Genomic DNA, 57,316 nt, shown 5'->3' on the forward strand with positions numbered 1-57,316 from the left:
CATCCCATAAAGCAACTTGGCCCAGAATGGAATTGCCTTTGCATTTCCCAGCAAAGAAACTAAACTCCCAGCTCAGTGTAAATAGGCTGTCTCTGATCTCCGATGTCAGCTCCCTTGCTGGCTCGCTCCTTATAGGTGGAGGTGAATGAACTGAGAGCAAAACGTATCCATGCCCTACTATGGGGAGAAGGAGCCAACATGCAAACTTTCACAGGAGTAGAGGTTCTAAATAAATATGACGGAATACTTATATGCCTTTTAACAGAAGTGATACAACAAAGAAGAAGCCACATTGTGATCAAGAAGGGCATAGTAGAAGGTTGAGCTAATTTGGGTCATTTGCATTTCTTGAATGTCTGCTGTATGCTAAGCACTGGCTACTGCCAGGGAGACATAGAACTCACTGTAGCCTCAAGATCCATCAGCCAGAGCCCCTCCCACACTCACACTGACCACCCCACCATTCACCTTCCAAACCTAGGCCCTCTCAGTCATGGCCAATTCCCCAGTGCTGCTCACCTTGTGGGGGCTTTGCCCAATGCAGCCACAAGCCTCCAACCTGGCAGGAACCCGAACACACACACGCCACTCCAGAAAGTGGGACAGAGGCCAAGGAAAGTACCTTGCTCTGTTTCATCTCATGATTATGAAGCCACCACCTTGATAGGTTGGGAGGTGAGAGCAGACAGACTTAGATGTTAAGGGCTGTGTTTAGATTATGTCCCATGAGCCTCTTTGCAAATGAATGAAATGAAACTCAACAAGGAAAAGACTGTGAAGAATGGAAATCAGGGCTGTGTCTAGAGGTCAGTGTCTAGAGGTCAGCAGAGGTCCCTGGCAAGCAGCATGACCCCAGGCATCTAGCACCCCTTACCTGTCAAATTGGAATAATTTGCTTAAAGAGTCATTGCAAAGATTCCACTAAATGGGAACCACCACAGCCTTTTGTACCCTGAAACATGCTTTGCAAGCAGAAGGCATTGCTACTGTTATGGTTGAAGGTTGTGCTCCCCCGCCCCCAAGAGGCAAAAAGGCCAGGTTCTAAATCTGGTTCCACTTTCTGCTCTGCAGTGAAAAGGCAGGGAAAGGCCCCCTCACCAGCCCTGGGCATCTCTGGAATAATGGGGAACTTGCATGAAGCAGTCTCTCTAAAGTCCATTCAGCTCGGATGCCCTAAAAATGCTTCTGTGGCATGGCTTAACTACTGAGGCCAGTCCCTGGCCAAACACCCCAGCAGTCACCTTGACTCTTTCCCCATCAACACCATGGGGAAGCCAGGAAGGCCTTGGGCAGAACCAGGACCCAAAAGGTCACCGTCACTCACCTCTGGGGCTGTGGGACCCTCCAGTTTCGACTTCTCATCTCTGCTGGGAGAAGGGAGACAAAGGTCACCCTGCTGGACACCTAGACCATCTCCGTACCTGGAGGAAACGAAAGAGCAGAACAGCAGCGCCTGTGCTGAGAAGAAAAAGCAGAAGACATTTATAAATGACCCTCTTAGCTGTTTACGAGACACCTTCTGAGAGAAAGCAGAGGAGGAGAAATAAACTTGAAGTAGGGAGCCCTGGCGGCGTCCTCGACGCGCTTTGATACGCCAGCTGTGCCAGCATTTCTTCTCTGTTTTTATGGCTAACTTTACGGCCCTGTGTTTGGGACTCTTTATCAGGGGCCGGAAAGAGAGAGTGAGCAAGATCCAAAGCAAAGAGCCTTCTCCCGCAACTCCAAAGCAGATACTACCTCATCTGGAGATCAAGATAACCTGTGTCCCTCCCAGTCCAAGCAGCCACCCCCAGACACTCAGATCTGGGGTGGACACGACATTCCTGAGTGCAGCAGTAAATGAGCAGGTCCGGGCCCTCCTGGAAACCCTGCCTGGGCTGAAGCCACATGAAAACAAAAGCAGGGCTAGGGCTAGGACAGGTTCCCCTGAGGCCGGTCAGCAGCCCCCGTCAGGACACTTCGATCCCTTGTAGCAAAACTCAGCACTCTTCTGGCACAGCCTAGGGCTCTTTACTGACAGGGCCTGGGGTGGCACCCAGGTTGGGGCTGGCTGGGCCTCTACCATTCCTACCTCCCAACTGACTAGAATTGTGTCATTGTTAAAAACACTGGGGCCAAGGGGAGAGCTTACATCAGGCAACCTATATCTAAATCCCAACTCCTCCCCTTGCTGCCTGATACACTAACTTCTTTTAGGCCTTGGTTTTCTCATCTGTAAAATGGGTCATACGAAAATGTCCCTAACCCTGAAGGACTGCCATACAGAGAGAGCTCAACAAATAGAAGCAGGCTTCATATTGGGTGACCAGGCAAAAGTTGCCAAGATGACAGCATTCCTGACTCATTTTCTCAGCCTGACTATGCCTTGGATGCCTGAAACTTTCATATCAGCTTCACCTGAATAACAGGGACCCTAACTCCTGCCCTATATGTATGGTGGACGTTGGGGCAAAAGAAGGTGGAGGTAAGAACTGGAGAAAGACATAGACCTGACTCCCAAGGAGCCGGGCCTCATGGCCAGACACAAGCACCATACAATACAGTGTATGCTCAGAGCAGAACTTGGCATAGGGCAGGGAGAGTCAGAGAGCAGATATAATCGTAGTCTGTGGAAACAGCATGAAGACTCTGCAAAAATAGGGTCTGCAGGCTGGGCTCGGAGGAAAAGTTTGCCATAAGAAAGTAACAGGAAGACACTACTCCCTGAAGAGTCTGATGCCAGGTTCTTGGGGAGCCCAGTGGAGTACTGCAAGGTGCCAGGGAGTGTAAATTGACATCCAATTAGCAAGAGCCTTGAACGTAGGCTGGGCAGTCCCTACGGAAAGCTCTGAGCTGGGAGCCTGGGGCTGTAGAGCAGTAGGGTAAGGCAGCCACATCAGTTTAGACTGTTGTTTTTTTTTGTTTGTTTGTTTTTTGTTTTTTTGTTTTTTGGTTTTTTTTGTTTTTTGTTTTTTGTTTTTTGAACTCAGGCCCTTGCACTTGCCAGGCAAGTGTTTATTCCATTGAGCCATCTCCCTGGCCCGTTGAGACTGTTTTAGGGAGACGCCTTCTGGGTCGAAGAGAAGGACTCGAAATGGAAATCAGATAAGGCAGCCAGAGAGGAGAGTGCTCTCGCAGGGCCTGAGCGTCAGCCGCCTGCACGTGGCAGCGGAGCCACTTTCTGGGTAATGGGCTCCTCCACCACTGCCACCATCACCCTGTGGCTTGTCCCGCTATGCATAGCTTGCTGTGCACCGCTTGCTCTTTGGTGCAAATGCTTTTCTAGGGCAAAGGAGAAGCCAAACTGGGAGATGTCATTGCTCCACCGGTCTCCAGGTCGCACAGTGGACTCTGTGGTGCGCTCTGCGAGCCTGGGTGCACTCACCCAGCTATGCAAACGTTGCCCCCGCCTCGAGAAGGACAATGAGGAGGCTCCAACAGCCTGCGAGTGCCCTTTCCCGGTGACCGCCTTAGCTGCTGCCTCTGGTGGTCAGAACCCATAGCAGGCGAATCCTACAAGCCTGCTCCCTCCTTCCTGCGCACATTTCAGCTCAACTTCCCCCACGCTGGCATAGGATGCACCGGCACCAGCTATGGGTCCACCAGTCACTTCCGAAGCATTCTGTAATTCAGCGCGACTGGAAAGGCATGCCTGGGTCCAGGATCCAGCGAGCCTCATCTCTGCCTCCTAGCTCCAGCTCCTGGCCCGGCTGCCTTTCCAGTGGCTCCTCCAATGGGTCTTGTTGGCCTATGGATACATGCCTTCTGCCCCCTAAGTAGAATGCTAAATCTGCCTTTTATTAATTTTAGGAGCTTTTTTAAAACGTTTTACTTTGAAATAATATAGATTCATAGATGCCAAGACAGCACAGCCAAGTCAGCTGTGTATCTTTACCCAGTTTACAATATCAAGACCAGAAAACTGACTCAAGTGTAAAGTGTAAATCAAGAAACTGAACTAGTGCATTAGCACTGCGCTCTCCTCCGACAACCCTGATAGCCCCCAACTCTTGGCAACTACTAATCCATTTCCAAAATTGTCAATGTTATCATCTTCCTGGAAGTGTAACTCAGTGGTAGAACATGTCCTTGGCATGCTCAAGGCTCTGGGTTGGAGCACCAGAACCAGGAGAAGTTTTTGTCACTTTATATAAATAGAATCTTCCAGTGTATGAACTTTTGAAACTGACTTTTTTTAAAAATCGAGATTGAAATTCAGCCAAAAAGAATCAATACTTCATTCTTTTTCGTTTTTGAGTAGTGTTCTGCAATATGAACATACCACAGTTTAGACACTCAACACTGTAGGATGTTAGTTGTCTCCAGTTTTTAGCCATTCCAAGAAAAACTGCTACAAAAACTCAGGTGCATGCCAAGAAGTCAAGCACTTGTCCTATTTATGAACTGTTCAATGCATTTCTTCAAAATGTCACTTCTTAAAATTCACTTTTTTTATTCATTTTATTGAGAAACAAATAGTTATGAGACAGTTTCAAAACCAAATAGTAGGGCAGTTTCAGTAATTAATACGTTGTATATTGTTGTCTTTGTAGTGGTTATTCATAGTACAAGATGCAGAAATGTTATCCTGTACAAACACTATTAGTACAAATCTTTCTTCTCATTGAATTATGAGAAAGTAGCTGTATATCTATCCTAAAAATTCACATTTATAATATAATCATGTTTATATATTTATGTCCACTTCTGAGACTTTGATATGAACGTTGTAAAGTACATACAAAGAACTTAAATCAGATCAGGATGGGAAATAGAAACTGAATTTAAGAGATTTAGCATCTGACTTGCTGATCAGTCTATGCTGCTTGAGGTAGGCAAGGGGATTGGAAGCTGGTGTCTCTTCTTCCACTTTCCTGCCACCGAACCCATCCTAGCCTCAGGGAGCAGAAAGCAAAACAGAAATGTAAGTAGGAAGCAAGGAACACAGACATTTGGACTCAGCATCCTTTCTTTGCAGTGCAAGGTACTGACCAAGGCTGAGGACCCATATCACAGTTGCAGAAGCTGAGATGAAAGTAGGGAAGTATCTTGCCTTATCACACCCAACTTTGGTTTTCCCTCTTCCTCTGAAGAAGCCTTATTTGTCTGGACTATGTGAAGAGAGAGAGAGACAGACAGACAGACAGACAGACAGACAGACAGACAGACAGACAGACACAGACAGACACAGACAGACACAGACAGACACAGACAGACAGAGACACAGACACAGACACAGAGAGAGAGAGAGACAGACAGAAAGACAGACAGACAGACAGAGATTTTGATCTCCTGAGGGTGTTGAACCCCTCTCGGCATAGGTATGTTTAGATGTCACAAGCTTCCAGGTCCCAGTCCCAGTCCAGTTCTGCCTCTTAGAAGCTCTGCCACTGTTGACTGAAGTTTAGCCAAACTTCCTGGTTCTTAGAGGAAGAGGAATCTTGGGATGTATAGGACACACAGACTTCCCACCCTGCCTATGCCCCCAGCAACTGCTAGAGAGCCATAGCTCAGCAGGTAGAAAAGTTGCCACCAGTATAATCCAGGCTCTGGCATTCTGGGCCAAAGCAGATGGGATAGGATGATGGTATGCTTTGGCAGAGACAACCTGGGGACAAGGTCCTGTGGAGCCTTCAAGCCCAGGCCACTCCTCCTTCCTCACTATTTATGGCCCCTTACAGGCTGTTCTCCCCTTTGTTCTGCCAAACAAGCTTGCTCCTGACTCCCAAGTCGGCCAGGGACTTGGCAAACATTTGTCAAGACTCGTCCCCTCACCCTGTGTTTATCTACTCGGCAGAGATGTGGGCTTTGTGCACAAACAAGCCTCACCTCTAAGGCTCAGAGGCAGCCCCCATTCTCTATAGCCCCATGTCCCACCTGCAGGTGTACCCAGGTGTAGGTCTCTACCCACCAGAAATCCAGCTCCCTTGCACCCTATCTAATCTGCCACTATGGTCCCTTGAGCATGTATTGAAGGGAAGAAAAGGGGGAACCTATAAGGATCTGAGATTTGGCATGGGGGACTGAGTATAAGCTAGACCCCAATAGGAGAAGCAGAAAGAATAGACAGGAACAACCATTATTGGCTCAAAAACAGTTCCAACCTCCATGGGAGGAGCTGGCCCCACCCCACAGCCTTGTTTCCTAGGATGGTGCTGCCCAACCAGGCAGGTCAAGGTGCCCTGCTGGATGGCAGACAGCCCCCAGAAAGGCAGGTTCTCTGGGAAGATGCCAGGCCTTGATTTCATAGTCAGCACCAGGAAGGAGATAGACAGATGGCTGTGCCAGGTCGAGGCCCAGAGGCCAAAGACACGGGGGGGGGGGGGGGGCAGATCTCTGGGCCTCAGTTTCTCTGTATGATAGTGGGAACACAGAGAGGAACCCATTTCCATGGTGTTGTTGCATCTGACTTCATAGGCATATTGGCAGGCTTAAGGGGAACAGACAAAGAGCCCAGGAGCCCAGACAGAGCTCTGTCACTTCCTGGGTTCAATTTCTTAATCCTTGGGACTCAAAACAGTCCCTGTACTACATGTTTGCTTTGAAAACTGAAGGAGCTAATGTATAGGAATTTATTGGTGAAGGCCTGGCTCACATTTGAGTCCTTAATCCATGGGAGATGGTGTTATTCTTACCATTATTTGGGATCTTGTTCTAGTCACTGAGCCTTTCCCTGCTTGACAGCAGGGCTGACAGTTGGCCCTGATGAAGAAGTGGCCTTAGACAAAAAGCCTGAGCAGCTAGGCATACAGCTGGTGCTCAAAACTCTATTAACCCCTCTACGTATATCCAGTAGGCATTCTGTAGATATTTTCTGATTCAAATCACAAATGGCTAAAGAGAAATTTAAAAGGAGCAATAAGCTCCAGGCCCCTGCCACCCTGAGCAGGTCCTGAGGTCAGGAAGCCAGGCTGGTGCAGCCCACCAGTTTTCTCTGCTATGACAGGGGCACACTCTGATGAGCAGAGACCTCTGAGGCATGTGGGGATCCATACCAAGAACCAAGGCACTTCACCCATCAAAGGTGCCTGCCAGACCAGCACATACCCTTCTAGCATGAATATTTAGAATTTGAAAATACGGAAAAAATGCAAAGTACTTCAAAGCACTCAGCAGAGAAAAAGGGACTCAATAGCCCTGTAGATTCAGCCGAGGCCCCTATATGCAGTGGTCAGCTGACCCCAGGATCTACAAAGGCGGGTCTTGTTGAACACCTGATGTGGCTCAGGGTCACACCCTCCACATATGGCAGCCCCTTACCTCACAGCCCTGCAAGGGAAGAACTCTTAGCATCCCACACTGGATGACTGAGGAACAAGATCCACTACATGAAGTGGGCAGAACTGGGATTCACACCCAGACTAACGTGCAGCAGCCTTTGGTACTGGGAAGAATGTGGATCTACTGTAAACACACAGAGCCTCTCCAGCCCTAGATTCTGCTCCACTAGTGTCTGGTAGTAAGGCTGGAGCACTATGTGCACAGCTGGGAGTAAGGCGACGACAGGTACAGGTCCCCAAACCAACGTTAACTCTACACAAAAACATATCTACCTCTGCTGGGCATGGTGGTGCAACAACCCCAGTGTTCTGAGAGGCTGAGGCAGGAAGAGGGCAAGTTAGAGCTAGCCTGAGCAATGAATGTAGTAACATGACAGACCTTGTCTTAAAATAAAAAATTAAAAAGGACTGGCGATATAGCTTGGTGCAAAGGCCTTGGGTTCAGCCCCAAGTACCTCCAAAAAAATCTTGGGGTCATCATCCCAAGGACCCCTCAAGCACAACAATGGTCACACAAAAGCCGCTACCTCTGTGCATCCAGTGTTCCCAAGATGAAGGGGAACAGCCCCACAACACTGAGGAAACATAAATATTTCATGGGCAGTTCCCACCTGGTCGGTCTCCAATCATGTTTTCAATTGTCATGAAACAATTCAGAATTTCCAACTCAAGGCTAATAGGCTGCCATCAGCCAGCCAGCACAGGCTGAGATAATTATTTTGAAAGCCTCTAACAGGACTGTGTGTCTTATGCTGGGTCCTCAAATTGTCTGCATTCAATAGTGGCTGTGCCCCTTCAGGCCCCAAGCACCCTGCTTCATCATGCATGAAGCAGACACCTAGAATGCTGCTGAAGTGTTGGCCACAGAGCCAGTGGTCAAGAGAACCTAACCGTAAGCCTGCAGATAGTTAAACTGAGGCTCTCCAATGGGGCAGCCCCAGAAAAAGCAGGGCAATAACTTCACACCTTCATATGTTCCACATCAAACTGTAGCCTCCTATGCTTACAGTCACTGAAAAGGCAGACAGACAGATGGAAAAGCAGGACAAATGGAATGATAGTGAATTTGCAGTAATCTATTCCCAGCCCACCTCCCCAATTCCACCTTCTACTGTCTAGGAAGGGCAGGCTTTCTTTTCCTTTTCTTTTCTTTTCTTCTGATGCTGGGGATCAAACCCAAGGCCTGCATAACCTAAGTATGTGCTCTACCCCCAGAATTACACCCCCAGCCCCAGAAAAACAGCCTTTCCAAAATATAAATCTGACCAAATCTGTCACCATTCCAACCCTTTATCTGTTCCTCTTTGCCTTCAGGACAACAACATCTCCAGCTCTCAACTGAATAATTATGAAGCCCTTAGGCAACTGGTTCCCATTTCATTCTCCAACCTCTTCTTCCCCGGCACTCTGCTTCTTCCCCTGTTGCCAGTGAACGGACAGGTGCCCATTTATGTAACCACCTGGCTTTCTTTGAGATTGTCAAGGGAACCACAGAATCTTTGCATATACTTTTTTTTCAGATGATACTTTCTAGAGAGGGGTGTCAGAGGAAGAAACTATCCCAGGAAACTCCTTAGAATGTCATTCAACATCCTTCAATATCAGGCTACAGATTTTTCTCTCCAGCACTGTGCTCCAAATGTGGTTAGTGGTTGGGGTGTCTGCCTCTTTGGCTCAACCCAAATGAGCAGGAGCCACCGCAGTCACAGAATGACAGGCACAAAATATATTTTCTCAAAACTTTTGCTGACCTGAGAAGGTCCTGGGCCAGGACTTCTACCATTCTATGTGGATGCTTACAGAACTGCAACAGAAAAAAAAAAAAAAAAGTGCTGGAGATGACTGAATAGCTTCTTTTTTCATGATAAAAGTGATGTTGAAACACATTAATATCTTATCTGATCCTAGTGGGTCCTCTTTACATTTAGAGCTTCCAACGTACTCCATCTCATAAATGTAGAGGAGAATGCAAATAAATCCTCTCTTGTTCTATGAATTCATCTTTGTTAGTGTTAACCAGACTCGGAGCCTCCAGAGACCTTCCAGTAACCCTCCACCTCTACCCTCAATTCTGATTAACTTAAGACTCTGCCAACAGAGCTTATGTCTCCTTGTCACATTGGGGTGGACCCTCCACCCATAACATCAGCAGCCACCTAAGAACCTCCACAGAGTCAAGGCTTCTTTGGAAATCATCTCTTTCCCTGTCATACCAACTCAGAGAACTTACTGGATTCTTAAGAAACTAGAATTCTTCTCTTAACTCAATGAGAAAAAAGATTTGTACTAATAGTGTATGGATGGGATATCATGTCCCCATCTTGTACTATGAATAACCACTATGAAGACAATATGCAATGTATTAATTATCGAAATTGTCCTACTAATTGGTTTTGAAACTGTCTCATTGCTATTTGTTTCTCAATAAAATTAATTTTAAAAAAATAAATAAATTTTTAAAAATAAAAATAAAAAAAGAATCTAGGATTCTTAGGGCAGTGTGGTGAATATTCCTTCTAGTAGTGGCAGCCTCGTCTTCTGAGGAGAAGTCTGTGACCTTAAGCCACACCATTCCTGAGTCATTCTTCTCCACAAAGTGACTGGCTCAGGAATGGATTGCCCACTTTAGGGAGGGGTCTAGTGTTGGCAAAAGAGGCTCAATTCTGTCATCAAGAAACTTATAATTTGTAGGAGCAACAGGTTTTAACTATTGCTACCCAAACAAATTAATTTCAATACATTGCCATTAAAACAATAAAGGGAAAAGACGCTCTCCCTACTTTTACTAGTATTGATATAAGAATGCCGCTGAAAGGGTTGCTATGTCTTTCCACACGACTGTGGCTGCAGACACTTGCCTATTATGTTTTTTGTGAACCTATGTGACAAATTTATCTTAGAATTTTGCACTAGGAGAGAAACTCCTATTAGAGGAAGCATGCTACCTCAGAAGAAGAGACACAGAACGGGTGTCACCCGATTCTGCTGACCTTTTCTGAACAAGCACCGGGAAGCGCAATGCTGAAGTGATTGGTACTCAAGGTCTGCCCATAATAAAGCCAGCCCCAACACTCCTCTCTGATTCCTGAGCCCTCCATCCTCCCAATAAACATACATATGCACCAAGACATCAAACTTAGAGCAAATTGTGAAGTATTCTTTCTGGAAGAAGGGGAAATAAGAGCATAAAAGGTGTATTTGGGCTCATCCTAGTTCACCAAGAATATCCAAGTTTCCAAGCCCCTATCACACTCCACCCCACCCCACTTGGAAGGAAAAACTTCAAGGGGCCAAGCAGAGGAGAGGGACAGTTCTACTCTGTCTATTCTTACCTGACTCAACTAGCATGACCACACTGAGAAAAGAGGAAACAAAAATGAAAGTAAAGCAACCTGGAGGATGCTACCATTAGTGTTCAGTCCAGAAGCCAAGACCCTCACCTTCATCTTCCCCATCCGTGTCAGGAAGTGAGAGCTCTTATTCTCCCATTTCACAAGATACAGAAGCTGAGGCTGGGAGAGTCCCATGACTTGCCCAAAGCCCCACACCCAGTAAAAGACACAGACAAGATTCCAACTCCAGGCAACACGTGGCAGAGAGAGTGCACTGTCTGGGAACTAGGGCACTCAGAGAATCACATTGCCAGTCACCCATAAAGAACAAAACCCAGGAAAATCTCCATTTTGCAGAGGTAAGAAGGTGTGACTTCCCGCTGCAGACACGGGAGTAAATGCCACTCCATGTAAATGCCTGCATTTTCCTCCACAGTGAGGCTCTAGAGGACGTATTTATGGCCAAAGACATTGGGCATTGTTGGAGATGGGCACCTAAGCTTCTGAGCTCAGCCATTCAGAAGTCCGACCCTGCCAACGGGATGCTTTCACACATAAAACAGCCAAGGGGCATGTAAGGGGGAGTGCCAAAATCCTCACAGTGCAGGCTCCAAGTAGAAGGTGACTTGTTAGCTATACAGTCTCCTGGTCTGTTCTATTTGTGCTTTGATCAGGACTCTTAAACCTAAAGATCTTGTGCATGTGGAGCCCCACACACCCACCAGAGAAGGGCTTCTGCAGTCTGGGAAGGGTGTGGAATGCCCCTCCCCGCCAAGACCACCACAGGGCAAAGGGGCACCACGCAGGGCCTGAACACCGAGACCTCCTCGAGTCTGGATCGGGCAGGCTTCTGGCTTTGGGAGCTGGGACAGGGATCCCAGGCTGTGTTCTCTGGCCAGGCTGCGTTGGCCATACGAACAAGCCGGGCACCTGTGGGTGCACAGAGTCGTGGCCTCAACCACCCCAGCTGTCGGCAAGAACCAGGCAGGGAGGCGCCGCCGGTGACAGCGCCTTATGAAATATTAATGCCAGCCTGCCGCCCTGCTGAAGCCCGACACCTTGCGCAGAAGCGGCCCTGCTGAAGCCAGTGGCCATCAGCAGGCAGGCTTGGCTGCTCTTGTACCTGACAGCGACAGGCCACAACCCGATTCGGCGATGCATCCCACAGTCCCAACAGCCGAAATCTCTGTCTGGGAGCTTGGGGAACTAGAAATAGTATTGCCCTAGGAGGCTCCCACAGCAGAGTTATCTGGCCACTGACCAAGGCTAGGCACCCGGTGGGCTATGGGTGTGGGGGCGGGCAGGCTCTCAGGACCCCTCTGTCCTATGCATCTCCCAGTGACAGCCAGCCAGGAACAGGCCTACGGTGCCACATAGGTCAGGCCTCCCTGCTCACTACGGAGAGCAAGATGACTGCTGGAGCGTGTTCAGGGCTGTCAAGGGAGCTAGAAGGGTCTGCACTCCTGCTATGGGTCTTCCTTTCCTCTGCAGTGTGCGCTTGAAGAGAGGGGAGGAACCCCCACCCCAAGTATGGCGGCGGCTGATCCTCTCTAGTACACACAACCTTTACACATAGAGAAACCTCGGGTCTGTCCTCAATCCTCTGTGTCTGCCACGCTCTGCGCAACGGACGCTCCCTGCCAATCACCCGTGGGCCGAGCAGAAAGGGGAAAAGGTAGAATCTCAAAATCCTAGCTTGAGTGTCACCTGGCAGGACCCCAGGAAATCCCGACTAAACGGAAATCGGGCCGGCCCCACACGTGCCAGGTGGGAAACTGAGCCCAGGGAGCAGAGCGTGGGGACCCGCAGCGGCTCTATCTGCCCGCCGCAGGGCCCCTCCCTGTGCACGCAGTCCGGAGCGAGCGCACTCCCCGGTCTCCGGCCGGCCCCGAGCTGCACAGACCAGAGCCGGTGCCTGGAGGGATCCCAGGACCCCTGGCCCGCGGTCCGCGCGCCACCCCTTCGCCGCAGGTCCGGGCGAGCACCTCGCTTCCCCTCCCCCCTTCCCGCCTCCCCGGCCGGTGTCCCCGCCTTCCCCGCGGGCGACGGGCGGCGGCGGCTGGAGGAGCGGGTCGCGCCGAGGCAGCCCCGACCCTGCGCACTGGGATGTAGCGAACCAGCGGGGACCGCAGCAGTGCACAGAGCCAGCGGCCGAGTGGATCAGGCGACGCAGCCGGAACCGAAACGTGAAGCAGAGTCCGCGGCGGGCGAGCCCGGACCCGACGAGCCGCAGACTCAGAGCTGCCCCGGTGGGGTAAGAACTCAGCTAAGGGCGCGGGATATCCGCGGTGGTGGGGCGCAGGGAGGTGGCGGTTAAGTCTGCACCGTTTGCTTCTGGCGTGTGTGGGGTCCGGCAACCCGCGCGGGACAGAGCGCAATGCGTGAAAGGTCAGGCGCCATCGAGGCAGCGCGAGGAGCTCGTTCCTGCTCCCCAGGCGTAGCGTCACTGGCTCTACCTTACCTAACCTGAGCGCCTACACAGCGCCTTGGTCCCAGGCAGCCCCAAAGAGTAGCAGCTTTGGGGACTCGGGCTTCGGCTCTGCGAAGGTGTAGCCTGGGAAGCCCTTAGCCTCTCAAGGCGGTGCGACACACTATGGGCCTTGGCGAGAAAGGAACCCAAAAGGGCCCCCTGCCGCTCTTCTTTTCGCCTAGTGATGGGGGCCCCACCACCAAGGAAAGCCATGGCCCCGCTAAAAGGCCTGGTACTTTGGCCTTAGCTTCGCGTCAAAAGGGTATTTTTCCCAAACGAAACCGCTTCATTCGTTCGTTCGTTCGTTCGTTCAGGCAGCAATGCAGCAGAAAATCAGCACACATCATCCAGACCCCGGTCCCTCTTTGCCCCGGACCCCGACGTTCCGCCGCAAAGCTCGGAAGTGTCCCCAACCCGGATTGCCTGCCCTCGCTGGCACAATCTGAGCTTTTCCCTCCCCTGAAAAACTCAAGCGTTCTTCTCAAAATCCGGTAAAGACATTTCCGCGGCTATCTCCAGGCTTGGTTGTTGAAGCAGGTTCTCTAAGCACACAGCCGCTGCTCTAGAACCGGGTCTCCAAATTCTGAAAATGACCAGGCAACTAAATTGAAGACACTTATGCTGTAGCAACGCCAGGACCCAAAGGCCCAGATCGCAGTAATGGGAACCTTAGGCTGGAATCCAAGTCCCAGGATTTTCCAGCCTGTAGGAATTCCCTGAGCCTGAAAAATATTTGAGCCCACTTTGAGATTAAGGCTTGGACATTCTCTTGGCATCCCAGTGACCTGTGAAAGCCACCAGGGCCAAAGAAAGGAAACCCCAGATCTCTGTTCATCCTTGGTAGGTGGCTGCTAGCCATGGCAAAGGACACAAGTCTAGGGTAAGGGCAAAAGTGGCAGACCACGGGACAGCACTGGAGATAACTTGCTGTACCCCTTCCCTTTCCCCAGGCTGCTTTGGGCTTCCACATCTCTGCCAGGGAAGGAGAAGAGAGAGACTAGAGCACGGGTGACCAGGCCACCAAGATCCTATGATGCAGAGGCAACATTTGTTGACTTCCAAGACAGACTTTGGAGCATGTTTTCCCAGGAAAGCAACTGCTGGGAAGAGAAGGCTGAGGGGCAGCCAAAGCTGGCCCTCTGCTCCTAGTTGTGATTAGATGCTGCTACAGTACTTCCCTAGCCTTTTCTTCCCCTCAGCTCAGCTATTCTCTGGAGCCAGATGGGTGTCCTGCAGACATCTCAGTGAGCCACCAGCCAGGAGAGCCGTGGGTCCTACATGCAGCTTAAAGTTCCGCATTCCATACTTCCATTGTGCACCACCAGCAGCCAGCTGTCCAGTCCAAGTATATCCAGGCTCTCACTTTGGACAGCTGGGGAACCCCAATTAACAGGAAACTTCAGTCTAGGGTCCCAAGAAGTATAAAGAATCTAACTGGGTTGTTCTGGCCTCTACCTGGCAATTCCTTATATTCCAAAAATAAGAACTTTTCATTGTGTGTGTGTGGGGGGGGGGTCTTAGGTCAGGCAGAGGTAGGTGGTCCTGCTGCACTCCCAAAACTGGGTTTTCTAGTTTGAACTTCTCTGCGGCCTAAGAGGCTTAGGACTGGAATGTCCCAGAGAGTCACGGATGGCCCTGAGGCAGGACATGGCACATTCCTTCCTTTTTCCTAAAATCCCTTGATTCTGGGAGTGAGGATTAGAGCACGGGGCACCCCCATGGGTAGGTAGAAGGATCCCCCCATGAGGGCCCTCTATCCACCCCTGCCAAATTAAATTACTAAATCATCCTTGGGCCTAGACTCTATTTTGAGCCAACCAGCTTTTGAAAGCGTCCTTGTAGAAGCTACTTCAACTCAACAACAGGCCTTTGCTTTTCTCTACCCCAATCAAGATCCTAATTCCCAAATTTCTTGAAAAATTACAGAATGGTTTCTAGCTCTGTGTGACTAGAGAAGGATGGGGGGGTACAGAGATAGGGCACATGGTCCCACCACCTGTAGGCCCCCTTCCTTCCCTTCTCTTGTCTGGTCCATCAGCAAGGGAGCAGGAAGCTGAAGCAGCAGGCACAGATCCATGTTGGACTGAGTTTCCAAGGTCACACAGTGAAGCAGGGAGAACGTAGAGCCTCTACTGAGAGATTGCCACCCCCTGCCATCTGTGTGCATGTGTGTGTGTGCATGCACACACCTCAAATGAAGATAGTGAGCAATGGGAGTGCATGGCTAGGGAAAAACAAGAATCTTTCCAGATTCTTTCTCTAGCCAACACCCTGAACCAGGCCATAGCCTCCTCAGTCAGTCCCTTCCCTACCCGCCCTTGTTCAGAATTGCTGAACAACAGGCTCCCCTGGCACTCCCCACTAGCCTCTTTAGTGCTCAGGCCCAATTGAATAAGAATAAGGGGCTTTGCCAAAGGGTCTGAAGGCCTTGCTATCCACACAGCAGGCATCAAGATTTCCAAATAAAGAAACTATTGTGCCTGCCTGGAGCACTGCCAGAAGCTTGAACCTAAAGGGGCACACAGCAGGTGCTCAATAACTGCATTAAATGCATCACAGTTAGAGATACATGCCCCATCAGACCGAGCAGCTGGAGGTGGGCAGAGTCACAAAATAGTCCCTGAACAGCTGGACTCGTAGTCCCTGTAGGCAGACCATTTGGTTGCATGTCCCCACCCAGAGGTGCACTGTGCTTCTCACCTTGGCCTGACATTCAATGGGTTTAGAACACATCTCCTACCCTCTACCAGCCAGCTTTCATAACAGATGGCACAAAGCATGTGTTCATGTGTTCACAACATACCTATGTAGAAATGCAGTAAAGATGTGCACACTCACACTTGCATGTCCTGTGGTAAGGCAGTCACAAGAAGGATAGTGTGTGAAGGGGCACTCCCAGCACCTGGATGTCTCCTTGAAAGGAGGTGTCTGATGCTTCCTGAGACTCAGCCAAGAAATGAGGTAAAAGGTGGAGCTAAGAGCGAGTGCCAGACAATTGTGCTTCCCCGTGTCCCTCTCCCCCTGACCAAGATGAATTTCATCCTGGGGATCTCAACTTGGAAGAAAAAGATAGGAGGCCCTGGCCTTCCTAACTGGACTTTCTGGGAAGCATCCTCCTAAGTGTATGCCTTAGACTCTAATTCCTGTGGTCACAAACACCTTGTGAAAATGAGATAGGCCAGTGATGGCAAACCTGTTGGAGCTTTCAGTGATAACAGCTTGGTGCAGGCACAAGTGTGTCATAGGTTTGGACCACTGGGCTGGGCCCAAAAGAGTTATCCCCTCTCTCCAAAGCCTGGAACTGGGCTTCTCTGGCTGAGGCCATGGAGTTCCACCCTTTGTGCCTACCTTTGCCCCCACACACCAGAGAGCTCACCCTGAGGCCTAGGTGCCTCCTTCTGATGTGGGTTAGGGGAAATCTTGATGACAGAGCCTGTGAAGCTCCCCAGATTGCTGATACCATACTGTACAGCCAGTCCAAGCAGGGACCCCAGGAGATTAGGATGCCTTCTGCCTTCTGAGGTAAGGGCATTAGGCCTGGCCAGTAGGGAAGTTCGTCTCCCCCCTTCCCCAGGTCATTGTCCTGCCTACTTGCTCTGTCTGGTGGAGCTGGTCAGCTGGTGGGGGCAGAGGCAACCTGGGGTCCGGCTCTGGCCAGTGAAGCAGGTCAGGGCCTCACCCTATGGCCCCAGCTGTGGCCTGTTTGCTCAAGACGCAGAGGTCTTGGGGCCAGTTAACAATTGTTGAGCAAAATCCTTCAATAAACTCCACTGAAGCGGGAAGACTTAAGGAGGGATCCCTCCTGGGAGCTGAAAGGGTAGTATCTCTACCTGTGACCAGCCAGGGCCTCCTAGAGCCACACCTTATACCACCCTGCAATGGAACCTAAAAGAGGAGCCTTCCTGAGCTGCCCACCCATCCTGGAGAGACAGCAGTAACCTGGCCTATCAAGCCTGTGACTGAACCCTTGGGAAGTGGGACCTCAATCCCCTATCCCCACTCCCAGCAAAGAGGCTGCCAAGACCAATCCTATGGCTGCCAAGGCCCGCACCTGGCTACCCAGAGAAGGTGCAAAAAAAGGGGGGGGGGAGGTGGAAAAGGCAGGGCGCCTGGCTGGACTCTTGGGGTCTCCCGCTGAACTCGCCAGCGGCCTAGAGCCCGGAGAAACGTTTCGTTTGATTAGAAGCCATCATTTCTATCCCAATCCCGGAAAATTGACTGCGGTGCAGAGAGGGAGGCCTGAGGAGTAGTGGCCTTAGGGGAGAGAGGGTCCAAGCTAATTAGGAGGCAGCGTCGGGGCCCATTAGAGTGCAGGCTGCTGTCATTCAGCCGGGCTGAGTTCCCGAGAGAAGAGGCCGGGAAAGGAGGGGCCGACGGCCCCTCGGCAGGACACCGCCGGGAGCTGCCGGAACCGGCCCGGGCTCTGCCCCCGCCCTGCGCTTTGGCTCGAAGGAGCCCGCTCCCCGCGATCCTGTTCGGCGAACACGCAGCCGTCCTGGGCAGTTCTCGACAGCGGCTGTGGACTTCGAGGAGGCCCAAACAGGAGTTGACTCAAAGCGAAACAAATCATTCGGGGCCTAAGGTGGGCACGAGCCGCGCAGGACTTGCAGGCCAGATGCATTTCTTTTGTGAGGCCAAGGGAGAAGTCGGTGTGTCACCGGGGAAGGCGAGGAGGCGCGGCGCGGCGCGGTCGCGGGGGGCGGGGAGGCGGCGGGAAGGTGGCTGCGGAGGGGGAGGGAGCGGGCGAGGCCAGAGGGAGGGAGGGCGGCGGAGAGGGCGCGGCGGCGCGGGCGGCTCGGGGCTGGATTCCGCCCGCGCCGCTCCGCTCGCTCGCGCGCTCCCTCCCCAGCCCCCTCCCACCCGGGCCCACCCCACCCACCACCCCTGGCGCAGGGACTGCTGGAACCTGGCGGTGCGCGCTGTCGCTTTAAGACAGACACTGCCGACGCGGTCCCGAGCCTTAGAAACCGGCCCCAGATCGGGAGCCTGAGCCGAAGTCCGGGCCGGGCGGGCGGCTGAGGCCCGACCGGCGGAGCGCAGAGCGGAGCGCGGAGCCAGGCACCTGGTCGCGAAAATCCGCCGCCGCCCGCCCGGCCCCGCAGCCCCGGGCTGTCCATGGAGCGGGCGCGGCGTCGTTGCAGGCGCGGGCAGCCCTGGGGGGCAGCCGCTTAGGCGCCACGCTCTTGTCCCCGCAGGTCGCAGCCTGGGCGGTCGGGCGCGTCCAGCTCCGGCCCCCGGAGCGCCCGCCGCGGTCCCCACCTCCATGGACGCCTTCAAGGGGGGCATGAGCCTGGAGCGGCTGCCGGAGGGGCTCCGGCCGCCGCCGCCGCCACCGCATGACATGGGGCCCACCTTCCATCTGGCCCGCGCCGCTGATCCCCGCGAGCCGCTTGAAAACTCAGCCAGCGAGTCGTCTGACACGGAGCTGCCAGGTAAGAGCGGGGTCCCGCGCGGTGCGCACCGAGCCCACGCGGGAGCCAGGAGAAGGCCTGGAACCCGCGCCGCAAGAGCCAGGTTCCCCCTTCGCCCCAGGAAAGACAGGACCTTCCTTTTCCCGGGTGTCGACCTGAGGGTGAGCGTGGAAATACACGTACGAAGGCGCTTCCACCCGGTTCCCAGGCGCCAAGGGACCGGCAGATGCGCAGGCCGCCAAGCAGAGAGTTGGACTGACAGCCCATCTTGGTCAGGGGAAAAGAGAACCAGGGGAGGAAAGTTGGCTTTGCGCGACTAGGCGCTCTGAGGAGCCGCTGGACGGAAGGAGAGAACCAGAGCGATTAGGGGATGTGGGTGACTGGACCAGAGAAAAGACCCAGCGATGGAGATGGGGCAGATACGGGGTAGCAGGGGCTGGGGATGCAGATTGAAAGTGAGAGACGGAGGGAAGGGGAGGACGGGCAAAGCAAATTGAGGGGTGGAGAGAAGGATCTCAAGTAAAAAGATGCCAAGGACAGCGAAGGGGAGTGGGCCAAAGGAGTGCGTCCCAACTCCCAGCAAAATCTGGCCGAACCCGGATCCAAGGATCCCGGCCCACACGCGTGGCCAGAGCTCAGAGCCACCGGGCAATCCAATCAGGGCCCCTCTCGGCTCCGGCACAACTCCCTTCGCACTATTTACCCGAGAGCTCAAGCCTCCCCAGCCGCGAGCTGAGCCCGCGAGTGAGTGGCGCGTACAGTAGCACGGCAAATCCCGGGCCAGTCGGGTCAGCCCGACTCTCCGAGCCGCTTCCGCGCTCAAAACCCTAACTAGGCGTCGCTGCCAAACTCTGGGCTCCCCAGGCCTCCGGCCCCTCTGTTGAGCTCATTTCTTAAACCAGCGCTGAATGTTTCTCTCCTCGTTCTTAATCTGTTTCTGTTTTGCATCTCTAAGTGACCTTACCTATTTTGGTTAAGAGATAATAAAGGTTGGACTTTTGCTTTTGTTTTTAAAAGTTTTATGCATGATGTTTAATTGATTATTTTTTAAATAGAAACATAGCTATAGTTTGATTTTTTAAACCTAATTTACCAAGATGAATTAATGATTTAAAATATATTTCCATTTTGAAATGATTAGTAAGCTAGATGTATGTCTCTGGAATTCAAATATCTATATGAAAATTTTTTTAAAGAAAATTTTAAAAGTCAATCCAAAATGGCGTATTTCTCCAGGTTTTCTCAAAATCCATATATAGTGGTGGTATTTGGGGAATTTAAATTATCTAAATATAATGTGTGTCTCTGAGATTTAAAAATTATGTCTACAACGATGTTATTGGAAAGGGGCTCAAAATTCATCTACAGTGATAGGTGGATTTTTTTAAATCCCTGAGAAATAAATGTGTCTGCCTGCGTGGAGTTTACATACGTACAGCTTTGTATTTAGTTAGAGGTGTGTTTGCACCGTGGTTTCTGGCTTCTTCATTACATTTGCTCTGTTTCTACCTGCCTGATTTTGAGAATTTGTGGCCTTTTCTGTGTTTTTAGGCAGAGAACTCTGAGCTTTTCTGGGCTTCTGTTTTGTTTTTAAATTTTTTTCTTTATGTTTCAGTGTTTCTGTGACTGCATGTATTTTATGTAGCTTTAAAGAAACTCTGACGCCCAAAGTTGCTTAGAAATATCTGTGTAGGCTGCAGCTGGGGAGTTTTCAAGGCCTTCGGACTGGAGGCCTGGAAGTTAGGTGGAAACCCTCTGTGCTGGGGCTCCCACTCAGCGCTGGGAAGAAAAATAAGTAAAGAGGTTTCAGGTCACCCGGCTCAGACCCCACTGATTACTCACTTTTTCTAGTTCAGAAAAAGCAGACAACACCTCTCAGATTTAGAACCCAAAGCGCCAGCTCAAACTGTATTTGTGGGTGACAGCCGCAGCTGGGCCGGAGCCTGTGCCGAGCTGTGGGAGCAGGCCCTGCCGAGCCAGGGACCCAGGCCGGTGGCTCGGGATCTTAGGCTCTTCTCTGCTGCACTCCAGACCTGCAGTGCCTACGGGCGGCCAGCACCCAGATGGCCCTTTGAAATGAGGACCTCTCCCAGTGCTGTGGCGGGAGGGAGGGCTTGTAAGCGCCGACCGATGGCGCTTCCCGCTTCGGTGGAGCCGGGACTGAGTGCGACAGGGAATAAGCCTAAGGTGACCCGCGCCCATTCGTTCCTGCCTGCTGCAGAGAAGGAGCGCAGTGGGGAAGCCAAGGGGCCCGAAGACAGTGGAGTGGGCGGCACGGGCTGCGGCGGCGCTGAGGATCCAGCCAAAAAGAAAAAACAGCGGCGGCAACGCACGCACTTCACAAGCCAACAGTTGCAAGAGCTGGAGGCCACGTTCCAGAGGAACCGCTACCCGGACATGAGCATGAGGGAGGAGATCGCCGTGTGGACCAACCTCACCGAGCCGCGTGTGCGGGTGAGCAGGGACATGCGTCTAAGAGAGCCCGTGTAGAGGGCTGCAGACAGGCAGGCAAGCAGGCAGGCCGGCAGGCAGGCAGCAGGGGCGGCTAGGAAGCCAAGACGGCAACCACACTTCCACTCTCCCACTACTCAATCCTGCTCCCTCCCCGCAGTCAAGACCCCCCCTCTTAGGTCCTAGCCACCCTTGTTCCATAGGACACTAGGCTGCTAGCGCCCCTGGCTGCGGCCACTTCTCAACTCTTCTCACCTGGCTCTTGGGCTCTCCAGGAGACCCTGCTTAAAGGTTGTGGCTCAGGTGGGACTCTCCCATGCCTTGAAGAACCTAGGAGGCATTCGCTTGTTACCGGATACTCAGGGCCAGAAAGTGTGCAAAGGAGTCCCTGCTGCTAGGGATCTCTGGTGCGGCAGCCTTCCTCCAGAAAAAACGAAAGGGAAAGACAGGTGCTGCTTGGCTGCCTCAAAGAGCCCAGAAAGGTTCCAGGGTTTGGGTCTTCAATTTTTCTTGGAGAAATAGTTTCATTCTGTAATTCTCCAGAATCTCAGGAAAGGTTCCACCTTACCTGACCAGCCAGCCAGGCATTAGCTAGACCCTTGGCCTTAACTTATTTACTACTATAAGTCTGGGGGTCACCCTGGGTGAGGTGAGTTGGGGGGCTGGTGGCAGAGTGGCTCTCCCAGTAGTCCCTTTTGGATATAACATCTCAGACCCAAGACCAGACTGTGTTTTCCCTCATCTCACCATTTGACTCAGTAAACATAAGGTTTTCCTGACAGAGGAGCAAGGAAATCACTTCTTCCCTGGGTGAACAAATATTTAATCAGATATTAGGAGCACCTCCTAAGCCAGACCAAAGTCCTACCTGGCCCACAGGCTCCCTGCTATAATCCATCTTCACCCTTCCCAGGCTGGCCAGCCTGGTGGGACTTGGAGCAAAGACACTGCAACCAGTAGTCCTGAACTCACTAAGCCTGCTGAACTTTAAGGTGGCAGGGTGGGGAGGAGGTGGAATCTGAGTCCGTACTGGGTTTGGGGGAAAGCTGAGAGGCAGGGCCCCCAAGGGTAAGCTGGGGGAAAACAGCCTTGGCTGAAGAAGGGTCGAGTATATTCATTGGGTGGGCTGATAGGTAAAGATCAGGAAGGATCTGGCAGTTGGAAAGATCTTTTCAACAGATTTTGGGAGAGAACGAAGGAGATTAGAGAAAAAAACAGTATACTAAAGGAAATTAAATATTTGCGGAGAAGCATTTGGCATATGTTTAGGTAGCAGGAAAGAAATATTTAAGACAAAATCAAAAGGATCAAATATTTAGAAAAAGAATCAAATACTTAAGAGAAATAGTAAAAGTCAGATATTAGGGGGAAAACAAAGTATCTGGAGGAGAATAAAAAGAAAAATGAAAGATAAAGAAGAAAATACACTGAGGAAGATGAGGTTCAGACAGGAATAAACATTTGGGGCAAAAAATGAAAATACCAAACATTGCCAATAAAGATTAGAACGGGCTATTTAACAATGAAAATTAGACTGTAGAATTGGAGGCGGACAGTCACATGTTTCAGGAAAGAAAAAGATACTAAAAGTATCTGGGAGAAGAAGAAAAAGGATGGAATACTTAGAATATAGATAGGGTCCGGTTTGGGCGAGAAGGCAGAGAGCCTGAGAGAAGGAGGAAAACGAATATTTGCTAAAGCCAAAAGGAATCCCTACTAGGAGAAGAAAACAGGTTTAATTTGGGGAAGAGGGTTAAGATTGAAAAAAGAAAAAAAAAATTCCTGGGGATTGGAGAGGAGCTAGTATGGAAAGAAGGTAGGGGCAGAAACATGGATGAAAGAAACGGTATTTGGAGAGGAGGAAGCTCGAGGAGGGCTGCGGGCGGCTGGGAGGGGCGGGGATGAGGGCCCTTCTCACCTTCGGCTGCCCTGACGCTTCTCCCGCCCCTTTCCCCAGGTTTGGTTCAAGAACAGGCGAGCCAAGTGGCGGAAGCGCGAGCGTAACCAGCAGCTGGACCTGTGCAAGGGCGGGTACGTGCCACAGTTCAGCGGCTTGGTGCAGCCCTACGAGGACGTGTACGCTGCTGGCTACTCCTACAACAATTGGGCTGCCAAGAGCCTGGCGCCAGCGCCGCTGTCCACTAAGAGCTTCACTTTTTTCAATTCCATGAGCCCGCTGTCTTCGCAGTCCATGTTCTCGGCACCTAGCTCCATCTCCTCCATGACCATGCCGTCCAGCATGGGCCCGGGCGCCGTGCCCGGCATGCCCAACTCGGGCCTCAACAACATCAATAACCTCACCGGCTCCTCGCTTAACTCGGCCATGTCCCCGGGCGCCTGCCCGTACGGAACACCCGCCTCGCCCTACAGCGTCTACCGGGACACGTGCAACTCGAGCCTAGCCAGCCTGCGGCTCAAGTCTAAGCAACACTCGTCCTTTGGCTACGGCGGCCTGCAAGGCCCGGCCTCAGGCCTCAACGCGTGCCAGTACAACAGCTGACCGCCCCGCCAGAGCACGCAGCCGCCGGCCGGCCGGCGCGGGGCGGCAGGCGCGGGGCGGGGCCGGGCAGGGCGGGCGCGGAGACGAGAGCAGGGCCGGCGACACGGCGCCTGCGTACCCCCTCTCTCCACCTCCCCACCTCCTGGTTGGTTTTGTGTTTTTTTCCCCGGGCCCCCACTCTGCCCTCCAAAAAAGCAAAAAAGTCGGAGCAAAATGCCGCAAAAATATATATATATATGGATGAGTTGCAATTTCCCTCGGGTTGGCGCGGGTGGTGTGTGTTCGTGCCTGGCGGCCCACTCTGCAAAGCCAACGCGTCCACAAAAGCAAGCGTCCGCGGGGCAGCCGGGAGAGGACGCCCTTGCATCCCGCGGCCCAGCCTGAGCGGCAGCCTTCAAATTCCATATGCAGAGCCTGGATGGGCCAGGGATTCCCTCTCGGCCCACACGAACCAAGCCCGGCCCAGCGCACCTTAGCTCGAATTGGATTCGGCTCGGTGCGGGTTTGGGGCTGGGGATGACTTGGCCTGCTGCCCCGGGTCAGGTACTGGCCGTCCACTTGCACAGGCCGGGGTGCATCCCGAAGAGCCCTCGCTGCCCTCCGGTGCGCCTGTTACTGCCACCGAGCCACTGCTGGTGGAGCAGACTAGGCAGGAGGACCGGGAGTGCACCTCTCTGAGCAGCCCAGCCCCAGCTTAGCCGCGGACGGAGGCCCTGGGCTCCACTCCAGGTCCAGTAGGTGGCCCCCTGTCCTGGAGAACAGCCTCCTCCCGTGTCCTCTGTGCAAGAGTCGAGCCGCGAGAGCGCGGGGCGCGGCCTCAGGGCCCCGCGCCCACTTTGCACACCCGCTCTCCGGCCCGCGCCCCTGTTTACAGCGTCCCTGTGTATGTCGGACTGACTGTATAGAATTATAAATCTGTCTATATCGACTTGTCCATGTACGTCTATTAAAACCATAGTCCGAGAGTGCTAAAGCACTGCTGGGCCTTGACTTCTTCATTCGGCCAAAAGGAGAGTCTGACAAATAGCACTGTGTCCCCAAGCCCAGGGGGAGTTGGGAAGAATTCAGGCAGCCCTCCGTAGGGTTCCCTGCCCCCACTTCTCCACTGCCATTCCCGACCCGGTTTTCAGAGTTCTCCACTCTCTGTGTGCCCTGACTCCTGTGCACGGCCCCTGGACCGCAGCGCGGGCACCCCGAGTGAGAACACTTCCCACTCACCTGCTTGGGCTCCAAATTCTGCAAGCTTTTGAAAGCTGTGCCTGTGATGACCCTGGAGGCCCCCAGAGTATTATGGGCCCCTTGACTCCCCAGAACGTCGTGGGAGTGCGGACCTTTGAGAGCCTCTCTAGGGCTAGGGTTGCCCTTTCTTCTTTGGGCCTCCTGTTACCATCAGAGCCTAAGCGTCCAGAGCTTTCCTCTGCCTTTCACCCTAATGTCCCAGCCTGCCTAGATCTCACCCTGGGGCACCCAGCAGGGCTGGCTAGGCTCAAGAAAATGCCCATCACCCAGGACTTACTTTTCACTTCCCCTGCATCCCAACTTATGGGGGCTGCTGGTTGCCTCCGCCCTCCCCTGGCTTTTGGAAACTACTGAACAAGACCAGCCTGTAAACTGCCTGTAAAATTCTGCTTCCCTTAAGTAAGTCACTTCTAATGGCAAAACAAAATGTTTGCAGCTGCAGCAAGGGAGGAAGGGAGGGATTGATGTTCTGCTTCAGAATCACCTTGTGATTCGGAATGGCACAGCCCCGGAGTTGGACCTAGGCTGGAGCAGTGATGGTGCACACCTACAGGCTCATTCATGAGCTAAGAGCTGAAGAGCCCTATGCACACATTCTCAAACCATGTCAACACTGACCTGAGGTCAGGAGTGTTAGCTGTTTTACACCTCCAACCTAGGCTCCATGAGACTAACTGGGCCAAGGTCACACTGAGCCAACGGGCTTTGAGATTCCAAAGCCAAGCGTTCTTCCATTGCTCTTCTCACCTTCAGATGAGTGACAAAGCAAGGTCCTCCCTGGAGGATGGTTCAGCCTGAGACTTTGGGACTTGGACTTCATTGTTATTTGATTGACATGACCAGAAATGGCTGGAAGGGAAAAGGTGGGGGAGGGAAGGCCAGCAGAGTGGGCTACAGCCTGACCTCCCCTCCCCCAACAGCTCCAGTCCAGTGCTCTGACCCTCACTCTCTGGAAACATAAACACAATCACATACGGACTCACAGTGCCTTCCTGAGCTCCGCACATTTGCCAAGGCCCAGAGGCCCTGGTTTCAGTTGAGGGCAGGAGGTAGGAGAGACCCAGGAGGTAGAGTTGGTAGAAAGTAGGAAGCAGAAAAGAAACCTTTCCCAAAAGCCAGGGCCAGCCCCAGGTGAAAGAGAACCACGCAGGGTGCTGGTGAAGATGCATTGTCGCCGCTGTGAGGACACAGGCCAGACAGTTGTAGATTGTAGATGGCAGAAGTACTCTCATGATGACCCCATGAACCATCTTGGATATGGCCTTCTAGGTGAGTGTAAGCACCATCCTTGGCCCCAGCCTGCTCTTCTCACCAGCTGCCCTGGGGCTGGCACAGACGTCTCTGGAGGGGCCTAGGGAACACAGAGACCTCTGAAATCCATGTGCTCTGAAAAAAGAGCTGCTGTGCCTGGAGCAGCTGGGGAAGGGGCTGTCACTCAACACTGACAGTATTCCAGTTACTGGTGCCAGTGACTGGGAAGTGGAAAACAGACACAACGCCTGCTCTCTGGGACAAGTAAACACGTGTATACTATAATTACAAACTGAACCAAAGAAACAGTGGATCCATGAACAAGAATAAATGGAAGTTCTGCCTTCAACAGAATGGTCAAATAAGGCTATTCTGCTGGGGTGACTCCATCTCTGTCCTCCATAGCAAACACTAGCATTTACTGGACCTACACGAGGTCCAGGGCCCTTGCTAAGCATACACACCTCACAGATGGCCCCCATACCTGTGCAATAACTGTGAGAAGGGAGCCTCATCCACTTTCCCTGATAAAGCCCCAAGCTTAGAGACATTAGGTCACTGGTCCACAGGACAGAATGCTGAAGCAAGTGCAAAATTAGTCAGTGCTCACTCTTCCTCAGTGCCAGCCACCAGAGGTTGGTTTCTCAGTTTGATGAGATCCTAATCTCTTCTAGCCCCCCAAAAAGTCAAGCAGATTTGTTCTTATCTCGTTCTGACAATGAGCCCCAAGATGTAGCCACAAAGTTAGAGATGTCATAAATTGGAGATATGAATGCAATAAAGCTGACCCCCAGGCACTGGGCACCAAAAGGAGAAACCAGCCACGGAGCACCACCCTTATAGTACCTGTTCATTGAAAAGAGGAACCAAGGCACTTCCGTTGCCATTATGGTAGTCCTGAGCAGGCAGGCCATAGGCCTTCCCCTGGAAGTAGGCCTCAGCTTCACTCTAGGGGTGTCGGAGGGCATGAAGAAGCCATAACTGGAAGATCTGTCCTGGAAGGGGCAGTGCCCAGGAGCACCAGCCCTGGAGACAGTTCTGCGTTGCCCTTCAGCACCATATAACCGAGCCTGCTGCCTCCCACCTCCATCCCAGCAAATACAGTTGCAGGACTTTGGTCAATGTGGCACACAAGCTGCCAGTGTGGGAAATGAGGTGGGCTGGTCTGATGTCCCTAAGTGTCCCCATTTTCTGGGCTAGTTACCTGACTTTTGAATCCACAGGAACTTTCGCATTGCTTTTTAGAGCACATCTATGAGTTCTGGCTCCCTGGGTCGCCTTAGGCAAGAGAATGAACATCTCTGAACCCTCCTTTCCTTTTGCACAAAAGGAAATAATCTCTTTACCCTGTTGTTTAAAGAATTAAGTGAGCTAGTGCACACAAAGCTTTAGCGTTGGTGCTGCCACAAAGAAAGCACTCAATAGGTGGTTATCACTGACAGTACTAATTATTAAGGTGCCATGTTTCTCCCTTGAAGAGCACTGTTCCCACCTTTCTGAAACAATAAGGCTTCTCTGTAGAAGTTTCTCAACAATCATTTCTGAAACTCATCTGGAGTTCAAAGGGATCTTCCTGCAACTCCAGGTCCTGTCATGTGGGTCATGATTGACAGGCCTACTGACGACACCCCCCCCCCAACAAACACACTCAGGAAACCTCCCCCGAACCCCCAAGAAACAGCCTTGGGCCCTCATAACCTCACCTATTGTCTTAGGGTCCAGTTTCCTCCAAGGCCCAGGCCTTGGAGATTTCAGAGGTAGTAGAACCAATTCCCACTGTTTGTGGGACATCTGTTAGAGGCAGATCAGCTAGATCAGGGCCCAGATAGGAGCCAAGAGAAATAGGAGCCACATTCTCCCCACAGTTCCCCTCTAAAGGCTCTGGGTGACCTGGGTTGAAGATGCCCGAACACTTTTTATTTGTATATCATGTTATCAATTGCTAGCACGAGGCCTTTACTGGGCACAGGCCCTGTGCAAGCACTTTATAGGAATTATAGCTCCTGCTCCTCATAGCAACCTCATGAAGGAGGAGCTTATTATCTTTAGTTTTCACAGAAACTGAAGCTCAGAGATCAATAGGTTGCCTAAGGCAGACCAGTTAATGAGAAATAGGACTTGCACTTAGGTCCTCTGATCAGGAATGCTGCTTCTGCCCACTATGCTACGCATTAGCCTGAAATAAGTCATTTCTATCCACTGTGCTGTGCACTAGCCTGAAATGAATGACATTTGTATTCAGGTAAGAAAGGAAATTTTTGCTTTTGATGATACTAGGAATTGAACTTAGGACTTCATGCATGCTAGGCAAGTGCCTACCACCGAGCTATATTCTCACCCCTTATTTATTTTGAGACAAGGTGTCACTAACTTGCCAGGCTGGGCTTGAACTTGCATTGTGATCTTCCTACCTCAGACTCCAGGGAAGCTGGGGTGACAGGCATACACCACTGTGCTAGGCTTGGAAATTAAAAAAAAAAAAAAATCCACTAGGTTTAGCTGGGCTCCAGGAGAGAGAAAGTAAAGGACCTAGGCGTCAGACTTGTCTTCCCAGCTCAGGGCTAAGTGAGAGCAGTCAGGGGATGGGGCAATGGAAAACAGAGAACATCCTGGTGACAAAGGACCCTGGAATATCAGTCCTGAAACTGGAATTCCACCAGTCACTCTTGCAGTTTCTCATTTCCTCGCTAAACCACGTGTTGCAGTCCCTTCCTCCCTTCCTATCTCCCTCCCTCCCTCCCTTCTGGGGAGCCCTCCCAGTCTTCCTCCAGCCCCAGCTGGTCCTGCCTCCCTATCCATCAGCATGCAAACCTCTTTCTGCTCCTGCCCTGCCTTTGCAGGTCTTTAGCTCTCAGCTCCTGGCTGGCTAGCATTGCCCAAAGCAGTCTACCTAGAAGTGGCTGCAGAGTCTCAAGGAGACCAGTCATTTGCAGGGGCTGTGACTGCATGCCTCAGAGGAACAGGTCTAGGTTGAGACTGAAGCTGCATGTAGAAGGGAGAAAGAGGGTAGGATGGGCTCAGAGGACAAAAACTGCTCTGGCTGACTCACCCACGTGTCTCAGTGCTGTCCTCTGCCATGCACTTTACATATTTTATTTCTAGTCCTAGACTCATTTCATATGGGGAAGGTGAGGCCAAGGGAGGTGATGTAACTTGTCCGAAGGCATGCACGCTACTTTAGGAACTCAGAGCCTACCCTGCCTTACCACCGAGCCTATGGGCTTAACAACTCCCAGCCCTGCCTCCTTGAGGCCACAGGGCCACTGCAATCAGTGCCAGAATGGGCCACTGAGTCACACACATAGACAGCAACACGTGGCTGGAGAAGTAAAAGCATTCAGAAGGTGCTTAATAAATATTTGCTGAATAAAAAAGCTAAAAAGCTACCTTCCCTGAGCCCCACACTGCAGAAGCTTTTCTCACCCCCTGCTCTTTCTCCCTACTCCTTTCGTTGCTTCTATATGTCTTATTCCACTTCATCTTCTTCCTTTCAGCACAGCATGTCACGGACGAGAGGCCAAGTTGGCACTGCTCTCAAAAGTGTATCTGGACAATGGAAAAAGTCAGTTCAAAAATGGGTGAAGGACTTGAATAAACATTTTTCAAAAGAAGATATACAAATGAGCAACAAGTACACAAAAAGGCATTCAACATCACAAATGAAGAGAGTAATACAAATCAAAAGCACAGGCAATATCAACTGACACCCATGAGCACGGCAAATAAATATTAACATGATAAAGACTGAGAATATGGAGAGACTGGAATCCTTGTGTTCATGATGGCAAATGCTGCCAAGAAAATGGTATGAAGCCTTAAAAAATTAAACACAGAATTACCATACGATCCAGCAATTCCATTTCTGGATATATACTTAAAAGAAATGAAAGCAAGAATTTCAAAAGATATCTCATGTCCACAGCAATAGCTAAAAGGTAGAAGCAACCCAAATATCTAAAAACACACATAACTGAATAAACAAAATTATGTATATGTATATTATATATATTATATATATGAAATATTAGTCAGCCTTAAAAAAGAAGGGAACTATGACATACAGTAAGATGAAATTATTCAAGTATAAAAGAACAGTTATTATGATTCCACTTACATGAAGTACCTAGAATAGGCAAATTCATAGAGACAGAAAGTAGAATCATGAGTGCTGGGGAATGAGGGAAGAGGAACAGGGAGTTATTGTTTCCTACATAGTTTTAGTTAGGAAAAATGAAAAAGCCCTGGAGATGAGATGGTGGTGGTTGTTGCCTGACAACATGAGTGTAATTAATGCCATTGAACTATACAAATTAAAAAGATAAAAATGATAATTTTAATGAATATTTTATCACAGTGTTTTTCAACAGTTCTGTCTGTGTTTATGCCCCTGCCTTACCCAGAGAGGCATTGTACCCAGGCCTCCCAGGCCCTAACTCATTACTGGAGCTAGCCACTGCCTGCTACAAAGCTTTCCTGATGGCCCTCTCCAACAGGCAGCCCGCTGCAGCCAGCAACAGCTGACCCCTGCAGCATCCGCAACCCAGTCCTCCATCCGTCCTGCAGTGCAGCAGTGGGAACCCATTAAGGTCACTTTCTGTCCTGAATGGTGTCCAGGAACAGCAACCCAGGATGGACATCTTGCTCTGAGTTTAGCAGATGATTAATAATAGGTTTGCTGTTGCCTCTGTCAAAAAGCTAAGCAAGGTGAATTACAAAAGTCTATAAGCACATTCATTTTTGTTCTTTTATATACTTAGAGAAACGTCTGGGTATGTACAAGGTATTAACAGCAGCTACCATTGGGAAAAGAACAATGAGGATTCTTTTCTTCTTCTTCCACTTGCCCCGTCCAAGGTTTTCTTTTATCACACTTAGCACGTTTTACTTTTGCAATGATAAAACAATAAACATTATATTTTTAAAATACAAAATACAGGGAGTACCCTCCCACCCGCAGGGTCCTTGTACTCATCAGCGATTACTGCCTCTGGGATCGAACCTCAGCTGGGGATGCCAGTGTGCAAAGTGTCAAGTCACCCTACACAGAAGCATACGAAATGAAAGTTCATTCTTTTTAATTGTTGTTGGGAAATCTTGCTCTTAAATACACTTTTATAAAAAATGGAGGTCAAACTATCAGGCACCAGTGAGAATGTTCAGAGAGAAAAAAAAATTTAATGATGTGATTGCTAAGCAAAGAGCACTCGGTGTCTGAGAAGGACTCTTAGGAGAGGTCGTGCAGTCCCCTCCGTCCCTTTGCCCCTTGCTGCACCTCTCCACCTTCCCCTCCCCAACTCTTCAACCTAGCTACTCTTACCTTGTCTGCACACACACACACACACACACACACACACACACACACACTGTGCCTGCCAGCCAGCGTGATCACGGAATCTTTATTAAAGAGGCCCAAATTACCAGCATTTTACTACACTACTAAAAATAGTAATGCTTGCTTAGCCTGTTTAATAAGCACACCATTTCTAATTTTTCTGCCTGAGTAAACTGAAACATCATTCCAGAAATACATTTTTACTGAAACAAGAAGGCTTACTTTTTTCCTCCTCGTTCATACACTGTTCTCCCTCTTTCCCCTCTCGTCCCCTGTGTCCCCCTCTGCTCCCTGCCCCTACCCATTTCTACATTTCAAACATAAAGGGGAAAGTAACAGTAATTTGGACTTGGCTTTCATGCAAAATGGACCAATTTTTTTAAGTGTTGGTAATTTGTCCTGAAAATGGATATAGGGAGTTGGACTGGAAGAGCTTTGAAGATTGGGGTTTTATGAGTGGAAAATGGGGCCTGAGCATGGGGAACGTGTGCTGCACCCCCACTTGTGCCGGGGACAGTGCGGTATGTGTGATAATCACAGCTAATAGCACCATTATTGCTATTATCACATTATATTATTATTAGTCATCAAAATCAGACAAAGCTTATTAACCCATTTAAATGAACCAAGAGTTTAACGTCGCAGTGACTTCACGGAAAGTACTTGGCACTCTGTCCAAGACATCGTAGCCACAGAGCAGCTGGCCACCCCACTGCCTGCCAGGCTGTGGGAGGACCAGCCAGGGTTTCCCCAGACTGTTCCCTGCCTATCTAGAACTTTCCAGGACACATTGAGATGGATACTTCTCCCCACCCAAACACTGGCATCTTCATGCACGCCCATGCTCACACACACCAGATTTAATAAAGTATATTTCACACACACACACACACAAAAAAAAAAAATCCCACCTGCACAATGTGGCTAAGGATACCTTTTCCATCCCCCAGGCTGGCATTCACCTTGAGTCACTGAGGCTGTTGTGAGGGCAACTCACACAGTTCAGGGTGATGCCTGGCTGCTTCTGAGCTTGCTGTCACCTCCTGAAGTGTCTCTACTCTCCCTAGGTCCAGACACCAGGGTGGGGCCCATGAAATTTACTCCACCCACCTCCCCACCCCCTAGGCTCCTAGAGACTCTCCCAGCTCCTGGGGAAAGTATACCCCCAAGCCAAGGCTGCTGGAGGGATCTGGGAGCAGGGTGGGGCCCAGGTTCTGGTCCTTGGGGTGGCCTCTGTCCCTGGGCTGACCTTCCTTCACAAAAATGCCCAAGTTTGGGCATTGGACCCACCTGCCTGCTTGTTGGGATTTGCTGCCAGCATTTGAAGAGACTCTGGGTGTGACCAATGTATGTGACTTTCTGGAGGGCTGTTGATTCAGACATACAAATTTTTTCTTCATTATCTCTCTGATCTACTCTGGAGGATTTCTGAGCACAGATGCTCTTCTTTGATCCGATCGATCCACATGTACAGCTCACTCCCCTGCCAGGGACACATCTCACTTTGATTCCTTGGGTGCAGGGTACTCCTCAGGCCAAAACATAGGTGCTGTGCTACCTCTTCACCCTCCTTGGGATCAGGAGCCGACACTGGGCTGAGGTGGAATCAGCTTCTCGGAAGCCACCTGAGTCCTGGGCTTCTACCAGGCATATCCATGGTGCCATGAGCAGAAAGCCACAGGAAGACCCCACCGTGTCTGACCCAGCCAACCTCCAAGGACTGAGGGCCAGAGACAGGAAGATCACAGAGGTGCTGGGCTCAAGCTTGGGATTAAAGCACAGCCTAATAGCACCTCCACATAACCGGAGATTCATTTTTCACATCTGTAAAACAAGGATAAATGTGAAAAGATATGTCTGGTGTTTGACACCATGCCTGTGACATAATAGGCTCAAAATAAGCAGGGGCTCTATTTCCTGCCCGCCTTCTCCTCCCTCCATCAAAGTCTAAGGGTGGCATGTCCCAGGCAGGTTGGTCAGTGGCATCCAGTTGTTAGGGCATGATCTCCCAGTCAATAGCCCTTCCCAGCTGATGTTAGGAGAAAAAATGTCTATTGGTAGAGAAATTACAGTCTCATTTAAGGTAATGTAGGAAAGCTCAAGGGTGGAAATGTGAGAAAGCAGAAATCATGGCTAATGGGGGCAGTCTGGGAGGGCTTCTTGTTAGAGGGAACTAGTTCTGAGCCTTGAAGGACAGGCAAGGTTGGGGTGGGTGTGCAGAAGTAAATATGTGTAGGAGCAGAGTCTGACCCAAATAAAGGGGAGCCCTGGGAGATGTAGGGGAGCTTTAAATGCCAGAGGAGAGAGACACAGTCACCTTCAGAGAGGCAGCAAGATTCAAACTTGCCTCCTGGCCAGGTGCGGTGGTATACATCTGTAATCCTAGCACTTGGGAGGCTGAGGCAGAAGGGTCTGCATGAGTTTGAGGCCAGTCTGGGCTACACAGTGAGTTCAAGGCTACTCTGAACTATATAGAAAAACTCTGTACCTAAAAGAACAACAACAACAAAAGTCAGATCTGGCCAAATCACTACTCTGCCTCAGCCCTTCTGATCTCTTAAACTCCAAACTGCCCATTTGAATGGCTAAGGTCCTTGGGATCCCACTCCAGTCTGTCCTGAAACCTCTCACAGACACCCCTAAACTGTAAACTGCAGCTTCACCAGCTCTCAGAACTCCTTTAGCCTTCATCACATCCCTGCCCTCTTGGCCCTGTGCCAGAAGCCCCTTCTTCTTGAAGGACCCTTCTGCCTGGAGCACATGTACAATATGCACACACATACACACATCGCAGCATTTCTACAAGTGAAAATTATGTTGTTTTTTCTGATCATAAGTACTTACTCATTCTTCAAATTCAAATAATTCAGTGAAATATGAGAGCAAAAGTCAAGATCACTTGAACCACTGTTAATATGTCCATGATTATCCTGCCAGATGCCTCAGCACAGACACCTGCAACATGTGCACAATACCATGTGTGTGCCCTCAGTTACATATAGTGTGTTACATATGGATCATATGTTGCTCTAATAGCCATTTTGTTAATTCAATAAAATATCACTCTCATTCCTTCTTATCAACAAACCATTCCTTCCAATGGCTGGATGTATGAATTCATATCAATTCCACCTCTTCTTTCACCAATGAGCCTTTAGGCAACTCCTTGTTTTCTTTTGGCTTCTATAATAACCAGTCCCAATAAACACTGCAACCCAGGTATTTCTGTGTACTTGTCTTTGGCTCCTTAAAATATTTTTGAGAAGCTCCAGGGCCCTAGAAATGCATATAACAAATCTAATCACATAGCCTATAACAAGGCCACATGTATCCACTTTGCCAAACATGGACAAGGGTACCCATTTTCCAGAGCCAGGCCAGAATAGGTTTTGTCAATCATCTTTGTCACCTCAAAGGAGAAGAAAAAAAAGTCTCTCTTCCACTTTGTGCCTAGTTTTATTTCTTTTTAAGCTACAGCTGCTGCCACATATGTAGTTTTCCAACTGGCTTTTCCCACTTGACAATGCCTTCTATCTTTTGCACTTGTTCTTCCAAGGGTCAGGTAAGAGTCTACTTACTTTGCAAGAGGCTCCCAAGGTGCCCCTCCAGGTGCCACAGCTCCTCCCCCCACCAAGAGCAGTCAGTGTGTGCAGAGGTTAGTGTCTCCCCTTGACTGCAGCCAAGCCTCCCATGTAGGCCTGCTGCATGGAAGCCCAGGGAAAGGCAGCGTCCATGCCAAACCCTCTCTGCCCAGGCTGTAATTTCCTGATTAGGCACCGCAGTCACCACCCTTTCTGCACACACTGATTGCTTCCTGCAGTCCTCTCAATCTCTAAGGCTCCCAGGGCTCCCAGGGCCAGCAAACTTCAGGGCCTTAACCAAGCAGTGAGGAGGTGCCAAGCAACTGGCCAACCAGAGCCCATTCGAGCAACTCCTCTCCCTCCTCCCCGTTAGGCTTTGCTCAGTAGGGAATCGTGACTTGACTTTTAAACTTCAAGAAATAACTTTAACAAGAAAGAACAAGTTTGCTATGAGCCAGCAGAGCAGAGGGGTACGTGTGTGGCCTGCATTCAAACATTGACTCTGCCCTTTAGTGCTGATCTTGGCCGTGTCAGCCTCTCTGAATGCCAGCTTCCCCACCTATAAAAAGGGGATAACAATTCTGCAGGAGAGTGTTGCTTGGCATTATAGCAGAGTGGCTAAAGAGCTAGATCACTTGGTTGAAAATTCTATTTCTTGCCCCTTTATTCAACAACTTTGGGTTTATTATATCACCTCTTTCAACCTCAGTTTTGCCAACTGTTTAATGGGAATATGAAAATGCCTGTTTAAGTGATGTTAATGCAACTGAGGTCATATACACAAAATGGAAATGAAAATGCTGGCAAAGCAGAAGGTGGCATTTCCATCGTCAATGAAGAGAACAGGCTATACCTTTGGAGCCCTGGCCTGACCTCAACTTGAGGTCCTCCTCCTCTGGCCCAGCACCAAGCTCTGCAGAGGTCCTTTACCTCAGGCCCTGATCCCAGGAATCAAAGTTGCCCCCAGAAGGGAAAGAGACAGGAGCAATGGCATTCACAGGATACTGGACTGGACTGCAGGTTGGTTTACCTCTGCTGTGAGAACCCCACTGTCCCATTGCCAGCCTACATGGGCCATAACCAGTCCCCAGTTCCCCATTTCAGAACAGGCCTTCCTCTCCCACACCCTGCTTCTATACTTCTTTTTTGAGGCTTCAGTTTCATTTGCAAAAGGTCAGTCACATCTGTTGCCACCACCTTTTGGGACATTGTCACCTAAAGGCCTCTGGTCCAGCTAGGGGCTCAGTGCATGGTTCGTAAAGCCCTTTTAACATTTCCACATTTTAGCCTGGAAGGTCTATGTTACCTAAGGATGGGTGCTGCAGATACAACCCAGGGCCCCATGCATGCTAAGCACATGCTTTACTGCTCAGCCACACCTCCAGATCCCAGGGAGGAGCTTTTATGTAACCTCATTGATATCTTGACTCCATATGGTATAATCTATTAGAAAAGCAACTAAAAGTAATATTTAAATAATTTCAATCAGGGCAGGTGAGGTAGCTCAGTGGACTAAGCACCTGCTTAGGCAAGCACATGGATGAGGTTTGATCCCTGGCACCACATGTTGTGCAGGCCCTGCCCCTAAGCATGCTGAGTCGGCCAAGTGTGGTGGCACATGTCTATAATCCCAGCACTGGAGAGGCTGAAAGCAGGAGGATCACTATGAGTCTGAGCTGTGTAGTGAGACCCTGTACCAAATACATAAAATAATAATAATAATTTCAATCATCATTTACCTTTCCCAGAAAACACCAACAGAGATCCAGTTGTTAGTCCACAGGATGCATGAGGTTTGCCCCTTCTCTCTAGCACAGGTCTTTCAGGCCAGTTTTGTCAGAGCTGCTGTCCAGAAGTCCCAGACATCCAGCTTTTACATCCTCCTCCTGCCCTCCCTTGCCCCAGGTCCTTGTTGGGCAGACTCATCAAGCTACTGGCTTCTCAGCTCTCCCTGCTTCCCCTATTTTCCTGATTCCCCAACATAGAGCAAAACCCAAGAGTTCAGGAAGCAAGAACACCCAGCTCACCCTCCAGTGCCAGTTCTGCGCTGCACCTCACAGGGAAATTACACAAAGCCTTAAAAAAAAACCCAACACAAGGTCGGGGAAGGGGCAGCACAGGACTGATTGGATTCAGAGAAACAATCTTTGGGGAAGGAAGAGTGGGAATATTCATGCATTGATAAATCCTGCTTCATCACATTTATCTTGTTCCCCTATCTTGTGACTAGAATCAGCCACAATCACATCTTCTTTCTGAGCGAGCAGTTTAGGGACTCCAACCATCCCCCAAGAGCTTGCAGAAAATGGAATATGACACCAGGGCCTAGGGCAGAGGCCTGGAATAGGTAGAGACACCACTGAGAGCAAAACCTGACCTGCTTTAAGCCAGGCTGGTTTAGGAACATCCTACATCATCAGCATTTGAGAACATCAGGATGTATGGTTTCCAGTATCTCAGTATTGGGTTTCTAGGAACTATTGGAATAAACAGAAAAACTTGTATTCTCAGTCACTGTCTGCTCTTCCACATTTTAGGGACTGTTCCCCACTGATGGACAATAAGCAGAAGGGGAAAAAAGAGGAGAGGAGGGGGTGAGAAGGGAGGAGAGGGGAGGAAAGAAGTGGGAAGGAGAAGGGAGTGGAAGGGAGGGTAGAGAAGAGAAAGGGAGGGAGGGGGAGGGGAGAAGACTGGTCAATCTCCAAATACCATCAGCCTTAGATTCTAGGTCTTTCCCACAAGAGCCGGGGAAGGGCCTCAGCAAAAACTGAAGACTCAGGGCCAGACTTCCTGCATCCTATGCAGTTTTAAGTATTAGCGAGTAGGCTGGAGAGATGAGCTCTCCACTGAGCACAGCCTTGCTGGACTCCTGGGTTGCAGGCACAGAGGAGGCACTGCTTTTGATAGCCAGGGTGGAGCAAGTAGAGTTGCTTCTACCCCAAGCAACTCATTTGAAGGTTTGGGCCAAGCCTGTTTGAGTTGGTGACAGCCCAAGTGGGAATTCCTATCCCCCAGCATTTGTTCTGCAGGCCAACAGAGCCAAACAGGAATGTTGCTTTGGGACGTTATGCCAAATATGCATTGGTTCTGCTGCCAGTGCTGGGCCAGCCCCATGCACATCACTCCCTTCCAGTGTCTGCTCTCTGTGTACCTTCTTATGACCTTTGAGTTGACTTCCCCGCCCATTTGCCATCCTCTGCTGAGCCTGAGCCCACTGTATCCGGAGGCCCACTCACACTCCCTCTGCAGGTCCATGACCTCTGCTGTGCTCTCAGCTCCAGCCTTTCTTCCCTGCCACCCTGCTGTTGTCCCTCTTAGCTCATGATCAGTACAACCCTTAGAAGTTGTCCCCTGCCAAGATAGAAGGCCAGTCACCAGGAAGCATCAATCGTGAGTTGGCAATGTCTGTTCCACACTTCTACATGTATTCTTCTTGATCTTCGTAGATGGTTGGCTTTATCATCCCATTCCTCAGAGAAAATACCTGAGGCTTCAAAAGACCAAACACAGCTGGTTGTGGTGGCACATGCCAGTAGTCCTGGCACTTGGCAGACTGAGGCAGAAGGACTAACACCAGTTCAAGACAGCCCTGTCTCAAAAAAAAAAAAAAAAAGACCAGACACTTTGCCCAAAATCATCCTATTAAGGAATTCATGGTACTTTCTTCCTTGCCCACCAGAGCAAATTTTAAAATCTTCTATTCACTTCTGGATGTCCAAGGTAATTTCCAGGGTACCCAGTGGGAAAAGGTAGGTGTGGTTTAATGTTCCCAGAGCTCTGTGGCATCCCTAAGGTGGGCATTTGACAGTATCTGCTTTACTCCCGTGCATGAACTGGTGCCATTGTCTTCGCCCTACCTGCCCTCTACCTGGGATGCTCTTATCAGAATACCTTGGAAGCTCATTAGGCAGGCACAAGGTCCTGAGTCTACCCTTTCCCGGGGTGTGGGGGAGGACTGACACCCCAGACACTGGCAGTCCTGCCCTCTGAGAGCCCTCCATCATGGCAGCATGTCTCACACTTAAGAGCAATTGTTTGGAAATGTTTTCACCACTCTGCTGTTGCCCAGACAGTGTGAACAGTAGCAAATGGAAATGACTCAGATATCTTACAAGAAAGGTGCACTCTGTATTCAAACCATTGTCACCTCCTCAGAGAAAATGTCTGGATCACTGACTCTCCTACGTAACTCTGAGTTGGACTCTCCTCCTCTGCCCTGCCCTGCCCTGCCCTGCCCTGCCCTCCCCTCCCCTCCCCTCCCCTCCCCCCGCCTCGCCTCGCCTTGCCTCTCCCAAGTATTTTTTGCTGATCTAACTCCTCATTGTATGCCTGAGGCCTTTCTTTACCCAGCTATGGGTACCAGTCCCCCTCCCAAGCTCTACCCAGAATCCATCTCTTTTTCCATCTGAGGTGACATGACTAAGGTGACAGGCCTCAGCCTATAGCCAGCAGTGGGAACAGAGCAGGCACTGCCAGGGGGCTGAGCTCACTAGTCTGGAGCAAGGGGTGCCAGGTGCTCTGCTCCACTGGGACCGTCAGTGGGCTCTATTGTGGCTGGGCCAAAGTGATTTCAGGGCCTTGGCAGCTCTGGTGCTCATTTGGCCATTAGAATAATGGAGAAAATGGCCTTTAAGTGAAGACTCCTAACTAGCCACAGGAGGGAAACAGTCTAAGGCACCTATTGCTGCTGCTGCTACTGCTGCTGCTGCTGCTGCTGCTGCTGCTGCTGCTGCTGCTGCTGCTGCTGCTGCTACTGCTCTGGAACCAAGCTAGAACCACTGTGGTCCCTGGATGTGGCACCTGGCCAGGCCTTAACCCTCTTCCCCCCCTCCCAATTCCCCTGCTGTGTCACGGGGTTACCTGGGGAACCAGCCTTCATGGTTATTTACCCAGTGCAAACCCCCAAAGACAAGGAAGCACCAAGATCACGGCAACTCTAGAGAGGCCAGCTCCAAATTCCTGTGTTTAATAGAAACTATTAGAGCCTGCAAGGCCCCCAGACCCTGGGCGCCCCCACACTTGCCCATTTATTTCTCATGCATCTTTTCTACAGACTCAGATTTCTTCTCCTGGGCCAAGTCTTTGAGCATCAGGTCCAACACATTCATGGTCTTATGGTACAGCTCTTGAAGCCTGGAAAGCAGAAAAGGAAGACAGGGAGTCTGAGGATGGGGTGGGCTTCATGCCCCCTTAGCTGGAACCTTTCACATACTTGCAGCTCTACATTCACCACACTTGGCAAGTGTGGAGTCAGGGACAAACAAGGACTTCAGAACCAGGCCAGGTGGGCTGGATTCCAGGTCTTCCAACATGCCCAGGCCCTCCTACAGTAAGTTATTTCACTGCATTCAACAGGTTGGAGAGCAACTATTGACCTGTAAGAGCAGGAACTGTGTGGGGGTCCCCAGATAATAACTTGCCCACTTGAGCTAAAAGTACGCATTCCCTGACCCCTTCTTTTTAGTGTCTCCAGTCTCTGAAGCCCTCTCGGGTCTTTCATTGAGAACCCAGGTGAGCTATGTCCTTGCTCCACAGCCCACAGGCTCCCTCATTCCCAGAGACACTCTGCTGGGTTTTTACCTTCCAGCTTAGTAATGGTCATTTATAATCCCAGCTAGTTACCTTGAGCACAAACCCTGGGCTGGGCCAGGCTCAGTGCTTCACATAGATTGTCACTTAATCAGCCTGCCACCTCCTTGTGTGACAGGTGGGAAAGGGACAGAGATTTGCACAAGGCCACACAGGACAGTAGTAGGAGAATAAGGCCCAAAGTCTCAGCTTCATTCTTTCCTCCCAGTACAGTTTCTCTACCCCCTAGAGAGTGAGGAAGGGCCTGGAAGGTCAAATGAGCCAACATCTGACAAAGTCACTCAGGGATAGGGAAGGGAAGGGGGTACAGATTCCTGCGAGCCACAGTGTCTCCATTTGGCAGCACACATGGAACCCCTCACCATCACCTCAAAGGCCTTGGTCCACCCACCTATTCCCTGTACCAGTCAACAACCCCTCACCCTACTGGCATCCTCAATGTAGCCCAAACTCAAGGCAGCCCTGGGAACCAGGGAATGTTGGGATAGGGACTAACTGTTTGACAGTGGCATCCTGTTTGTCCAAAATGGACAAGTATACGTCGATGAAGAGCAGACTGGTGCCAAAATCACCCAAGACCATGGGCCGAGTGTCCACCGGGGCATTCTGGAACTTCTCTATCAAGTCACTGAGAGTCTTTCCAACAGTGTCAGTTTTCTAGAGAGGTGAATAAAGAGAAAGCAATGACAGAAAGGTGACAACTAAGTCACACAGAGATCTGGGAACCCTCCAAAAGAGACAGCAGGCAGAATCCTGTACCTAACCCCAGGGTGAGCCTTAAGCCTAGCCACAAGGTCATCCTGACCCCTTTGAGCTGGGCCTCTTGTGGATGAGGTAGCCTCATAAGCCACCATCACTGATGGAGGTCAGAGACACACAAAGTAACCAGTGAGAGTTCCAGTGTGACCTAGGGTGGCCTCCCCAGCTCTGGAGAGCCTTTGGGCACAATCTAGATAGACAGATGTCTTCACCCCCAGAGAAGAGGCTGAAGAGGAACATAATAATAAAGAGCCCCCAAAGGCATCCAAAGCTGGGCCAAAAGCACTTAGGCAGAAAAGTAAGCCAGGAGCCCAGCATACACAATTGTCATGCTTAGAAGAAAACCACCTATACGCTCACTCTTGCTCTGTTTTGTTATTTTTGTTTTGTTTTGCTTTGTTGGGTTTGTTTCTGTTTTTACTTTTGTTTTCTGGTATGGGGAATCAAACTCAGGACTTTATGCTTGCCAAGAGGTGCTGCAATGCTGAACTATAACCCTGGCCCTTTGTCTTGACTTTTTAAAGACAAGTTCTTACTATGTAGTTCAGGCTGTCTTTGAACTCACTATGTAGCCCAGACTGGCCTTCAACTCCACAATCCTCCTGCCTCAGCCTCCAGAGTGCTGGGATTATAAGCATTGTACCACCATACCCAGCTTTTCCTATGGTTTTTTAAGTGTGAAAAAACTGAGATTGAGGGGAACCTGAAAAAGCCACTTCTGTTAGCTCTGACTCTGTCCACTGCCTGCCTGTGGGGCCACCTACCTGCATCAGCATCTGCCTGTTGACCTCCTCCTGTTGTCGCTTCAGGATCATCTGCTTCTTCTCCTCCAAGCGCTTCTCCAGTATCTGGTCTTGCTCAAATTTCTTGATGGAGACCTAGTCATCAGTGGAGGGGCAGGCTCTTGATATGTACTCTCCCCTCTCCTGCCTCACCTTGCCCTACCACTTAGGCCCTCAGCAGGAGGGCATGCCCCATACAGAACCAGCCCCCAACTCAAGCTGCTGCAGCATCTTAGCAAGCCCTATGATGAAGGTCTCATCAGCCACCATCATAAAGCAAGACAAACGCATGCACTCAGGAAGGGCTCACCTCACCACATCCACTCCACTTCCAGAGGGAGACACCTCTCTGGGTTCTTCATGACATCTGGTCCTCACCACCACCTGCCATATCTGACCTGATTCCCTCTCCCTGCAAGCATGGCCTTACCTCGGTTGGCATGATTATCACACCCACGAACACGCTGAGGAAGATGAAGGAGGCAATCAAGATGAAAATGATGGTGAATGCTCGGCTCACAATAAAATTGTGCTTTTCCAGCTGCATCTGTATATTTGTCCAGCCTTCAACCTGGTCAGGCGGAGCAGGGTATCCTGAGTGCCAAGGCCTAACCAAGTAGAACCCTACCTCACCTATGCTAGGGAAGCCCCAGCCCCATGAGGATCAGACTGTCTCCGCCTCTGCATCAGCCTTTCGATATCTCCTATCTGATGGCCTGGAAATGCATGGCAGTACTGGGTGGGGGCCAACTTACCCTGGGGTCTCTCCTCTTAAAGCCTCCCGTTTTCTCTGAAAGGACACTGCCTCTTGCCAAACCCACCTTTGAAAAAAGTTTACTTTTTTTTTTTTTTTTTTTTTTGAGACAGTGTCTCCCTATGTAGTCTCTTTTAGAGTCCAACAGAGCCTAGACTTGAGTCTGTACCATGCTCATTCTGAGCAATTTGGTATACTCTGTATCTAAAAAGGTAATATAATGTGGATTTCATTTTTAATTTTATCCACATTGACAAGTTTTATGACCCTGTGGCACATGTGAGAATGGTCTAGAGATTAGAGAGGAAGGTGAGTGCTCACCCGGCAAGCACAAGGACCTGAGTTCAATACCCAGTACCAAAAAAATAAATAAATAAAGAGGAAGGTGAATCCCTCTCCAGGCCACCAGCCTCTGACTAGTACTAGGACACCAACATCCAAATTCCCAGGATCCAATTAAGTACTTGAACATGGGAAAGGCCCCACATGAGGCCTAGCCTGCCCACAAGTTCATACCACCCAGGAAGTCCCTTCTGAAGATCCCTGCCTTCACTACTGTTCCCAAACACCGTACCGTGGCCAAGCTGAAGAGGGTGAAGAAAATTGTATCGAGGCTCCCCCAGGTCATGTCGTCCCTCTCTAGAACTCCAAACAGGTAGAAGCCCAAGATAGCGAAGATGTACAACAGGATGAAGAAGAGGATGAGCACAGAGGCCACAGTGTAGACTATCTGCCTCTCCGCAGTGAGGAGTGTCTGTGAGGCAGGGAGATGGCACCTGAGTCCGGGCACCTGGCTGGGTGGGCTCAGAGCACAGCTGTCCTGAGCATCTGGTGCCATGTCTGGCACTTGTTACATTAACAGTCAGTTGAATGAACCAATGAAGTGCATCAGAACTATATCCAGAGAGAGGGTTACACCACTCAACAATGGTTTACCACTGTCTGGCATCCATCCTCAGCTACCATGGGCAGCTGGACCACACCATCTCAGGTCTGGATGGCATCCTTATTATCATCACTAAGCACTGTGGCTCCTGTGGGTCACCCCAGATGTCTTGTCCTTGCTTATCAGAGAAGGTCCTGAGTGCTCCTTGCCCCAGTGCAGGAAGAGCACAGGAGCTACCCTGAGAGTACAAACAGAGAGGGCAGGAGAACAACGGCTCCCCAATTTCTTCCAGGCCCAACCTTCACAGCAGTCTTGTGATCTCTATCTTCCCTCATTACATAGACAATTAGCCTGTCTCCCTCTATGTCACCTAGTCCAAGGGAGCACAGTGCATGGCTCCTCATTCATTCTCTCTGCCCTGGAAGCCGACTTGGGCTTGAGGCTGCATTCTCCTACCTAGAATGTTTTCACAGGCATACCTTCAGGGTAGGTAGGGATTACTAGGATGAAGGGTCAGAGGCTCAGAGGAGCAAACTGCTTTAGTCAGAGTTATACTCCAAAACAATGGCAGAGCTGAGACTAATTCCCAAGCCCTTTGCCCCATCACCAAGCACTAATGACCCTGGATATAATGATGCTTTCCTAGCCAAGCACTGAGGAAGCAGATACTTGGGTCTATTCACAAGATGGTACAATCTGAACATGTTGGGGTACTCCAGGAGGCAGGACAACCCCAAAATACCAGGCCGTCCTGTATGTGGACTGCTGCCAACAGGGGTGAGTGTGTGTTCATGATGCCTTCATTGGCCTAGGGGAAGAAAATCAATCAATCTCTTTTCAGATTAATTCCAAAAGTTGAGATGGAAAAAAGGGTGTCTTTCTCTCCCCCCTCCCATAATTTTATTGAGAAACAAATAGCAATGAGACAGTTTCAAACCAAATTGGTAGGACAGTTTCAATAATTAACACATTGCATACATTCTTCCTAGTGGTTAATTGCTGTACAAGATGCAGACATGATATCCTATTTACAAACACTATTAGAATAAATCCCTCTATTCATTAAGAGAATGTAACTATATATCTATTCTAATCATTTTGAAAACACAGATACAAAATGGACATTCATCTGTATCCCCTTTTTTTATTTAGTTCCTTTATTTGAATATTACAGGTGTGTTAACTCAGCAAAATATTCTAAAAGAGTCCAGTAGTCCATAAAAGTATTGGGTCTTCTGCTTGACTGGCAATGTCAGAAATTGTTGATCTGAGTCCCCTACTGCTCAACATAACACCATGGCTTTACTTCTTATACTTTGTTTTTATACTTTTCTGCTGGATGGTTAAGACCAAGATAAAGCAAGACCTATGCAACAAGAGTTGTAGTTTTTGGGTCTGATAAGGTCAGTGAAATCCCCTCAGGATTTATCCTGAGATCCTGTACCTTGGATTGTAGATCCTTTGTCAGTGTCAGCCATGTGGATGAGTCACGGCCATTGTGCTCTCTGTGAAAGCCTGAGAGAATGTTTTCTCTCCATGTGACTCTCCTTAGGCACACTCTACATCATCGATCACTTTCCTCTTTGGCCCCATAATCTCCTTGATCAGAAAATTTGGGACACTTCTGAGTTACATGATGTTATAGTACAGGTTCTCATATGTCCTGAGTCTTAATTGACCTTGGAAGGCTAGGGCCAAAATGTTGGCTTTCCTTGCGGCCCTCCTTTTTTTTTTTTTTTTTTTTTTTGCAGGACCAGGAATTGAACTCAGGCCCTTGTGCTTGCCAGGGAAGCGCTTATTCCACTGAGCCATCTCCCCAGCCCCAAGGGTGTCTTTCTCTCTATGTTAGACAAGGATAAAATTTCTCTCCAAAGGACTCAAGCAGTAAAGCCCCCGTGAGAAAAGCTGCACTGGGATACAGTCCGCACTTCAGGTCTGCACAGCAAAAGTATAAGTCAAGGTAAGAGCCTGAAGCACATACAGAAAGAAGTGGGGAAGGGTAGGCTGGGACTTTAGGCCAGCTCACGGGGGTCAGTGCTACCTGAGGTAAGAGCCAAGAGCCTCCAGAGTGTCAGTGGGAGAGAGGTCACACTCCTGCAGGACCCTGAGAGATGTTCACGGTCCTCCCAGCACATCAAGGCAGCCTCCATCAGTGCACAGCTCAGAAAGATGCAGAAATCCAGCTCCAGGAATGACCCTCCAGAGTGCTTTTCCCTTTTCTACCCTGGCCCCAAGTAGATGCCTAGTTCTTTTTTTTTTTTTTTTTTTCTATTTTAAGACAGGGCCTACAGGGTCTCACTGCATAGATCAGACTCATAGTGATCCTCCTGTTTACAGCCTCCCAAGTGCTGGAATTACAGTCGCGCCCCTCCATGCTCAGTCAGTCTCAATCACAGTCTCAATGCACCCCTGGGGGCAGGGCTGGAACAGCAGGCCTGGGGATCAAACTCCTGGCCCCTGTGTCTGCCTAAAAGGTGTTTTAATCTGCTGAGCTATTTGGCTGGCCCCTAGATGCCTAGTTCTGAATTCTCAAATATTTTGAAGAAATTCCCAGTACTTAGCTCAGCTCCCTTGGCCTCTCCTTTTCCACCCTGGAACATTCTGGGAATGGAAAAGGACCTCTAAACATGCCAAGGGGCCAAGGTCAGGTCTTTGAGGAAGCCCTCCTAAGCAGCTTCTACAGAAAGTGATGGGGCCCCAGGAGGAAGAGGCAGAGAGAGAGGAGATGGAGACAGGAGGAGGCAGGGAGACAGGGGGCACTGTTGTTCACAGGCCAGCATTGCAGACGGTGGCCAGGCTGAACACAGATGACCAGGAGCAGTGTGGGCCCTAGGTGCCCAGCCCCTAGGTGCGCAGCTATCAGAACTTCTCTATATGAAAAACAAGGTACTATTTCTTTGTAGAGCAGGCTTATTGCTACTAGTGGAAGGCAGGGTGTCATTTTCATGAATCAAGGGTCAAGAACCAATGTACTAGGATGCTAGCTCTGGGCACTGACATTGGAGCTCTGTTACAGCTCCTTTAGGCTTCAGTGGACATATATCAGCACAGAGTTGTTAGGCCCCATTTTCGGCAGCTCTAGTTTCCCTTGTCCAGCAAGCAAGGCCAGTACACCAAGGCCACATAGTCTAGGGTCACTTCTGCACTCCTGAAGATCCAGGAGCTCATATCCCAAATGCTACAGACAGCCACAGCCAGGACAGCTGAAGATCCCCAGGGAACCACTTTGGGATACAAGGTTCTGTTTAATGACAACAAACTCTGAGACCAAACCTGGGGCACAAGTTTGTGCTTATATTGCATCCGCTTGCTCACAGCTCTCTGTGAGGACCAAGGCTAAACAGAAGCTTGAAGTCACCAAGAAGGCCTGGCTTGCTCTGGGATGTAGCTCTGTGATACCCAAGGTGGGAGGGATGGTCTCTCTTTCAGGCCCTCAGCCCCAGGCACCTCTGGCTTTAGTCTTCTGACCAGGCCCCCACAACACAACCAAGACCGGTGCCCGTGGCAAGCAGTTAGTGTCCCCAGCCTCACAAGGTACCAAGCAGGGTCACTCCCCCTTGCTTCCAAGAGACCAGGATCCTCCCTGCCACCAGTCCTTCCTGCTTTCCTCCTCTTAGAGCTGCTCTGGGCTCCCCCTTCCCTAGGCCAGAGCCCACTGCCCCTCTCCTCTTCTCACATGACTCCCACAGGTATCCGGTACCTTCCTCCCATGGTGCCCTCTCTCCTGGCCTCTCATAAAAGTTCTTTCTTATCCAAGGGCTCATGCCCATGCAGTCTTCTCCAGAGAGGCTACCAATCTTTCACTCACCTCAGATGGGAGTGTGTGCTCTCTCTTGTCCTTGGAACCCCTCCCTTCATGGGCAAAGTCCCTGCTAGTCCTGTCCTAGAACCTTCTAAGCCAAGACAAGGCTAGTCACTGTGTCCTCAAAAATCCAGAAAGATTTCTGTGTGGGAGCGGTATTTCAGAGCTACCTTAAAGTGAGGGGACTCACTTTGTTCCCACAGAAAGGAGCAGCAGGCTATTAGCCACTGGGAGAAGCAGTGAGTGCCCATGGCTGCCAAAAAGCTGGAGACTTCTGGGCATGCAGTATAAGCGATCTGTACCATCAGATACCAATTACCGTGAAGCAGGAAAAGAAATGTTCAGATGGCCTCTGCCATCAGACACAAATCTCAGCCTTGACATTTAATTGCTGAGTGACCTTAGGCCTCAATTTATTCATGTGTAAAATGAAACCAATAATGACTTTCTTACCATTGTTTTAAGATTGGTTGAGATACTACCAATATAGATCAACTGTCACACAGTAGGACTTACCGACATTAAGACAGCAATCAAGTACTATTTCCTGGGCAGGTGTGGTTTATGGCCTTCCCCCCCCAGCTCCATGGCATTCCCAGGCCACTCACTCTGATGGCTTTGCTATAGGTGATAAACTTGAGGATGCGGATAGATTGTAGGCCTTCGGCAATGTTGAGGTAGCGGAAGTGTTTACCCTTCACCTCACGGAGCACGTAGGGGATGAAGATAATGACGATGATGACCGCATCCAGAAGGTTATAGCTGTCTTTCCAGTAGTTGATAGGGTCCACATAAACCTTCATGAAGAATTCAGAGGTGTAGATGGCCACAAAGACCACCTCTGAGATCTGCAAGAGTGGCAAGGTTTGGAGAGGTCAGACCAAAATGCAGAGCCTTGGAATCCTGCGCCTCCCTGCTGAGGCCACCCAATCAGATGTGGGGAAGGGTAGCCCCTAAACTACTGTTCTGGTTTGAATCCAAAATGTCCCCCCAAAAGGCTTATTGTGTTGAAAGCTTGGCTGCTAGCTGATGGGCTTTGGGGAAGTGACCAAATGACTAGAGCTCAAACTTAATTAAACAGACTAATGCACTGGTGAGTTCATTTGCTGCACAGGCCATGGGGAAGTGTGGCCCAGCTAGAGGAGTCAGGTCATGAAGGGATGCACTTGCAGCATCTGACTTTTACCAGCACCTCCCTTGCAGCTCTCTATCTGAGTAGATCTGCCTTTCTAGGTACTCCCCACCATGATGTTCTGCCTACAGGCTGACAGTAATGGCCCAGGGGACCAGGAACTGGAACCTCTGAAACTGTGTGTCAGAATAAATCTTTCCTCCTTTCCACTGACTTTCTTAGGAATTTTGTTAAGGCTGACTTACACAGTCACTCAGGTGTTCAGAAACGGAAGCAGAGCTCCTGGTACACAGGGGACTCGCAATGTGCGTGACTCCTTTCCCCTTCTGCGTCTTTCCCACCTGTTTCTCCAAATCTGGGGCAAAGCTTGAACCCAGGCTGACTGAAGGAAAGGCCATGCAGGCCCAGTCAAGGTTCAACATGCTCAGCAACGTAAATATAAGGATTCCCGAGCAAAGATCCCAGGAGGTTTCTGGCTACCCTAGATATACAAATGTTTTGGAATATACATGAAATATGTAAATATCATCATAATTAATTTAATCATGCATATTTAAATCAGTTAACGAAAGTTATCTGTTTCTGAAAACTATTCTGCTCATTATTTCACTTTTACACTCTTTGAACAAATTTTCTTCAAATTCTTCTCACCCATGTATACAACTCCAATAGCTTTCTTGTTACCAACAGGCCCTTTTTGAGGCAATAAGATTTTCATCATCTAATTTTTTTCAGTGTTTATCTTTTTATTAGTACATTTGTACATTACATAATGATCTCACTCCTTGTAGGGAGCTGGTCCATGTACAGAGCAGATCTTGGTTCTGTGACCACCTCTTTCCCTTTCCCTCTCCTTCATGTCTTGATCCCCTTCCCTTTTGCAAAAAGGTCTAGCTCCCTGTTTCATGTTAGCTTTTACTTTGCTACTTATGTTCTGAATTTCTCAAAAAGGAGCTACTCTTGCCCACATCTTGCCCCACATCACAGAAACCATGTACATTTAAGTTTGTGTGTCTGATTTACTTCCCTTAACATTATGGCCTCAAGGTGCATCCACTTCCCCACAGATAGCTCAAGCCGATCCTTCCTTGTGGCAGAGTAGTCTTCATTGTGTACAAATGCCACATTTCCTTTAACCACTCATCTGTTGAAGGCCTATAGGCTGCTATCAACATGTAGCTATTATAAATTGTGCTAATATAAATACAGGCATGTGGGGCCAGCAAGATAGCTCAGTGGGGCCAGCGAGATGACTCAGTGGTCTAAAGTGCCTGCTTAGGCAAACTTAGGCAGGCCCAGGGGACCATGGTTTGATCCCCAGCACCACATACCACACCAGCTCCACCCTCAGGGTGGCCTGAGCCAACCAAGAAATAAATAAATAAAGGCATGCATGTATCAATGTAGCATGACATCTTCAATATTTTCAGGAAGATATCTAGAAAAGGAATAGCTGGGTCAAATGGAATCTAGTTTCAATTTTTTGAAGACTCTCCATACTGATTTCCATAGTGGCTATACTAGTTTACTAACAATATAGAAGTATTCTCTTCCCCTGACACACAGCCACTCCAGCATCCCTTATTATTTGATTTCTTTATGACAGACATTCTTTGGGGATAAGGTAGAATCAGGGCAGAAGGGATAACTCAGTGGAATAAGTGCTTGCCAAGCAAGCACAAGGTCATGAGTTACATTCCTGGTCCCACCAAATTAAAAAAAAAAGATGGAATCAGAGTATTGTTTTAATTTGCATTTCTCTAATTGTCAGTGATGTTGAGCATTTCCTTTTTTAATTTTAATTTTATTGAGAAACAAATATGAATGAGACAGTTTCAAAGCTGATTAATAGGATAGTTTCAATAATCAATACATTGTACATTGTTATTTTCGTAGTGGTTATCCATAGTACAAGAAGCAGACAGGATATCCTGTCCAAACACTATTAGTACACCTCTTTCTTCTCATTGAATTAAGCGAAAGTAGCTGTATATCTATCCTAACCATTTTGTATACATAAATACAAAATGATCTTTCCTTTGTATCCCCTTTTTTTTGTTTAGTCCTGTCAGAGGTGGGTATTCTATTGGCATCTAAATACTATAGGTGTTTGAATTCAGCAAAACAATCCAACACTGTTTAGCAGTCTATAATATTAGTGGGTTATCCTCAAAAATTATTGACTTGAGCCTTTTATAGCTCATGGTATTAATATGGTTTTACTTTATATACCTCACTTTTATACTTTTCTGCTGGAAGGTTAAACCCAAGATAAAGTAAGACCTATATAACAAGAAACGTAACTTTTGTATCTGATAAGGTCAGTCAAGTACCCTCAGGATTTATCCTGTAGCCCTGTATTGCACTTTGTAGAACCTTTGTCAGTGTCAGCCATGAGGATGAGTCACGGCCATTGCTTGACCAATTTGCTCTCTGTGTGTTGATTTTGTATTCTGCTACAATTCTGAATTTGACTAGGTATTCTAGAAGTCTTTTGGGGAAATTTTTGGGATCTTCTATACAGAAGATCATGTCATCTTCAAATAATGAAAATTTGAGGAGTGAGTAGAGGTTTGGTTAGGTCTCCTAATCCGCCGCCATCCGCGATCGAGCATCTCCCCCCACGGCAATGGGCAAGTTCATGAAACCGGGGAAAGTGGTGCTGGTCCTTGCAGGACACTACGCCCGACGCAAAGCCGTCATCGTGAAGAACATTGACGACGGCTCCTCTGACCGCCCCTACAGCCATGCCCTGGTGGCCGGGATTGACCACTACCCCCGCAAAGTGACAGCCACCATGGGCAAGAAGAAAATCGCCAAGAGGTCGAAGATCAAGTCCTTTGTGAAGGTGTATAACTACAACCACCTCATGCCCACAAGGTACTCCGTGGACATCCCCCTGGACAAGACCGTGGTCAACAAGGACGTCTTCAGGGACCCAGCCCTCAAGCGCAAGGCCCGCGGGAGGCGAAGGTCAAGTTCCAGGAGAGATACAAGACAGGTAAGAACAAGTGGTTCTTCCAGAAGCTATGGTTTTAGGTATTTTTTGTTTCTATCATTAAAAAAATAAAATAAGAAAAGAAAATTTGACTTCTCCCTTTCTTATACATTTCTTTTTTATTTTTCTTGCCTAATCGATCTTGCTAATATTTCACAGAACTAGCAAGAATGGACATCCTTTCTTGCTACTAATTTTATTTTATTTTATGTATTTGGCACAGGGTCTCACTACACAGCTCAGACTCATAGTGATCCTCCTGTTTTCAGCCTCCCCAGTGCTGGGATTATAGGCATGCACCGCCACACCCGGTCTCAATGGCCAGCTCAGTGTGCCCAGGGTCAGGGCTGACATGGCATGTGGTGCAGGGGATCAAACCCCAGGCTCTGTGCTTGCCTAAGCAGGTGCTACTAATTTTAGAGGAAAAACTAGTCTTCCCCCATTTATGGTAAAATGTTGGCAATAGGTTTATCATAAATGGCTTTTTATCACATTGAGATAAGGTTGTTAGTGTCTATTTTCTCTGATGTTTTTATAAAGGAAGGATGTTGACTTTGTCAAAGGCTTTATCTGCATTTATTAGGCTTATCATGTGATTTTTGTTCTTGCTTCTGTTTATTTGACTGATTTGTGCATGTTCAACCATCCTTGCATTCCTGGAATGAAACCTACATGGCATGATTCATCGATGATTCATTGCATTCTACTTGCCAAATCTTGTTAAGGAATTTTATGTCTCTATTTATTAAAGAGATTGATCTATAGTTCACTTTTCTGTTTGGATCCCTGCCAGGTTTTGGAATCAGGTTACAGGTATCTTTCAGGCATGACCTTGGAGTACTCCTTCCCTCTCAATTTCACTATAAATTTGAGGAGTACTGGAGTTAGAAATTCCATTTTATAGAATTAAGCAGTGAAACTGTCCAGACCTAAGCTTTTCTTGGTAGATTTATTACTGCTTCAATTTGATTAACTGTTATTGTTCAAGGTTTTTAATCTTCTTGGTTCAATTTTGGTAATTCATATGTATCTAGGAATCTATAGATTTCTTCTGAAATCTCAAATTTGTTGGTATACCAGCTGAGAATTTTTTTTAAATTTTGTCAGTACCCATTGTGATTTCATGTTTTTCATTTCTAACTGCATTGATTTGGAATTCTCTCTCTCCCTCCTTTTCTCTCTCTCCCTCCCTCCCTCCCTCCTTTCCTCTCTCTCCATCCTTTTCTCTCTCCCTCCCTTTCTCTCTCTCCCTCCCTCTCTCTCTTTCTCCCTCCCTCCCTCCACTGTTTGTGGAGTTGTTTGTTTGTTTGTTTTGTTAGATGAGCTATATATTTCATGTGTGTATCATGTATAAATTTCACTGGATTCTGTTTCTTGATCCATTCTCTCAGTTTGTCTCTTTTGATTAGAGAATTGAGATCATTTACCTTGAGAGTTAATCCTGGCAGGTATTGACCTATTTGTATCATTGCCTTATTTTGCTATTGTTTATTGCCTATTTTTCTCTTCTACTTCACTGCTCAGCCTACCTAGTATATTTATTCTATTAGGTCTTTTTGCCATGGTTAGCTTCACTGTCTCTTTCTAGGGTATTCTTGAGAAATTTTTTGGAGTGATGGTTTGGTGGTCTTGCTTTATTTTGTTTTATTTGTTGATTTTTTGTTTTTGAGACAGAATCTCATGGTGTAGTCCAGGCAGGCCTTGAACTCATAGTGATACTCCTGCCTCATCCTCTTGAGTGTTAGAACTACCACAACTGGCATGAATTTTTCTAGGTGGTCTTTATCATCAAAATATTTTATTTCTTCATCATTTTTTTTTTGAGACAGAGTCTTTCCATGTAGCTCAGGCTTCCTTCCTAATGTGTAGTAGGGACAGTTTGACCTGCAGACTCATGGTGACTATTGCTTATTCCAGAGGCCTCCACAGAGAAATGTACCAGTGGAATGGAGCCATAGATGCAGTGGACTGCAGTGGCGGGTGAGTTATTTGGGTTCAGACATCTCCCACAAGAGGTCAATTGGTCAGTAGTCACCTTGGAGAGAGGCCAGCTTGGAATTCAGAGCAGTTTCATGCTAGTTCCATCACTGTCAGGGGAGTTGGAATTGAGTTCAAGTTGGGCAGGAAATCACAGAGCTATGTTCAAGTTGGCAAGAGGTACATGGAGTGTTGCAAGCTGAACAAACTGGATTCCAGTCTCACAACCAGACCAGGCTGAAGATTAGTGGAGCTCCAGGTGGAGTCTGGCTGGGATTGTCCACTACCCCTCCATAAATTTATGGCTGTCTTGCTGAGATTAATGAACACAGATGTGGGGTCTGTCTGCCCATTCTGTTTACCAGTGATAAAGTGAACTTTTTCTTCTTCCTTTTATTTTGTTTTGATATGTTTTCTTTTATTCTTGACTATTTGTTCTTGTTTTTATATGAGTGTGAACATTATTTCTAGGGTTTTTTGTTATTATTGTTCTGTTTATTCTAGTATGTATTTCTTCCCTCTCTCTCTCCTGTCTTGGTCGTGAGTTTTTGAAAGTTTACATGATCTTCCCTTATCTTCTAGACTTGCTTCTAATCTCTTCTTCTATTTTGCTATTTTTTCCCATCTAAACCCTTTTAAATTTTCTCCCCTAAGGGTCAAATTGCCATATTGAGAGCATATTTACAATATACAGCTTTCTGGTTTGTTTTAGGTTTAATAATACAACCACAAATATAGTTCATACAAGTAAAGGTGAGAAATTAAATGTTACCATGGTTTGTCATTTTTCTAGTCTGTGTTTGACACTATTGTTATTGCTGATTGTACTACTTCAGCAGAAGTGACATAATTATTTTAATCAGTTGTTCTTCCTGATACGCCAAGACTTAAATTGCTTAAGGATCATAAATAATAGTATAGGCCAGTGCCAAAGAAGTGAGGACTAGGCCAAACAGCAACTTCTCATCCCCCATAAATTAAAACAGTAAGATCTTGCAATAGACTCAGAACTCAAAAGCCAGCTACACTTAGAAGACATCTCTCAGAAGCAGTCATTTCCTAAGTGTTTTAAATACTAGCAATAGGGCCGGGGAGATGGCTCAGTGGAATAAGTGCTTCCCTGGCAAGTGCAAGGGCCTGAGTTCAATCCCCGGTTCCATAAATAAATAAATAAATAAATACTAGCAATAAAGCTACCTGCCAAAAGCAATATACAAACATCAACACAGGAATTAAACTTTTTTAACATATCAATACTTGATGGAAAATACCTGTTTCATGTTATGTCTAAGATGTTTGATATTCAGACAGTGAGGTTAAGCTCAACTGCCTAAGTTGCAGAGTAATAATAATAAGCTTCTTTTCTGGAGGGTTAACAACCTAAGTTTGCAGACCAAAAATTAGAGAAAAAGAAGAGCTGCAAGGACAGTCAACATTTTGAGCCTAGCCTTTCAAGGTCAGCGAGGACTCAGGACATAGGAGAACCTATACTGTAACATCCTGTAACTCAGTTGTGTCCCAAATTTTCTGATCAAGGAGACATGGGGCCACAGAGGAAAGTGATCAGTGATGTAGAGTGTGCCTAAGGAGTCACATGGAGATAAAACATTCTCTCAGGCTTTCACAGAGAGCAAATTGGTCAAGCAATGGCCATGACTCATCCACATGGCTGACACTAATAAAGGATCTACAAACTGCAGTACAAGGTTTCAGGATAAACCCTGAGGGGATTATACTGACCTTATCAGATACAAAAGTTACATTTCTTATTATATAGGTCTTGCTTTATCTTAGTCTTAAACCATCCAGCAGACAAGTATAAAAATGAAGTAAAGCCATATTAATATGCTGAGCTGTAAAAGGCTCAAGTCAACAACTTCTGACATTGCCAGTCCTATGGAAAATCCACTACTATTATGGACTACTGGACTATATTGGAACATTTTGCTGAATTACACATCTACAATATTTAAATGGCAATGGAATACCCATCTCTGACAAAACTAAACAAAAAAGAGGATACAAATGAATTACCATTTTGCATCTGTATATTCAAAATAGTTAGGCTAGATATACAGCTACTTTCTCTTAATTCAATGAGAAGAAAGATTTGTTCTAATAGTGTTTGAGGACAGGATATCATGCCTGCATCTTGTACAATGAATAACCACTAAGACAATAATTGCAATGTATTAATTATTGAAACTGTCCTACTAATTGGTTTTGAAACTGTCTCATTGCTATTTTTTTCTCAATAAAATTATTTTTTAAAAAAGGAATTAAACTTTTAAAAAATTGAAAATATGAAGACACTTGCAAGATGCAACCCCAGATTGTCAGCTCACCAAATGCAAACCCAGGGCACAATCACTACCTACAATCTCTAAAGTAACAGCAGGCTTCTGCTGCTGCTCCTTCCTTTTTACTCTTGCTGGTCCGCTCTGCTCCATTCCCATGAACATTGCCCTCTTCCATGTGCAACTCTGCCTTGGAGCCAGCTGATTGTGGACTGAAACCTCCACAAATTGTGAGCTAAATAAACTTTTCCTTCCTTAAAAAATGTGGTAACAACAGAAAAACAAAAGCAAATCAATGAGGCTCTAGAAAAAATTCAAATCAGAAATTTCTCACATAACTAGAGATGGTGAGCATTATGAAAGACATGGTTGGTGACTCTAGAACAGATACAGATTTTAAAAAATAGAGGAGCTTAAGAAATGATGGAAACCATGAACAATCAACATAGAAAAGAGATGGAATCCATGAAACAAATTTAAACAGATATCCAGGAATTAAAAATACTGTTGAAAGGGTAAGCTTCAGAATAAGCCAATGTGAGAACATGATATTAGATATAGAAAATAAAACTGTGGCTAGCAACCACAAGAAGAAAGGGAATTTCTTAGAAATTGCAGGGGACCGGGGCCGGGAGATGGCTCAGTAGAATAAGCGCTTGCCTGGCAAGTGCAAGGGCCTGAGTTCAATCCCCGGTTCCGCCAAAAAAAGAAAAAGAAAGAAAGAAAGAAAAATAGTATGATATTTAGGGGCTGGGGAGATGGCTCAGTGGAATAAGCGCTTCCCTGGCAAGCACAAGGGCCTGAGTTCAATCCCCGGTTCCGCCAAAAAAAGAAAAAGAAAGAAAGAAAGAAAAATAGTATGATATTTAGGGGCTGGGGAGATGGCTCAGTGGAATAAGCGCTTCCCTGGCAAGCACAAGGGCCTGAGTTCAATCCCCGGATCTGGGAAAAAAAAAAATCGCAGGGGACCATGAAAAACAATCCAACAGCTGCTAGATGATGCAAAGATGAATAAGATAAGATTGATCAGAGTAAATGAGAAAGCAGGAGATAAAACAACATTTAAAAATGTGTTCACAGGCATAATGACAGAAGTTACCAAGCAGGAAAAAAATTGACATATAGAGAAGTGAAGTATGTAGAATTTCAATTAGTTATGCTCTAAAAAAATCTACACTAAGGCATATAATAGTCAAGATTCCAGGAATTCAATACAATAACTAAATATTAAAAGCTGTTAAAGAGCACTGGGGAGATAGCTCAGTGTCCTAAGCACCTGCCTGGCAAGTGCAATGATCTGAGCTTAATCCTCAGTACCACTTGCTGTACCAGCTCTGGAACCCCAAGCATTGCTGTGCCAGCCACCGAAACTGGGTGTGGTGGCACATGCTTACAATCCCAGTGCTGGGGAGGCTGAGACAGGAGGATCACTATGAGTATGAGCTGCATAGCTAGACCCTGTACTAAATACATAAAAAGCTTTTTTAAAAAATAAGTAAATATGCCTGGCAAGC

General features: G+C 48.6%; 2 protein-coding genes and 1 pseudogene across 2 annotated transcripts; 2 read left to right on the forward strand and 1 right to left on the reverse strand.

Moving 5' to 3' along the window:
• Positions 1-17,920: 17,920 nt before the first annotated feature.
• Pitx1 (paired like homeodomain 1) lies at positions 17,921-23,616 on the forward strand. The gene is made up of 3 exons (XM_004632255.3): positions 17,921-18,493; positions 20,694-20,926; positions 22,881-23,616. Exons 1-3 carry the CDS (start codon positions 18,325-18,327, stop codon positions 23,421-23,423), a joined length of 945 nt encoding a protein of 314 aa, XP_004632312.1. The 5' UTR covers positions 17,921-18,324; the 3' UTR covers positions 23,424-23,616.
• Positions 23,617-39,833: 16,217 nt separating this feature from the next.
• Catsper3 (cation channel sperm associated 3) lies at positions 39,834-48,928 on the reverse strand. The gene is made up of 6 exons (XM_023716379.1): positions 48,776-48,928; positions 48,007-48,246; positions 42,387-42,527; positions 41,939-42,052; positions 40,912-41,072; positions 39,834-39,959 (listed from the first exon to the last, which is right to left on the reverse strand). Exons 1-6 carry the CDS (start codon positions 48,926-48,928, stop codon positions 39,854-39,856), a joined length of 915 nt encoding a protein of 304 aa, XP_023572147.1. The 3' UTR covers positions 39,834-39,853.
• Positions 48,929-51,099: 2,171 nt separating this feature from the next.
• On the forward strand, positions 51,100-51,592 carry LOC101566817 (annotated as a pseudogene).
• The last annotated feature ends 5,724 nt before the right edge of the window (positions 51,593-57,316 follow it).

Source organism: Octodon degus, unplaced genomic scaffold (genome assembly GCF_000260255.1).
Source record: "Octodon degus isolate 3935 unplaced genomic scaffold, OctDeg1.0 scaffold00048, whole genome shotgun sequence".
NCBI lineage: Eukaryota > Metazoa > Chordata > Mammalia > Rodentia > Octodontidae > Octodon > Octodon degus.

Bases quoted from the DNA above. Each gene is read 5' to 3' on its own strand.
- Pitx1 (XM_004632255.3), top strand. From the start codon at position 18,325: ATGGACGCCTTCAAGGGGGGCATGAGCCTGGAGCGGCTGCCGGAGGGG. The intron at 18,494-20,693 runs GTAAGAGCGGGG...TGCCTGCTGCAG, and splicing joins GTCTGACACGGAGCTGCCAG to AGAAGGAGCGCAGTGGGGAA. The intron at 20,927-22,880 runs GTGAGCAGGGAC...CCCTTTCCCCAG, and splicing joins TCACCGAGCCGCGTGTGCGG to GTTTGGTTCAAGAACAGGCG.
- Catsper3 (XM_023716379.1), bottom strand. From the start codon at position 48,928: ATGGCCTTTCCTTCAGTCAGCCTGGGTTCAAGCTTTGCCCCAGATTTG. The intron at 41,073-41,938 runs GTAGGTGGCCCC...TCACCTCTCTAG, and splicing joins ACAGGCAGATGCTGATGCAG to AAAACTGACACTGTTGGAAA. The intron at 39,960-40,911 runs GTTAGTCCCTAT...TCTGCTTTCCAG, and splicing joins CAGGATGCCACTGTCAAACA to GCTTCAAGAGCTGTACCATA.